Genomic DNA, 72,089 nt, shown 5'->3' with positions numbered 1-72,089 from the left:
ACAAATGTCATGACATTAAAAATCAATAGGGGTTAGTATGTTCTGTGCTTTTAAACCTCTAGTTACTCCACTGGATTATAACAGAGCATTTTTGCACTAGTGTAGCCTGAAATAAGCCACAGAGACAGGTCAGAGTCAGGTGCACTCAGAGGCCATACACATTCTCAATTGATTACAGAGAGACCAAACAACTTCTTCCCTTTCAAATGAGCTTGAGAAAAATTGGGTTGTTTTCCCAAAATGGAGGAAGTAGATGAGAATTGCTCATTCTCTGAAAAGGAATCAAGTTAATGAAATGACAAAGAGAGCTTTGTTCATTTAAATACCATAAGGTCCATCAGAATTGGTAATAGAGCACATAATTGTCTCTTTTATATCTCAGTCAAATCTTTGCGAAGGGGCTGGTCTCTCCAGTCCTAAAGAGAAAGAAAACTGGAAGGGACTCAGTTTCACGATATTTAAAATCCTCCTCAAGGGCACTCAGGCTTCATAACAACCACAAAAATCAATTACAAGATTAATATAATTCTTTGAATTGTAAAGCAAACAAATAGAAATAACAGAAATAACAAATATATATCAGCAAAATATTTTGCTTAATAAAAAAAACAATGTTTATCTTACTTAACTGTAGTTTTCCAATTAGTTTGCCGTGACTATGTAATATTAATTGGTTAATTACTTTTTTAATGAATGTGTTATCAATTCATCCAATCCCATGTAATGTTTGACTACATCTCTGTCGATCTATATGCAGAAATAGAATGAAAAATCATACTCATATTTCTGTGTATTGAAATTTTTATCTTTTCCATAATTTGTACATTTTCCATAATGATATTTTGTTTGTGGGATAGCTAGCTCTGATTTAACTTTAAAATCTAGAACATCATTAATATTATTTATCAAAATATATACCAGGATAAAAGTCATTTTTAGCAGAATATTCCTAAGTGCTGTTTCATTACATAAAATGTAACCTGGGCATGAGAAGGTTTGCCCAGGTTATTTTTTTAATTATCTAACCACAGGGTGAATGTGGCTCATGAAAATTAATTGGGAGCACCTGTTCCTAGGTACCTTTCTGACAGAGGAACATTAATCTTCCCATTGTATGTAATTCTTCTTCTAAAGAGACAAAAAATATCTCTTTTTTGGTGAAGTCAACATATCTGGTCATGGAACCAGGCCTTTCTTTCCAATAGCCTCCTCTAGTGCTTCTAGCTTCATGTGACAAAGGGATGGGTCGATCAAAGTATTTTTAAATGTGAATCAACTGGGCAGCATTGTTGAGGAAATCCATTCAGAATCTGCAGTTGTATTCTCCTGCATTTGAAGTGGGCCTGCGGGATTCAGATGTGATAATGGCAAAGTGGATAAATGACAGCTCTGGGCATCAGTTTCAAGGAAGTGTTTCACTGAATATAGAAATCAAATGGAAGAAAACAAATAGCACTTTGTGGATCCTCTTCTCCCAAGCTTGAATTGTTCCTTGCTGTTCTATGCTTCCTGAAAGAAGGCAAAAGGTCAACTGGTAACCTTCTATTGCCCTCGGCGTTGGGTGATATTCTTCTCAGTTTATACACACACACAATCTCTCCCATACTATATGCACACAGCTCTAAAAGGCTTGTTTATCATTCCAAAAATACCTGGTCATTTCACTGGGGCTGAATTGTTGTTTGCCACTTCACCCATGAGCAGAATTTTTAAAAAGAAATACAGCTCAATTCTTCGGAAAACTGATTTGAAATCCCCGTCTGGCTAATGAGCTTTTTAACTTCATGTCCAGCTTACTCATTTGCAGAATGAGATCACAGAACTAGAATCTTTCTAAAACCCTCGTAGTTCTCCATTTTAGAAGATGCATTTGTGACTAAGATAGTGTGATTACACAAATTCCGCTAGATAGAGACATCATTATAGTATGAGAAGGCAGAGAAGTGGGCTCCAATTCTGACTTTTCCACTTAGCTGTGTGAGGGGACAATTTATTTATTTATTTATTTTTAAAGATTTTATTTATTCTTGAGAGACACAGAGAGAGAGGCAGAGACATAGGTAGAGGTAGGAGCAGGCTCTCTTTGGGGAGCTTGATGTGGGACTCCATCCCAGGACTCTGGTGTCACACCCTCAACCGAAGCAGATGTTCAGCCACTGAGCCACCCAGGCGTCCCAAGATGGGGCAATTTATTTAAGTTTCCTCATCTGTTAATCAAGATAGCACTTCTCATTTCATGGGGTCATTGTAAGAATAAAATAAAATAAAGTAAAATGACAGCATAAGAGAACTGTTCAACGGATAATTTATTACTATTATTATTATTATTATTATTATGTCATCATATCATTGATTCTTAACTTTGCTAAGTATCAATTTCCTTGTCTATAAAGTGAGAAAAATCATGATTTTCTCCTATGGTTATTTGACAATTAAATTAAATGATCTAATTCTATATACTAAGTACTGTTTTGTATTTTTATTGGGACTATTATTTGAAGGCTTTCAAACCAGCATTTCCCACAGTTTGCTCTATGTGCTATCATTTGTTTATAGAAGGAAAAATCTAGTGAATCTAAATATTAATAGTGCCATACTTATATTACATATGTGAAATGAAAAATGACTGCCAAAAAAAAACCTGTATAATCAAATTTTCTGTTGTAACACACTTATTTAATTAGAAGAGGTGAGTCACTTTGGACAAACAGATATAAGAAAATAATGGTTCCAGAGGGACTCATTCTTTCATCCATTTTCTAAGTGCCAACAATGTGCCAAGCACTGTGCCATTGCTATGTCTGAGAACTTGTCTGCCTGACTGTTGTATTTACCACCTCAAACCTGCATACTGGATTTCACACAATAGCACGAGAATCCTTAGTGTGCAAGCTGAACTGATCATTTTATTGCCATAACAGCACACACCCTGCTAACAAAGCTGAAATTGCCAATTAGTAGATTCCCAACATCATATTCTTTTTTTTTTTTTTTTTTAAATATTTTTTTCTTTATTTATTTATGATAGTCACACAGAGAGAGAGAGAGAGAGAGAGGCAGAGACATAGGCAGAGGGAGAAGCAGGCTCCATGCACCGGGAGCCCGACGTGGGATTCGATCCCGGGTCTCCAGGATCGCGCCCTGGGCCAAAGGCAGGCGCCAAACCGCTGCGCCACCCAGGGATCCCTCAACATCATATTCTAATAAAGATCAAAGTGAAAGAATATGACCAATATTCCTCACTTTTCTACAATCTGGTGCTATAGGGAAACACAGAATTATTACAATGCAAACAAATCCACTCCAATCAGTGTATCAGAAATGCAGAGCCGACTTCCACACAAGGGAAGGTTTAGAATATTATGGCACTTGGCCAGGGTAGCCTTATGATCTTTGTCACCACTGTGTTTGGCTTACTGTCTAGGGGAAAAGAAAGAGTTAAGATGAAAGAAAATGCTATCCTAATATTAGACAAGGGAGTTTCACTAAGGAAAACAATACACGGGGTAGTTATAATTGCTTTTGGCTTCAGTGAAAGGTAAGCCTTAGCATGTTTTTTTTTTCCTTAAAGAAATGAATTACAATTACCTATCATTATAAGAGTAAACAGGGTGGGCTTGGTTTTGCACATCATTTGTGAATAAATAGACGAGAACTAGAGCAAAGACTTGTAGCCTTTCTCTTTCCAGCTCCTTTGTCTGAAAGAGCACTGCACAGCACAGCTTGTCTTATGCAGAATGACACAGAAGCAGAGGAAAGCTCTTACCAAAAATGCAGACTTCAGTTACAGTGTCATTTGATTTTGCTTCTCAAGATATTCTTTTTGAAAATGTCCTTGCAGTTCAGTCCCGCATCAGTAAAAGAAAATCCTGTACACAAAAGCCAAATCTATATCCAGGCAGCTATATGTGTAGCTGTGAAAAATTGCTAAATGTGTTAAAAAAAATCTTGATGTAAATTAACCTAAACTTCCTCCATGGATATTATCAATTATTCATGGCATAAATTATGCAACAGAGCTGACAGTTAGTACTTGATAGAATATACAGAATGAGATATGTGTATACATACATACACAAATATACATGCATACATATATGTGTTAATGCACACACATTCACATACAAATATTCATGAATATATATGCATAATTATGCAATATGCACATACACATACATAAATCAATAAGGTGATAGAGTACAAGAGCACTGAGATATGAGTCTGGCGACCTAGATTTGAGCCATTTAATGTGAGTCACTCACTCCTGCTCTCAGCATTTTTGGACTCATTTTGGACCAATGGCCCTTTGAATTATAAAATTATTTCATTATGTATCCCAAGCTCCTGTCCTACCAAATGTGGTACAGATGTCCTACTGAGGACATGAGTCATGGTTGTTAAGTTTGGGCACTTGTAAATGTTGATTTGGAGGAGTGAAAAAAGCTGTCCCCTCAACTCACTAGTACCTGTTCACATTTCAGACCTTCTCTCTGCCATCTCTGTGGCCTTTTTTATTATATCTTGTTGGTATGGTTTTCTTAAATGCTAAAAAAGTGATCCCAGTTCTTTTGTGTGAATTGAGCTTCTATTTTAAGGCCCACCCAGTAGAAAATGTTCAGCTCATTTGATTTAAGTGGAAATAGAAGACCGAGTAGTTAATTATTTTATGAAGTGTAAAAGAATAAAATTAATTGCTTATTATGTTTCTATTATACTTTTTATTTTTTTTAATTTTTTAATTTTTTAATTTTTTTAATTTTTATTTATTTATGATAGGCACACAGTGAGAGAGAGAGAGAGAGGCAGAGACACAGGCAGAGGGAGAAGCAGGCTCCATGCACCGGGAGCCTGACGTGGGATTTGATCCTGGGTCTCCAGGATCGCGCCCTGGGCCAAAGGCAGGCGCTAAACCGCTGCGCCACCCAGAGATCCCTCTATTATACTTTTTAATTTTCACTATACTCAAAACATTAACAAAAGGCTTAACTGGAACTTTCCAACAGAAGTCTTCTTTTTTATGACCTAACCTAAGAGCAAATGCTTCCATTTCTCTATTATTTTTTACTGACTATTTTGTCTTTATTATTACTAGTTTTTTGAATAATACTGAGTATTTGGAGGGGAGACAAATTTTGTATTTAGTCACCTAATTTGCATAGCTAACCTGTTATTAGTGTCTCAGTTTTAGAAATGAGGAAGCTTAGGCATAGACATGTTGAGTAACAAGGTCACACAGCTAGTGTGTGCTGGAGCTGAGATCCCAATTGGAGAAATTTGGCTCCAGACGTTGTATTAGTAGCCAATGCATGATACTGCCACCACTGAAATATTTGCCAGTAGGACTATGATGGATACAGGGAATTCTATCTCAAACATCTATAGTATCTTTAATTACAAGGTCATCTTTTAATACTATATTTCTACACACTGAGACTTCTTGCCAAGAATAACTAGCTGTGTGACCTTGCACTAATTATTTAGTTCTTTCTACTTCCATTTCTTCAATCAGAAATGGTTCTGACAATAGTCATTTATCTCATAAAGTTGTTGTAAGAATTGTATGAGACAGATCACATAAAATACTTGTAACTTTGCCTATCATATAGTTAGTGCTCAATCAAGGTCAGTTAGCAATAGTCAGTAGTAGTCATAGTAGTAGTAGAAATAGAATGCAGCTGCCATTGGTCCAGATTTTGAATTGTAAAGCAGATTTTGAATTGTAGCAGTCATACCTCAGAGAAAATTTAGATTTGGATATTAGGGGCAGCTGGGTGACTCAGTGGTTGAGCATCTGCCTATGGGTCAGGTTGTGATCCCAGGGTCCTGGGATCAAGTCCCACATCAGGCTTCCCACAGGGATCCTGCTTCTCCCTCTGCCTATGTCTCTGCCTCTCTCTCTGTGTCTCTCACGAATAAATAAATAAAATTTGTTAAAAAGATTTGATATTAGAGAGGATTGAATTTGAGTTTCGGATTTATCACACGTATATTTCAATTACCTCTATAGCCTTGCTGGTATAATGTTTCCTGTTTTGGTGATTATTATATATATATATTATATCTATGATATTTCTATAAAACCAATATAAAACCCTATTTTACATATGCAAATAAATATGTATAAAATAACATTTTGTGTGTTTTAATATAACATTGCACATATGTACATATAATAATTCTACAAAATATGTATGCATATACTTGTATATTTTTATATGTATGTGTATGTATGGGTATGTGTATAATACACACAGATACATGCATTAAAGAGGAGAAAAAGATAGGGAGAAAACATTGAAAAACTGCTTGGTCTCCCTTACCTCCTCACTGGAAACTGAGGCATCCAATTTATATGCATAGAAAGTAGAAGTACAAACATGTTGGTCAGATGAATGATTAATTATACAAGGGTAAAATAGTAAACAACCAAAATACTCAGTAATAGAGGCTTGTTAAATCAACAATAATGCACCAGTATGAGTGAAAACTGTCCAACCACTAAAATCAGGCTTTGGAGGAATATTTAATTACCCCAAAAATCTTTATATAGCAGGTTTTTAAGTGAAGAAATCAGGCACCAGGGCAGACTGTGTATCAAAATCCTAAGATGAAGATGATATGAAAAAAATCCCAAGGTAGTAAAAAAAAAGTCCCAAGATAGTATACACGTGTAAAAATAGGTATGAATAAATGCATACAATAGGGAGGACTCAGAATTAACAGTGGTTATTTCTGCAAGGTCATTACTAGCAATCTTTATTCTCTATGTGTCCACTTGTGTGTTTGTGTGATTTATATCATATTTTACATCAACATGGATTATGTTTTAAATAATAATACTAAAAATGATACTTTCATCAATGATATTCAATAAAGTAAAAAAAAAAAAACAAAAAATGACTCAGTGTTTTGGAGAAAATCTCCTATTTACCTTCCTCTCCTATCCAGTTTGTTCTACCCAGAAAATCCCCAGATACATGTGCAGCTTTGTCATTGCTGCCACTTGCTTGTCCTTTTCTGTCTGTCCAACCACATATTTCTACTGAAGGTTCTGTCTATGCTGGCTTTCCAAAGTAGCTTCTCCCATCTCAGGTCATTCTTGATATTTGTCCTTCTACTTGCTGATATGTCCTTTCCAAAACCAGTGTTTAATTTTTCTATCAATCCAAGGTGATGCCCGTTCCGAGAGGCCTGCTCATGCCCCTCTTCATGTTACTTTTCCTCTTCAGGAAAGTAACAACTTAGAATAAAATCTGGCATGCCTTCAGTTGCTGGCGGGGAGGAGATTTCTGTTTCCTTGGCCTCCCTTTGGCTGCCGAAACGCATTTTGGTCCCTTCTGGATTGATTGTGGCCTCTTCTCATTCACATGCTGACATGTCCTCTCTCCTGATCTAGGCCAGAGCCGTAGATTTCTTTAGTCATCAACTATGATCTTCCTACCAACAGGGAAAACTCTATCCACAGAATAGGTTGTGGTGGATGGTTTGGCCCTACAGGCGTGGCTATTAACTTGGAGACATTGAGTCCTCCTACAACAGCTCCACTGAGGAGACACCCCTTCAGTGTTGCTGACCTGCTACCTAGCCCTATTCAGGATTCAGTCTGGGGGGGTTGAAGAGGAGCAGGACAGAGGAGGGAAGGGAGCCAAGGGATGGACATCTTGTCATTTTTTTCTTTGAATAAATGCCAGTTTGATGCAAAGTAATAATACTTTTTCTGTAACATGTGTTTAAATGTACATAAGCTTCAAAGATATTATTTTAGGAGATGACTACATCTCCTTTCCATTGTTTCTCTTGTTGGTACTTCATAGAGTGCTTGAGACCAAGATGTTGTTCAGCGGACTAATGACTGGCCAGCCTGGTTTTCTTAATCTATCTAGACTCCTAGATCTAAATCTTTCACAGTATTGGAAATGTGTAACAAAGCAGTCATCCCTTCTCCCTACCACCCCCGCCCTTACTGCTTTAATTTAATGCTGCTATCAGGCAACAATGAATCTTTCACCTGGGGCAGAGAATGAGGATTCATGGACATTTGTAATCCAAAAATCAATGCTACCTTACAATATATCTACTTGTGATTGAGTCATTTTCTTTACTGGTTATTCTTAAAGTGTATTGGATGCCCATAAAGGAGAACAGGAATGTATTATGATGGAATCTGTAACCATTTTTATGTATATGTATCTTTTTCTTTTTTTAGCAATCATGTCAACTCCTGAAGTACAATAGCCACATTGAGGTGGTATAGAATATTTATAAGGTTTCTGCACCTAGAGACAAGAAACTTGCTATAAGACTTTGAGGGTGTTACACCATCTCTGATTTTTTATTTCTTTGTCTTCAAAGTGGAAATACAATGAATTATTTAAGTTATCTTTTTTTAAGGACTAAATGAAATAAAGTTTTAAAATGTTTAAATAGGGGGAGGAGCAAGATGGCGGAGGAGTAGGGTCTCCAAATCACCTGTCTCCACCAAACTACCTAGAAAACCTTCAAATTATCCTGAAAATCTATGAATTCGGCCTGAGATTCAAAGAGAGACCAGCTGGAATGCTACAGTGAGAAGAGTTCGCGCATCTATCAAGGTAGGAAGACGGGGAAAAAGAAATAAAGGAACAAAGCCTCCAAGGGGGAGGGGCCCCGCGAGGAGCCGGGCTGAGGCCGGGGCGAGTGTCCCCAGGACAGGAGAGCCCCGTCCCGGAGGAGCAGGAGCTGCACCGACCTTCCCGGGCGGAAAGGGGCTCGCGGGGAGTTGGAGCAGGACCCAGGAGGGCGGGGATGCCCTCGGGCTCCCGGGGACAGTAACAGAGCAACTGCGCGCCCAGGAGAGTGCGCCGAGCTCCCTAAGGGCTGCAGCGCGCACGGCGGGACCCGGCGGGACCCGGAGCAGCTCGGAGGGGCTCGGGCGGCGGCTCCGCGGAGGGGGCTGCGCGGCCCCGGGAGCAGCTCGGAGGGGCTCGGGCAGAGGAAGAGGCTCCGTGCGGAGGGGGCTGCGCGGTTCCAGGAGCAGCTCGGAGGGGCTCGGGCGGCGGCTCCACGGAGGGGGCTGCGCGGCCCGGGAGCGCGAATCCACCAGCGCAGGCTCCGGAGCACAGGGCGCCGGGACACAGCCCAGGATCCCGCCTCCCCCGGGACAGGCAGAGGCCGGGAGGGCCCAGGACAGCGAGGACGCTCCTGCCCCAGCTGAGCAGATCAGCGGCCCCGCCCCGGAGCCTCCAGGCCCTGCAGACGGAGTTCCTGCCGGAGCTGACTCCAGGTTTCCAGAGCTGCCCCGCCACTGGGGCTGTTCCTCCTGCGGCCTCACGGGGCAAACAACCCCCACCGAGCCCTGCACCAGGCAGGGGCACAGCAGCTCCCCCAACTGCTAACACCTGAAAATCAGCACAACAGGCCCCTCCCCCAGAACACCAGCTAGACTGACAACTTCCAAGAGAAGCCAAGGGACTTAAAGTACACAGAATCAGAAGATACTCCCCGGTGGTTCTTTTTTTGTTTGTTTGTTTTTGTTTTTGTTTTTGTTTTGTTTTGCTTTTTGATTTGTTTCCTTCCCCCACCCCCTTTTTTTCTCCTTTCTTTTTCTTTCTCTTTTTCTTCTTTTTTTTTTTTTTTTTTTTTTTTTTTTTTCGTTTTTTTTTTTTCTTTTTCTTCCCTTTTTTTTTCTCTTTCTCTTTTCTTTCCTTCTTTCTCTCCTCTCTTTTTCTCTTTTTCCCAATACAACTTGCTTTTGGCCACTCTGCACTGAGCAAAATGACTAGAAGGAAAACCTCACCTCAAAAGAAAGAATCAGAAACAGTCCTCTCTCCCACAGAGTTACAAAATCTGGATTACAATTCAATGTCAGAAAGCCAATTCAGAAGCACTATTATACAGCTACTGGTGGCTCTAGAAAAAAGTATAAAGGACTCAAGAGACTTCATGACTGCAGAATTTAGAGCTAATCAGGCAGAAATTAAAAACCAATTGAATGAGATGCAATCCAAACTAGAAGTCCTAACGACGAGGGTTAACGAGGTGGAAGAACGAGTGAGTGACCTAGAAGACAAGTTGACAGCAAAGAGGGAAACTGAGGAAAAAAGAGACAAACAATTAAAAGACCATGAAGATAGATTAAGGGAAATAAACGACAGCCTGAGGAAGAAAAACCTACGTTTAATTGGGGTTCCCGAGGGCGCCGAAAGGGACAGAGGGCCAGAATATGTATTTGAACAAATTCTAGCTGAAAACTTTCCTAATCTGGGAAGGGAAACAGGCATTCAGATCCAGGAAATAGAGAGATCCCCCCCTAAAATCAATAAAAACCGTTCAACACCTCGACATTTAATTGTGAAGCTTGCAAATTCCAAAGATAAGGAGAAGATCCTTAAAGCAGCAAGAGACAAGAAATCCCTGACTTTTATGGGGAGGAGTATTAGGGTAACAGCAGACCTCTCCACAGAGACCTGGCAGGCCAGAAAGGGCTGGCAGGATATATTCAGGGTCCTAAATGAAAAGAACATGCAACCAAGAATACTTTATCCAGCAAGGCTCTCATTCAAAATGGAAGGAGAGATAAAGAGCTTCCAAGACAGGCAGCAACTAAAAGAATATGTGACCTCCAAACCAGCTCTGCAAGAAATTTTAAGGGGGCCTCTTAAAATTCCCCTTTAAGAAGAAGTTCAGTGGAACAGTCCACAAAAACAAAGACTGAATAGATATCATGATGACACTAAACTCATATCTCTCAATAGTAACTCTGAATGTGAACGGGCTTAATGACCCCATCAAAAGGCGCAGGGTTTCAGACTGGATAAAAAAGCAGGACCCATCTATTTGCTGTCTACAAGAGACTCATTTTAGACAGAAGGACACCTACAGCCTGAAAATAAAAGGTTGGAGAACCATTTACCATTCGAATGGTCCTCAAAAGAAAGCAGGGGTAGCCATCCTTATATCAGATAAACTAAAATTTACCCCAAAGACTGTAGTGAGAGATGAAGAGGGACACTATATCATACTTAAAGGATCTATTCAACAAGAGGACTTAACAATCCTCAATATATATGCTCCGAATGTGGGAGCTGCCAAATATATAAATCAATTATTAACCAAAGTGAAGAAATACTTAGATAATAATACACTTATACTTGGTGACTTCAATCTAGCTCTTTCTATACTTGATAGGTCTTCTAAGCAAAACATCTCCAAAGAAACGAGAGCTTTAAATGATACACTGGACCAGATGGATTTCACAGATATCTACAGAACTTTACATCCAAACTCAACTGAATACACATTCTTCTCAAGCGCACATGGAACTTTCTCCAGAATAGACCACATATTGGGTCACAAATCGGGTCTGAACCGATACCAAAAGATTGGGATTGTCCCCTGCATATTCTCGGACCATAACGCCTTGAAATTAGAACTAAATCACAACAAGAAGTTTGGAAGGACCTCAAACACATGGAGGTTAAGGACCATCCTGCTAAAAGATAAAAGGGTCAACCAGGAAATTAAGGAAGAATTAAAAAGATTCATGGAAACTAATGAGAATGAAGATACAACCGTTCAAAATCTTTGGGATGCAGCAAAAGCAGTCCTAAGGGGGAAATACATCGCAATACAAGCATCCATTCAAAAACTGGAAAGAACTCAAATACAAAAGCTAACCTTACACATAAAGGAGCTAGAGAAAAAACAGCAAATAGATCCTACACCCAAGAGAAGAAGGGAGCTAATAAAGATTCGAGCAGAACTCAACGAAATCGAGACCAGAAGAACTGTGGAACAGATCAACAGAACCAGGAGTTGGTTCTTTGAAAGAATTAATAAGATAGATAAACCATTAGCCAGCCTTATTAAAAAGAAGAGAGAGAAGACTCAAATTAATAAAATCATGAATGAGAAAGGAGAGATCACTACCAACACCAAGGAAATACAAACGATTTTAAAAACATATTATGAACAGCTATACGCCAATAAATTAGGCAATCTAGAAGAAATGGACGCATTCCTGGAAAGCCACAAACTACCAAAACTGGAACAGGAAGAAATAGAAAACCTGAACAGGCCAATAACCAGGGAGGAAATTGAAGCAGTCATCAAAAACCTCCCAAGACACAAGAGTCCAGGGCCAGATGGCTTCCCAGGAGAATTTTATCAAACGTTTAAAGAAGAAATCATACCTATTCTCCTAAAGCTGTTTGGAAAGATAGAAAGAGATGGAGTACTTCCAAATTCGTTCTATGAAGCCAGCATCACCTTAATTCCAAAGCCAGACAAAGACCCCGCCAAAAAGGAGAATTACAGACCAATATCCCTGATGAACATGGATGCAAAAATTCTCAACAAGATACTGGCCAATAGGATCCAACAGTACATTAAGAAAATTATTCACCATGACCAAGTAGGATTTATCCCTGGGACACAAGGCTGGTTCAACACCCGTAAAACAATCAATGTGATTCATCATATCAGCAAGAGAAAAACCAAGAACCATATGATCCTCTCATTGGATGCAGAGAAAGCATTTGACAAAATACAGCATCCATTCCTGATCAAAACTCTTCAGAGTGTAGGGATAGAGGGAACATTCCTCGACATCTTAAAAGCCATCTATGAAAAGCCCACAGCAAATATCATTCTCAATGGGGAAGCACTGGGAGCCTTTCCCCTAAGATCAGGAACAAGACAGGGATGTCCACTCTCACCACTGCTATTCAACATAGTACTGGAAGTCCTAGCCTCAGCAATCAGACAACAAAAAGACATTAAAGGCATTCAAATTGGCAAAGAAGAAGTCAAACTCTCCCTCTTCGCCGATGACATGATACTCTACATAGAAAACCCAAAAGTCTCCACCCCAAGATTGCTAGAACTCATACAGCAATTCGGTAGCGTGGCAGGATACAAGATCAATGCCCAGAAGTCAGTGGCATTTCTATACACTAACAATGAGACTGAAGAAAGAGAAATTAAGGAGTCAATCCCATTTACAATTGCACCCAAAAGCATAAGATACCTAGGAATAAACCTCACCAAAGATGTAAAGGATCTATACCCTCAAAACTATAGAACACTTCTGAAAGAAATTGAGGAAGACACAAAGAGATGGAAAAATATTCCATGCTCATGGATTGGCAGAATTAATATTGTGAAAATGTCAATGTTACCCAGGGCAATATACACGTTTAATGCAATCCCTATCAAAATACCATGGACTTTCTTCAGAGAGTTAGAACAAATTATTTTAAGATTTGTGTGGAATCAGAAAAGACCCCGAATAGCCAGGGGAATTTTAAAAAAGGAAACCATATCTGGGGGCATCACAATGCCAGATTTCAGGTTGTACTACAAAGCTGTGGTCATCAAGACAGTGTGGTACTGGCACAAAAACAGACACATAGATCAGTGGAACAGAATAGAGAATCCAGAAGTGGACCCTGAACTTTATGGGCAACTAATATTCGATAAAGGAGGAAAGACTATCCATTGGAAGAAAGACAGTCTCTTCAATAAATGGTGCTGGGAAAATTGGACATCCACATGCAGAAGAATGAAACTAGACCACTCTCTTTCACCATACACAAAGATAAACTCAAAATGGATGAAAGATCTAAATGTGAGACAAGATTCCATCAAAATCCTAGAGAAGAACACAGGCAACACCCTTTTTGAACTCGGCCATAGTAACTTCTTGCAAGATACATCCACGAAGGCAAAAGAAACAAAAGCAAAAATGAACTATTGGGACTTCATCAAGATAAGAAGCTTTTGCACAGCAAAGGATACAGTCAACAAAACTCAAAGACAACCTACAGAATGGGAGAAGATATTTGCAAATGACATATCAGATAAAGGGCTAGTTTCCAAGATCTATAAAGAACTTATTAAACTCAACACCAAAGAAACAAACAATCCAATCATGAAATGGGCAAAAGACATGAACAGAAATCTCACAGAGGAAGACATAGACATGGCCAACATGCATATGAGAAAATGCTCTGCATCACTTGCCATCAGGGAAATACAAATCAAAACCACAATGAGATACCACCTCACACCAGTGAGAATGGGAAAAATTAACAAGGCAGGAAACAACAAATGTTGGAGAGGATGTGGAGAAAAGGGAACCCTCTTACACTGTTGGTGGGAATGTGAACTGGTGCAGCCACTGTGGAAAACTGTGTGGAGGTTCCTCAAACAGTTAAAAATATATCTGCCCTACGACCCAGCAATTGCACTGTTGGGGATTTACCCCAAAGATACAAATGCAATGAAACGCTGGGACACCTGCACCCCGATGTTTCTAGCAGCAATGGCCACGATAGCCAAACTGTGGAAGGAGCCTCGGTGTCCAACGAAAGATGAATGGATAAAGAAGATGTGGTTTATGTATACAATGGAATATTACTCAGCTATTAGAAATGACAAATACCCACCATTTGCTTCAACGTGGATGGAACTGGAGGGTATTATGCTGAGTGAAGTAAGTCAGTCGGAGAAGGACAAACATTATATGTTCTCATTCATTTGGGGAATATAAATAATAGTGAAAGGGAAAATAAGGGAAGGGAGAAGAAATGTGTGGGAAATATCAGAAAGGGAGACAGAACATAAAGACTGCTAACTCTGGGAAACGAACTAGGGGTGGTAGAAGGGGAGGAGGGCGGGGGGTGGGAGTGAATGGGTGACGGGCACTGGGTGTTATTCTGTATGTTAGTAAATTGAACACCAATAAAAAATAAAAAATAAAAAAAAATAAAAAAAAAAAAATAAAAAATAAATAAATAAAAAAAAAAAAAAAAAAAAAAAAAAAAAAAAAAAAAATAAAATGTTTAAATACAGGGATGCCTGGATGGCTCAGCAGTTGAGCTCTGCTTTCAGCTCAGAGTGTGATGCTGGAGTTCAGGGATTGAGTCTAGCATTGGGCTCCCTGAGGGGAACCTGCTTCTCCCTCTGCCTGTGTCTCTGTCTCTGTGTCTCTCATGAATAAATAAAAAAAATTTTTTTTTAATTAAAATAAAATAAAATAAAAATAAAAATACTTACCACACACTACTTCTCAGCCTTTTGGCTAAGATCAAGTATAAAATACTCACCACAGTGTCTGGCATACATAGTAAGGTATCATTGACTGCTAACTCTTGACTGCCAAAAAATACCCCCCCCCCATATGTCCATGTCTTAACCCTTGGAACTTGTAAATGCTACCTTTATGAAAGAAGAGTGAATATTATTTTATAGGGCAAAAGATGTCATTACGTTCAGGACGTTGAGAGGGGACATTTACCCTTGATTATCTGGGTGGGCCTAAATGTAAACACATGGAACCTTATAAGGTTGAGGGAGCTTGGACACAGACACACAGGAAAAAAAAAAAAAAAAAGACAGAAGAAGAGAAAGTGATATGAAGGTGGAGATGGAGATTGGACTGAGGAAGCCCAGGAGTCCCTGTAGCCACCAGAAGCTCAAGAGGCAAAAAACAGATTCTCCCTAGAACCTCCAGAGGGAACACAGTCCAGCTGACTGCTTCATTTCAGCTCAGTGGAACTGATTTTGGATTTCTGACCTTCAGAGCTGTAAGAGAGGGGAGGGGAGGAAATCTGTTGTTTTAAGCCTCTAAGTGTGTGCAATTTGCTACAGTGGCAATAAGAAACTAAAACAGACTTTTTATAACTGCTATAATAAATTCCTAAAGGCAAAAATATGTCTTTGGAATAGGGTACTGAAGAGTGGCAAGAAGAATTTGGGGAAGTATGGTAGCAAGTGTCTAGATTTCCTTGAGCAAACTGTTGGCAGAAATTTGACTTTAAAGGAGATTCTGGTAAGAGCTCAGAAGGTGGTGAGGAGCGTGGCAGAGAAATCTATAGTTTCAGAGAAAAAAAATATAGTCATAAATGAGATGCTGTCAGAAATATGAACACTAAAGGCACTGTTGGTGAGGGTTCAGAAGGAAATGAGGAATATGTTATTAGAAAATGATGGACAGAGTATCTTTGTTATACAGGAACAGAAAATTTGGCTGAATTGTGTTCTAAAGTTGTTTCTAGAGTAGAACTTAAAAGCAATGACTTGGATATTTAGCTGAGGAGATTTCCAAGCAAAATGTTAATGATGCAGACTGATTTCTTCTTACTGCTAGTGGTAAAAATCCAAGAGGAAGGAAACAAATTTAAGAAGGTATTGCTAAGCAGGAAGGAACCAGAATTAAATAATTTCAGACATTCACAGTCCATCCAGATTGCCAAAAAAAAACAAAGCTAAGAGAGGAGCTTATTGTTAGAAAAGCATGTTTTTAAAGAATGCGAAGGATATGGCTGGACAACAGTTTGATAAAAGGACTTTGGGTGTATGACTCATGGGTGCATTCATGCAAGTCAGCAGAAGTTAGGAATAGAGATTGGGTTATCTGGGAAAGATCAGTGAGGGCACTCTGCCTAATGGTGTGACAACCCATGACAAACATGGAAGACCCACAAGGTTTTTGAGAATTTTATAGGAGCAGAAACAGAAACACTGCTGGACTGGAAAGAAAGGGGCAGAGATGAGACAAAATGCAGGAAGACTGTTAAGAATTCTAGGGTTCTACAGACAGGAGACAGTGATAGAGTTCTTAGCTGCAAATATGTGCTACCCTTCTATAAGAAAGAGGGATGAGGGCAGCCCGGGTGGCTCAGCAGTTTAGCGCCTGCCTTTGGCCCAGGGCGTGATCCTGGAGACCCGGGATCGAGTCCCACATCAGGCTCCCTGTGTAGAGCCTGCTTCTCCCTCTGCCTGTGTCTCTGTCTCTCTGTCTCTCTCTCTGTGTTGTTTCTCATGAATAATAAATAAAAATCTTAAAAAAAAAAAAAAAAAGAGAAGAAGGAGGGATGACTCTGAGGGCAAAGACCCCAATACCAATTGGGCCCAGAGGGCAGAGTTGCAGGCCTATAAGCAACATAAGATGACTATCAGGCCTTGAAACCTAATGAAATATGCTTGCTGGATTTTAAACTTGCGTGGGTTGAGTGAGCCCATTATTTCTTCCATCACCTCCATTTCAGAATGGGAATGCCTATAATTGTTATCTCATGCCCATTCCACAGTTGTATTTTGGAGGCAGGTAACATTTTTTTTTTTTTCCCTAGGTTTCACGGGTCCACAGAGAAAGAGGAATTTTCCTCAGGATGAATCATACCCAGAGTTTGAACTATGCCTGATTTAGATGATGAGGCATGGAGTTTTGGGGCTGATGATGTTTAGATGACTTTGGACTTTGGTTGATGGTGTAATGGGTTGAAACTTTGGGGGATGTTGGGATGGGGAGCATATATTTTACTTGTAGAGGCCAGAGGGCAGACTCTGATTGGCTGGAAAATGACCCCTCTCCCCAAAACAGTCATGACATGTCCTAATCCCCAGAACCTAAAGACTTCACTTTATGTGGCAAGACTGTGAATATTACCTCATTGGTTAATTAATTTATGTGATTAAGCCAGGAATCTTGAGAAGAGGCACTTGTCTTTTATTATCTAAGTGGACTTGAAATACAATCACATGTATTCCTATGAAAGAAAGCAAGAGGGAGTTGGAGATAGACATACATAAGAGAAGATGCACACAGAAGGAAAAGCTGAAGAACGAGACAAATTGGCATGATGTGACTATAAGCAAAGGAATGCCAAGGGCTGGTAGCATCTACCAGGAGCTAGGAAATAGGCATCAAACAGATTCCCCCCAAGAGCTTCTGGAGGGATTGTGGCCCTGCTAACACCTTGATTTCAGATTTCCTGCCTCCAGAATTGTGAGAGAGTAGGTTTGTGTTGTTTTAAGCCACCAGATTTGTGGTAATTTGTTACAGCAGCATAGGAACCAAATAATAGCTGTTTTACTACTTTTCAGTCACCAAGGTGGAAAAGGTATTAGCCCAGAATAAGCATAAAGCCTTTTTGATAGTATCTTTATGTCCTTATGGTATAATTCATTTCTGAGGATATTGTGTATGTGCCATAAACGCTTTTTGATTTAAACGAGTGTCCTCAAAATGCACGAATAGATTTCATGGAACTTTCCAAAATAGTCTCAAAGGCCGTATTTCAAAAGGTCACTCTTTTTCCAAACACTCTTGTAAACACTCATTTCAAGTAAACAACACTCCAAAAACAAGTTTTAAAATGCAATTTGACTGCCGCTCACCAGCAGCAAAGAAGTACTTTCCAGACCACATATTTACATGGTCAATACCCAAATTAAACATGAGATTTCCCTGAAGTCATTCTACGAATTTGTTAAAACGAAAGGCACTTTTACACTCCATTTCGGGGAAGGAGATCACCCAACCCCCAAAATACATCTCAGATTATTTAAGGCATGAAAAAATTCTTTGTTTCGCTTGGTTAGGCTTGATTCAGAATTACTGTAAACCTCTTGCGCAGTGGCAGAATGTTGACTGAAGCTCTCTGCCTTCCACCAGAGGGGAGAAGAATGCCCTATCAATACCCACAAGGAATCTTTTTCTTGTTTTTAATCATCTCAAACACTGCTGACTATTTTATCTCTCAGAGGAGCTGCTTTCTTTGTTCCAACTGTTATGAAGTGAAGGGGGGTGTGGAGGGAGGGGAGCAGTCTGCTCTCAGCCAGAAGCAAATGGCAGTTTTGCAAGATAACCAGGGGAGGTGAGACTTCTGCTTTCTTAGTTCTTTGTATAACTCGTGAAACACTGTGTCTGGGGAATGGCTCCACCCAACAAGGCGTGTTGCTTTCACCTAACTCTGTGCCAACGCCCCTAATAAGCCTTAATGGGTAACCCAAAACCCAAAATCAAGTGGAGCAAATGACTGAAATCCAGGAGGAGTTGATGTATGAAGCCCAATTAGGTAACCTAAATGTTGCATCCAAATGGTGACTAAGCCAAGACTTGAAAAACATCAGCATGAATTAGAAGGGTGTGAAAGGTAAAACTGACAAGGTATAGACAGAATGCAATGCAAATAGTCAAAATATTAAGAACATATTTTCCAGAAAGAGAGCAGATGGCTGTGACACCAAACCTGACTTGGTAAAATGTTAGTATCTCTCTCTTTTAAGTTTGTAGATTTTGGCTGGTAGTCTGTGGTTAAAATGCATGGATAATTTATGAAGTATGTACTACTAAGTTTTTAGCAGGTACTGCCTTAAATATTTTATATTTGTTTCTAGTATCCCTACAGAATGAAGTCAGAAGTAGAAATTAAAAAAGAAAAAATTGGGATCCCTGGGTGGCGCAGCGGTTTAGCGCCTGCCTTTGGCCCAGGGCGCGATCCTGGAGACCCGGGATCGAATCCCACGTCGGGCTCCCGGTGCATGGAGCCTGCTTCTCCCTCTGCCTATGTCTCTGCCTCCTGCTTCTCCCTCTGCCTATGTCTCTGCCTCTCTCTCTCTCTCTCTCTCTGTGACTATCATAAATAAATTAAAAAAAAAAAATTAAGAGACTTGCTGCAAACCACTCAGCTCATAACTGTTGGAGCCAAGATAGTATTCACGTTCACCATCTTTCCATTAGACCATGCAGCTATTACTCTTTAGTCAAATTCTCGGAATTCTGCTCTTCCCAAACACTATCTCTCCCCCTTTAATGTTACAGATATGATTGAGACTTCTTAGCAGCACTCTTCAGATGTAGGTGGAGTGAAATAATATGGCAGTTAAGCAAGGTTTCATATAGGATTTTAAGAGAGATTCTCTCAGTACCTATAATCTAGTTACCTCCTTCAGCTTTTTATTCTATTTTTTCCTCCAGTTCTTTAAGGAGGATTGTTCGTTCTGTTTACCACAGGTCTAGAGAAAGTGAGATGCTCGGATGCCCGGGTGGCTCAGCGGTTTAGCATCTGCCTTCCTCCAAAGGCATGATCTTGGAGTCCTGGGATCGTGTCCCACGTCGGGTTCCCTGCATGGAGCCTGCTTCTCCCTCTGCCTGTGTCTCTGCCTCTCTCTCTCTCTCTCTCTCTCTTTTTCTCTCTTTCTGTGTATCTCTCATGAATAAATGAATAAAATCTAAAAAAAAAAAAAAAGAAAGAAAGAAAGTAAAGTGCTTATAAATGAAAGTGGAAGGTGGGTTGTCAATTTATTGAGAAACTGCAACAGGCTTAGTTCTCTCTTGGTATACCTTGGGAACTGCAAAAGGAATGTATAGATTAATAAAAGCTCTACCCTCAAAGATCCTATTATCAAGAGGGAAAGAGTAGCACTTCATGAACTTATCAGGCAGTACAGCCCCAAACTCAGTTCAGGACAGAGACTTCCCTCCTTCTGATCCTACTTCCTATTGTGTTGTAATATCTTCACTGTTACCATCTGGAGAGGAAACATACACTGTTTCTCATCCAATAACAGGCCGTTTGGATTTATAACAGATCATTTCTCTTTATCTGCTCTGGCATCACCCTCTCTTCATCAGGCAGTATGGCACTTGCAGAATCCTTTACATTGTGACAAAACATCATAAATTAATTATTGACAATTAAGGAAATTTAAAAGATTACACTTCAAAATGAACATGGTATAGGATTTGCTAAATATAAGGAATGAAGAAGACTAAGAGGCAGAGTCCTTGAGATGATTGGACCAAGTCAAAGACATTCATTCATTTATTCATTCAAAACATAGCTGACAGGGACACCTGGGTGACTCAGTGTTTGAGCATCTGCCTTTGGCTCAGGTCATGATCCCGAGGTCCTGCTTCTGCATCTGCCTGTGTCTCTCTTTACCTCTCTCTCTCTCTGTGTCTCTCATGAATAAATAAATAAATTAATTAATTAATTAATTAAAAAAAAAAACCATAGGTGACATAGAGGAAAAATCTATTAATGCAAGACCAGCCCTTCTTCTCCTATTCCTTCCCTTGCCTGGTAAATAGAATCTTATCATTGGCCTTCCTCTTTTGCTGCTGCCTGTGTGTGTTTCCTTGACTTCTGTACACTTTGAGTAACAAGAGAAAGAGAGGCAAGAGGGATGGGGAATGGTGGAAAAGAGTAAGTGTTTACAGGAAAGTTTAAGGTGGGGAGCTGAGAAAGAATGGGAGCTATAAAATGGCAGATTAGGAGGAAGATAATTTTATAAAGTATTCATTTGAACTTTGAATTAAGTTTGTCTTCTCTAAGAAATGCAAGTTTGTGGGTATGTGACAATTTGAACTGCTTCTGGTTCCTGGGCCAGGTGCATTTGACCAGAATACTACTCAGAAACTGTGCCACATGGGTGCCAGCTTATGTTCAGGTTACATTTATTTTGCGCCTTCCATGTGGGGGCACCAGGCTAGGCAGCAGGACACATTAGTAATCAAGACTGGCATAGCCTTCAGCACCCAAAGAACTTCCTTTCCAGTGAAAAGGCCAAGATACAGAAATGATCACAGGAGAACGATAGTTTGTGAGGACATATGGTGCCTTTTATACACAGTACCATTTATTCAGTTCAATCCCATGAGATTGTATTATCAGTTCCATCTAATCATGAGAGAACAGAGCTCAGGGAGTCCAAGATCTCTTCAAAGATAATATATATAATTGATAGCAAAGCTGGGATGGAAAATATAGGTTTGTCTGATTCCAAAGCCTTTATCTCAACAGTGGAAGATATTGAATGGTTAATACGGGAAAGAACTGAGACCTTGGAACTAACCTTTGGGAGAGGCCAGTGGTCATGGATTGAAAGAGGAAAAGCTCATGGAGAACTATGTGAAGTATTCAGGATGTGAGGGAGATGAAAGACAAGCTTATAATATAAGGGGGGTATAATCTTTCTGAAAGTCAAAGAATATTAAATTGATGATATCAAGTAATAAGGAAAAATAAAGGAAAAAGGTGGTCAAGAACCCATTATTTTTGGAAATGCTAGTATTAAGGAAATGGATTTCAGGAAGATGTTGAAGCTCCCTGCCTGAATCCTCTCCCCTCCCCCCTCCCACCCCGCCCCAAATTTAGGCTCTGCAAAGGCAATGTGTTTTGAGAAAAGGATATGCAACAGTGATCCTTTATCCAGTTTAAAAAAATAAGATATTGCAAGAATAATTACTTAAAAAGGCAGTAATTTCTAAATACTCAAACAATGAGCTTATTGGTAAGGATTTGAAGGAGGAAAGAAAAAGCCAGTTGAGATGAAACTATTAAACAATGCCACTTGGCAGCATTATTCCGGGGGCCTCATTCATTTTGAGTTTCAAGTTATGCTTTAGGAAATGCCTTGTTTATAGTTCACACTATGAATGGTGCCCTCTAGAGTTGTGCAATGGGGCAACCCTGAAACTATGTTACTTTGGGAGCAATGTCCCATAAAAGCTGGCATGAAAGAGCTTGCATGGTATTTAGAAATGTCACTGTGTGCCCTTGTGTAATTTTTAAAAATTATCTGCATCTTGATGTATATAAAATTAAGAGATTGAACCAGGTCAGTTTTGTGATAATATCTAGGAACATTAATTCACATTTGTTTTTATAAATCTTTTTTCACAAACACAACCTCATTTAGTCTTAATAATATATATAATGAAGTGTTATGAAACCAATCTTAGAGTTTCGGGTAGCCCTGGTGGCGCAGGGGTTTAGCGCCGCCTGCGGCCTGGGGTGTGATCCTGGGGCCACAGGATTGAGTCCCACGTCGGGCTTCCTGCATGGAGCTTGCTTCTCCCTCTGCCTGTGTCTCTGCCTCTCTCTCGCTCTCTCTCTCTGAATGAATAAGTAAATAAATCTTTAAAAAAAAAAAAATCTTAGAGTTTCATAATCTTTTTTCTCAAATGAAAAAAACACTAAAGTTCAGCAAATTTAACCTTCTCATCTCTAATCAGACAACTAGTAACTAGAGGTGGCCAAAATAAAAATCCCAATGTCAGATCCTATGCAGAAGGAAATGGTATTTAGAAAACAGAATTGATGGGGCATTTACATGTTCTTTCCATGACCTGTTTGAAGATATAGTCTAGGGACATTCCTGTTTACTGATATAGAGAAATACTCTTATTCGTTAACCATGAAGGATTTTTTTTAAAGGCCTATGAGTTATTGCTGTTGAAATGTTTGTAAGCGAAGTTATAATTGGATTTCTGTTGTCCCTGCATCCATAAGGATTTTATAATGACATAAACAACAAAAACACAAATGTAAATACTTAGTAAAAATATCAAAACAATTAAAATAGAAAAACATACCTTAAAATGTACTTTTCAGTTTTCTTTTGATATATCAACTTATGAATGATAACATTTGGAAGCCATCTGAAACAGGTCAAATGCTTACACAAGTAGGCAGTCTTAGTTGAAAGAACACAAGCATTTATAGCTGCCGTATCTTCATTGAGCATTGCTTCATTGAAGATATCTTCATTGAAGATTGCTAGAAAGCCCTTAAACATTTGTGGGTTTTTGAAAGAGTGAATTGGCCCTTCTGTGTCTTGGTTTCTTCAGCCTTGAATTGGAGATGATACCTAACTCATACAATTGTGATGATTACATGGGATAAATGTGTGGAGTAACTGATAGAGCATGGTAAATGGTGGTCTCTGAACTAAGAATAGTCATTTTTGTTAATATTAAAGGTTCTATAAGGAGATCTTTAAACACACGTGTTCGGCAATTATATTTCAAATTAATTTAAAACACTTCAGTTTGGCATTTATGATAATAAAAGCATGTTTCCCTTGTGACTACATATAATGTAGACCAAGTGTTACATATTGCAGGTTATTCTTGTAAAAATATGAGACAGCTCATTTAAATCCATACTATTGATTATGGATATGGAGACAAGGTTTATTAAAATTAAGTAATTGATTTGATTATATCAATTTGTGTTTAGGGACTTGTGGTTGATAAATTAGATCCACTGTTTCTTCTCTTCCATTGAATTTTATGGGCTTTGATCAATAATTCGGAAGCAGCTTTTCTTTAACATGCCTACACGCAACATAAACGGAACTGAATGACCTGGACATTAATAAAACGTTCCTGGCTTTCCAAGCTGTGATTTTATTATAAAATGAATGAACATAAATGTCATCTCATTTGCCAAATATGATTTAATCATGCAGTATATTATGGTTAGTGAAAAATATGCATTCAGTGAAGATGCTTTGGGCTTAAATCCCAGTTTTGCTATTTATTGGTTGTGTGTGCTGACAAAAGTTGCATAGCCTCCAAGCTTTAGACTGCTCACTGGGATAGTAGTCAGTAGTAACACCTAAATTGTAACTTTGTTTGGAAGATTAAATGACATAAATAATAGTTTCATTTAAAAAAATAGCACAGTATCTGGCATGTAGTAATGCCTCAATATTTGTTACTTTTTTATTTTATTTTTTTTAAAGATTTATTTATTTATTTATTTATTTATTTGTGAGAGACACAGAGAGAGAGAGAGAGAGAGAGAGAGAGAGAGAGAGAGGCAGAGACACAGGCAGAAGGAGAAGCAGGCTCCATGCAGGGAGCCCGATGTGGGACTCTATCCTGGGTCTCCAGGATCACGTCCTGGGCCAAAGGCAGGCACTAAACCGCTGAGCCACCCAGGGATCCCCTTGTTACTTTTTTAAAGATGTATTTATTTATTTGTGTGTGAGAGAGAGAGCATGCAACTGAGGGGAGAAACAGAGGGAGAGGATCTCAGACTCCAGGCTGAGTTCAGAGCCCAACACAGGCTCCATCTCAGGACCCGTAAGAACAGGACGGATCCCAAATCACTAGCTGGATTCTTAACCGACTGAGCCACCCAGGTGCCTCAATAATTATTGCCTTCATTATGGTTATTATTTTATATATTGTTCCGTGGGTTGGAAACATTTAGCTAATGTCTTTAGAAAATTTCTGAAAAGATGTCTTCTACTTAAGATTTTTATATTCTAGATAATAAACTTTTATGTTCAAGTATATTTTTTAGAGTACATAAAATTAAAATGGTAGTTTTTAATTTCTTTTTTTTTTAGCTTAGGATACAACCAACACCTGCAAACAGAATGATCAAAGCCAAAATAGTGTCATAAATTCATAAAAAATAGGTGCCACATTCTTTAAAACATTTTATTGAAATAAAACAAAATAAAATAAAATAAAATAAAATTATGTTTTCTAACAAATCATCATGAAGACAGTGGCAAAGCCATCAGGCAGATGAAAAGATATGAGTGCTTTGTAAACTACTGCTTCCCCAATTAATAGAGGAAAACTAGAGTTTACTAAGAGCAGAAATTAAAGGCATATAATGTTGATGACATGACTCATGTCGGCAGCTTTTGGATTTCAAAATGCTTCTCATATCCTTGGCTGAGAGGATGAGGCAAGAGTGCATTGAAATTATGAAATTAGAGTTTTTCATACAAATGTAAGGAATTTGCTGAGGGCAAGTGAGGAGAAGGCTGGTTCCAACTGTGCCAATCCTCTGGCCACCCAGCTTCAACAAATAAGAACAAGCAAAAGCACAGGAAGTCATTTCTCTAGCACAAGGATAATTGCCCTGAAAGAGAACTTGTGTTTTCAGCAGCTCATGCCAGTAGTTCTGAGGGTAAATAGAATCAATAATACTAGCAACATAGTAAGTGCTAAATGAGCACTTAATGAATTGAAAACAGACTAGAAAGCCAGCTATCAAGACACAGTTGAGAACCAGGGAGGGAAGGAGAAAATAAAATCCTATCACCAATGAAGCACAAGTTGCTATTATATTTCTTTAGTTGACTTGACATCCAATTTATTTTTTAAATTATAATGCAGTGTATTTCCACAGTGTGAAATTGGAAAATGCAGAAAAGAAAATAAAATGATTTAAAAGATAGTAGTATATAATTTTTTTACTGTAAAATATGATTCAAAAGGTAGTAGTATGTAATTTCTCACTTGGTGAGGACATTTTCTAGACTTGTGACCTTAAGGACTTAATTAAGCCTTTTTAAGCCTCCATTTACTCATATGTACAATTATAGCCCCTTCTTGTTAGTGTTTTGTTGGGGGTAAATGAGATGATATATAGGCTTAACACAACACCTGGAACATAATAATGGAGTATTAAAACCGGTAGCTTTAATATTGAAATACTGTATTTTACAAATGGCATCTAGTCTTTTTTTTCCCATTGTATGGCTGACAACAGTGTTTAGAATTAATTTCTTGGGTATAAACTTGTATATCTTGCTTTCCCATGTTTATCATAAGAACTTTCAAACATCAACAAAACCTCTTCATAAATATCACACTGAATAGCCACATAATACCCCATCATAAGAATTTACCAACTTTCCATGAATTACCTTCTACTGATAAAAATTGAGGTTGTTTCTTCTCACTCTGTCATAAATAAGGCTATGTGAAGATTTGTCCGAAAACTTTCCAGTAGTGATTCTTCCAATACCCTGACCCTTGCCCCTGTAACTTCCTCTGCATTTTAGCATCCTTTGCATTTTAGCCACATGTCATGGCTTTTTTTTTCTTTTTAAGATTTTATTTATTCATGAAAGACACACAGAGGGAGGCAGAGACATAGGCAGAGAAGCAGGCTTCTTGTGGGGAGCCTGATGTGGGACTCAATCCCAGGACCCCAGGATCATGCCCTGAGCCATCATGCCCTGAGCTCAATCACTGAACCACCCAGGTGCCCCCGTGTCATAGCTTTAAACACTTAATTGGAGAGGGGAAGGGCATGGTACATGATGAAGTTTTGGAATATAGGTGAGGTCTGGAGTAAACAACCAAGAAAGAACTCTGGAGAAGTCTTAGGTGCAAAATGGTGGTTTTATTAAAGCACAGGAACAGGACCTGTGGGCAGGTAGAGCTGCTGCCCCAGGGTTGTGAGGAGTGGCTGATTATATACCCAGGAGGTTGGGTGAGGTAGGGAAAATGGAGATTTTGAAAGGATTTTCATATGGTAAGGAGGACATAGAAAATACTGGAGGCCTTGCCATTGTCAAGTTAAAGATGGTTTTTCCCTCTAGCAAGGCATTAACATTAAGACAACTGGAAGCTTCCTGAGGAATGCCACACTTATCCTGCACTGGGGGAGTGTGGGATGGGGATGGGTGAGGGGTGTCATTTGTGGGATATCAGTTTGTGCTTTGTCCTCAGTTAGCCCGCTGTTCCCCATCAGTAGATTCAGTTTTTAGTCCTGCCTCTGAATGTCATTTGACCTCAACTGGCCCTGATGTCTCTAGATCACTCCCATTCCTACCATTCTATTAATTTTATGTTTTAAAATTTTTCTGTAGGTAAAATAAAAGATCATTAGCTTTCAAGTCACCAATTCCACTTATTACTGCCCCTCATTCATGTGACTAGATGACAATACCTTGACCAGATGGCCTTCTGAGGGTCACTTACCCATTTATTGATGTGCCCTGTTGACTCTTTGGGATCCCCATCCCCATCCCCACTCCTCTTGGTCAGTGAAATTCCAAGGCTAATGGTCATCCAGATGCTAGTCCCACTGAATCACAGCCTACAGCCTGGAGTGATCTGGTCCCTGCTTTCATCTTTGACCTCTGTGCAAGCTGTCCTCCTCCAGCTAAGCATACTCTAACCACATTGCTGTCTTTTGGGGTTTTTGATATGACAACTCCTTTCTTATCACAAGACTTTTTATATCTCTTTCCTGTATCAGTCTCCTCAAAATTTAAAAAAAATTAATTATTTTTAGATAGGGAGAGAGAGAGGGAGAGGGAGAATGCACATGTGCAGTGAGGAGGAGCAGAGGCAGATAGAGAGTCCCATGCAGTCTCCTTGGCTCTGGGTTCTGTAACTTAGCCTTTTATTAGTTTAGTCACTTCATAACAATGATCACAGTTTGAATTTATTTATTTACCTACCTATTCATTCATTCATGTGTATTTTTCTTTTTCTTTTTTTGTCTCTCCCACTGTTATACAAACTCCATGAGGGCAGAGTATACAGCTGTCTTATTCATGACTGTATCACTAGCCTCTACCTTCCCCTATGTCTGGTACATTTTTTTTTTTTTTTTTGCCCTCAATAAATATTTTTTAAAAATATTTAATCTTTATTTTTAAAGAGTTTTTACATTTTATTTATTTTATTTATTTTTAAGATTATTTATTTATTTATTCATGACAGACACAGAGAGAAGGCAGAAACATAGAGGGAGGGGGAGAAGCAGGCTCTCCGCAGGGAACCTGATGAGGGACTCGATCCCAGGTCCCAGGATCATGCCCTGGACTGAAGGCAGCCAGCCACTCAATCCCTGAGCCACCCAGGCGTCCCAAATTTTATTTATTTATTTATTTATTTATTTATTTATTTATTTATTTATTTTTTAAGATTTTATTTATTTATTCATGATAGACCCAGAGAGAGAGAGAGGCAGAGACACAGGCAGAGGGAGAAGCAGGCCCCATGCACCGGGAGCCCAACGTGGGATTCGATCCCGTGTCTCCAGGATCGTGCCCTGGGTCAAAGGCAGGCGCTAAACCACTGCGCCACCCAGGGATCCCAAATTTTATTTTTTTAAAGAGAGAAAGAGAGAGAGGGCACAAGCAGGGGGAGCAGCAGGCAGAAAGAGGGAGAATGGGCTCCCTGCCTAGCAGGGAGCCAGAGGAGAGGCTTGATATCAGGACCTGGGGATCATGACCTGAGCTGAAGGCAGGTGCTTAACTGACTCAGCCACCCAGGCACCCCAATAAATATTTTTTAAATAAATGAAGAAATATTAATTGGCCAGATTTCTAGTGAAGCTCTGCAAGGAAACCAATAAACAAGAAAACAAAATAATGAGAAAACACCCCATCTCAGCCTTGTTCGAACCTGAATAAAATAAATATCAAGAGTGTTTTAATAAATGTTAGTTTACTTTCTACACAGCCCTCACCATCTTGCTTATGGCCAGAACACCTAGTAAATCAGCCTTCCACTTGATAGAAGATCAACTAGAGAGAATGGATTTCAACAGAGATGAAGTGAGGATGATCATAGCAATCTTCAGAGTAGTGAGGTGATTTATAGGTACAGACTTCTTCTAGATTGCCTGCCACCCAATTTCAACTGGGACTCTTATAATATTCCTGCATGAGAAAAACACCACAGCTCTGGATGCACTGTCAATATTGAATGCCACGCAGAAATGTGGCTTTGAAAAATGTACACATCTTCAACATTAACAATGCAGGTAGCTACATCAAGAGAATTGCCTTTTTCCACTCAGTCCTGCTTTTCTTGAATAAAACACAACTGTTTTATGTGTACATTGGGACCCTCCTTTTCTCTTTCCTCCCCTCCACCCCCAATTTAGGTTTAGCTATCTCTGCCAAAGAATGACTTTTTGCAAGTTGCAATATTGCATTGATTTTGATTGGTTTCCTTCTGTTATTAATAGTAACTTAAAAGAGACAAAAATCGTTATGGAACATTGGCCATTGCCAAACCACCATCTAATTGTCCACATCATTAAAATCAGACCACAGAGACTATAATGGACTCTAGCTTCAGGAGTTTACCATCAGGCAAGGAAGTGCTTTTGTTCGAGGTCAAAAAATTTCATTCATGCTGCAAATAACTCTGCTTCCAGCCACTGTGCAAAAAAGGCTGTGTATGTTTATCAAGGATTTTTGGATGGCTCCTGCTATCTGTTTATGTGCCAGAATCTTTGAAGAGAGCATTGTTCTTGTGCAGTGAATTCCAGTTCAGGAGGGAGAACATTCCTCCTCAAAATAACCCCTTTACCCCTTTAGAACCAAGCTCTGAGTACTATTCATATACTGAGATTGAGCTTTCTTATGCACCTGTGTGTGTGTGTGTATGTGTGTGTGTGTGCGTGTGTGTGTGTGTGTGTGTGTGTGTCTTCTTCCTAAGTTTTGCCACTATGTTCCCAAGAGAACCTCTTCCCTTGCTCACGGGAAAATATGTTGTGGTTTCAAAGCTTCCCGTCTTTCTAAGACAGTATGTTCCTCCGGTCCCCCCTCTCTGTTGTTTTCATCCAGAGTGCCTCAAGCTGGGTGCCAATTAAAACGGAAAGGACATTATAAGGTTCAGAGAGGCAACAATTTTCACCACTTTTGTAAACACATGTCATTTTCATTGAACATGGAAAAGCTCAGAGGCCACTTTCCACCGGACCATCCGGAAGGGGCTGTCCGGCTTGCTCAGCCACGGATTTTACAGTTGCCACCAATAAGGAAATCATTTTGTGATGTCTCCAGAATTTGAAACCCTCTGCCACTTTGAATCCGGCTTTTAAATCTCCTTTTGCAATGCTTGCCAAGAGCGAGTTTGTGTTTAGAGAGCTAGTGTTTCATTTGCAATTGAAAGAGACAACCCTATCATTGAATGTGGTCTTTTAAGGGAAGGGAAAGAGCAAAAGGATCGGTCAAAAGTTGGAAGGGAAGGAACTCAAGAAGAGACCCTTTAGCTCTGACTAGATACTGTGAATGACTTTTCTGGAAATTGCTACTGTTCCTTAATTCTCCACTTAGTGCCCGTCATGGACCACTTGGCTTATGATTGGGTGGCTGGAAGTCAAAGTTGTAAACCAGGTCACTTAAACTCAGAATTTAGCCAGTGGCTCTTTCACATTTGTAAGCAAGAATATTGCTAGCCTCCCCACTGAGCCAGCATGAGGATTGACCTTTCGTGGATCACAGGAAGGAAATCTGGCTTCTCAAAGAAGTCAAACTGGTTTTGACAGAAAAGACTTTACCAGCAAAACTCTAGGCAGAAGCAGGGATACTCAACAGCAGGAGAAAGCAGAGTGTATGCCAATGGTAGAAATACAAGGATCTTGAAGGTAGGAAAGGGGATTGGGGGTGGCTAGGTACAGGATAGGGGAAGGCACAGAAGAAGCCAGGCTAAGAAAATCAAAGCATAGAGCAGATGGATTCCCCTCCATCAGAAGTGACATGTTGTCTTTTTCCAAATGTGTAGGTAGGAAGGGCGGGCTTTCCAACAGTTTTTAAGGTTATGTATTTTTAAGGCTTTCATCATCATAAAAGGATATTGGCCAGAAGACGGACAGTAAGACATGTACAGGAGGTACTGCAGGGAAGCACATTTTTTAAAAAAGTAGTTCAATCACCACCAACCGGCTGAGTTGGTGCATGTTTGGCCCTGCCCCTAATTACCTTGAGGTTAGAACCTGATTGTTAAGGGAGGTGGTCCATTTAGGTAATGTGCATATGAAAACACTGGGCTGAGGAGGCAGGTGGACACCTGCAGAGGGGGACTGCCAACTTCACCTTCAGGACCTTGGGATCCTTGCCTCCTGAGAAATGTGGTATGGTGGAAAGAAAGCTTTGAGGTTCTTTCCAACTATAAGTCAGACCAATTGGATTAACGTCCTGACTCATACTCTCAACAGCTGTGTGATCACAGGTGGATGTTTCAACTCTCTGAACCCAATTTCCTCCTCTTTGGAGGAAGATAATAAATGCCTGCTTTACAGGAATGGGTGGGACGAATTGAAAAGGAATTAGCAGTGTCTGGCACGAGGTGGGGGCTACGTAAATGATAGTTATTATCTGTCTAATGAAGGGCTGAATGGCTTCTGTGATTCTTTCAAGCCCCTGGAACTTTCTCATTTCATGGATCATTGTAAATGATTTAAAATTTTTGAATATGTGCATAGGCACTATAATTATATAGCACAGACTTATTTCTTTATATCTTTCGTAAGACTGTTTTCCTTTTGCTGTTTTCATGGGTCTATTTCAAAAAGAGAGAAAGAATAGACTCATTGGGCCCCATTAAGTAATTTGCCATGAGAGAAGTTAGTTCTCTAATGGGAACTTTCCAGAGTATTTTCCCTGTGTGTTTGCATCTTCACATTTGATCTAAGACAAAGTGTCTTGTATCCTTCTTGGGCTGTGACTTTACAATCCAATGATGTCTGCAGTCAGGACTTCATTTCTAGTCAAAATTCACCTTAATTTCAGCTTGTGCCGTGCTCAGTAATTTACTTTTCTCTTTGATTCATTTGATATATGAAGGCACATGTACCAAGCCAGCTTTCGTTCTTCTCTATGTGTGTGCAACCCGTTGCAGGTGCTTCTTGAATCAATAGCTTCCCTATCAAAAATATACACGTAGTTTTCCTTTCAGCATTTGTTACCCTCCTTTGCACTGAGAATGTATGGATTAACTAGATGCAACTAACACAATACACAACTGAACTTTTTGAATTTTAGGCTTTGAAGAACAAAACAAAATGTGATAAAAATCTGAGACACAAGGAGATCATGTAAAAGAACAAAGTTCACCTTGGTATCAGTAAAGCCATAGAATATACATAGTCCCTGGTGGCTCAAGCAGCACCAGGACCACTTCTATCCACATTTATAAAAGATACTCTAAGATCCTGCAAGATTGAGGCAAAAAACATAATAAATAAATAAAGAGTAAACCACATTTACTCTACTGTGTCTTTCAGTATTGGAAGAAGGCTAAAACAACTTGGGAATAACTTTTAATACCAGGGTGGGAATTAAAGCACTTTTTGCTCTGATTTTTCTGGTTGATTTCTAGTTAACTGAAATGATTTTTTTCCTGAATACTTAATTTGTACTATTTCGGTTTTTCTAGATGTATCAGTCAGGATTCTTCTGGTCCCAATGACAACTGTAAAAGGAACAAAAAATAAGAAAAATTATTATTTTATATAATAGGAAGTTGAGAGATGGGACAGGCTTCAGGCTTAATGGGGCATATGACTCAACAGTGCCCTCAGAGACTTTGGTTTTTAACATCTCCCTGTGTTGGTTAGATGGTCTGAAGCGATTCAAGGCATCCCATCCCCAAAAAGGCAATGTCAGGAAGAAAAAGGGAGATTATCTCTCTTAGCAGCAAGCAGATTTTCACAAAAAACTTCTGAAGTCTTGTTGACCTGAGCTGGGTCCTACGACTGTTTCTGAACCAATAACTAGTGAGGGACATAGAAGTACCTTAAAACCAGTCAGACTCAGCCCTGTTTTTGTCTCTGTTGGGGAGGGGTGGACAACTTAACTGTACTATAGTTGTGTCAAGAAAAGAATTGGGGAATGTATATTGGGTAGACAACCAACAGCGTCTGATGTAATAGTAATCTTTGAATTTTAACTTGATACCCTCACCAGAAACATAAAAATAAATGATGCTTTGCATATCTATGGCCTTTGGATATCCGAATTGTTTGGAAGCGGTCTGGTTTGTGAAGTATCTAGTACTTTTCTTGCTCTTATTGTCTGTCATTGTTGAGTTTTTTGTTTATTGCCCTTTTCTTTTTCCGTTTTCTTTCTTTTTTTAAACTAGAATTCACTAAGCTTGTTATTTAAAAAGTTCTCCAATATCGTTGAATACAAGCAGAGTGTCAGGCGTGTACTTCTGCAGTAAGTCAGAGTACCTGGAATGTAGGCTGCGTGACAGCTTATATAAATTCCTTCAGGAAGTGTTATGGAAAGGACAGAGCACCGTAGGTTCCATGCTCCAGGATCATGTTTAGAGAGTTGTGGTTTGACTTCATTCCCTGAAATAAGATTCTTAGTTATGATTTGGTAGAGTGTAGACACAGGAAATGACGGCTTGTACCTCGGGAAGGGATTTGAGTGGGTATGCTTTCCTCCATCCTGGGGAAGTGTTTATATTTTCCTTCTAATAGAAATATCAGGCGTTAGGGGCAGCTGGCAGTTCATTTGGTTGAGCGCCTGACTCTTGGTTTCAGCTCAGGTCATGACCTCAGGGTTGAGAGAGCAGGAGTCCATGCTCAGCCAGGAGTCTGGGATTCCCTCCCTCTGCCTCTGCCCCTCTTCCCCACTTGCATGCACTCTTGCACTCTCTCTCTCTCTCAAATAAATAAAATCTTTAAAAAAAAAAAAAAAAGAAGAAGTAGTATCAGAGGATATTCACTGTTACATCACCACTGCCTTTTCCCAGGTTCAGTGTATATGTTGATATTGGACATGTGCTTTCACTGTTTTCTAAACTTAATGAACCCATGGCCCTTCATCATTACCTATTTTTTGCTGTTGAACTGTCAGCTTTTTCTTCACACGGTCAGACAATAAGACAAAATGTACATCAAAGCCATTGATAATTTTGTGAACAGATCTGAAATTATTCTTGAGAATGAAATACTAGGTCTATTATAGTATGACAACTCCAGATACCTGAAATATGATGTTGTGCTATTCTCATATATTTGAAAGAGAAAAGGAAGACATTTATTAAAACAGTTAATGTGGACTAGGCTCGGTGTCAGGCATTTTGAAAACAACAATCCTACATTATCCATTGATTCTCAGAGTTAGTATCAGACACTCCTTGTGGCCCATCAAAGTCAGTCTTCCCTAGTTCTTTTCTAACAAAACCCACGTGCCCAGCTAAGAGCATCTGCTTTCCAAACTCTTCTGTGTCTAGGTGGCAATGGTGGTAGAGAACTTGCCAGACAATGGGAAATCTGCTAGAAGGTTTTTAAAAAACTATTGGTTTCCTGATGGAAGCCTTTTCTCTTCTAGCTCCTTTTATGTCCATTTACCTTTTCCCGTTTGTGATAGAATTGTCTTAAATGTTTCCTCTGTCCACATTTAGATTCATAACAGGTAGTGTCACAACTATTCTTTCAACCAGCAAACATACTTAAGGAAACTTGGTATGATGAGAAAAAAATTTTAAATGGAAACCTGAGCATTTTTACAGTATTTCATAAGAACTTGGGTCTTATTTAAACCTTCTACTTCAGGATGCCTGGGTGGCTCAGCGGTTAAGCGCCTGCCTTTGGCCTAGGGCATGATCCTGGAATCCCAGGATCGAGTCCCACGTCAGGCTCCCTGCATGGAACCTGCCTATGTCTCTGCCTCTCTCTCTCTCTCTCTCATAAATAAATACAAATCTTTTAAAAAATAAAATAAAATAAACCTTCTGCTTTAGCTGACATCCTCTGACATCACTCCGGCATGTCCTGGAGGAAGAGAACATTGTTTCATTACTATTGAGTGGAGGCAGAAGTTCAAACTTCCCGCTCAGTTTTTGTTAACACCAAAGGGGTAGAGTTCGCCATTACTAGATTGAGATGGGAGATCTGATTTCTCATGTACTTTCCACTGATGCTGTAGAGGCAGGAACCTGATTATTTGCCTCTAGGGATGAAAGTCCCAGGTCCCTAGTTAGTTTTTTGATATTACCCAGCAGTTGTGGCAGGGAGCTTCATTATATCATTGCGTGGGTAGAAGCTGGGGTTGCTCTCTTGTCTCTTGCTGTTGGGGATGGGGCTACATTTCTTTTTTTTTTTTTTTTTTTTAAGATTTTATTTTTTTCATGAGAGGCAGAGAGAGAGAGAAAGAAAGAGAGAGAGAGAGAGGCAGAGACACAGGCAGAGAGAGAAGCAGGCTCCATGCAGGGAGCCTGATGTGGGACTCAATCCCAGGACTCCAGGATCACTCCCTGGGCGGAAGGCAGGCGCTAAACCACTGACCCACCCAGGGATCCTAAGGGGCTACATTTCTTGTAATGTTTGGTTCGAGTAGAGTGGGAATTGTATGAAGTTTTCAATCTTGTTAGGCTGGCCCTTTACTGAAACTTTGTTTAAAGCAAATAAGCTTTTGTTGTTTTTGTTGTGGTGGTGGTTTGTGGGTTTTGTGTGTGTGTGTGTGTATGTGTCTGTGTGTCTACATTTATTGGTATTTCCAAGTTGCCAGCTTCTTTAACTCTAGCTGTTGGGTATGTGAGAAACCCCAAGAAACTCACAAAAAGGTCATCCTTTGGGTCTTAGAGTCCCTAGACAATCTGTATTCTTCAGTTTTTATGTGTTTGTTTTATATATAATATCCATGCTTTAAAAAAAAAAATCCATGCTTTTAAGTTGTACTTAGTAGGAGAGACAGGGAAAATTATTTCTACTCTACATTCCTAGAAGCAGAAATTACTCAAGAATCTACATTTTTCATAAGCATCTAAGGTGATTCTGAAGCAAGTCAGGATCCGGCCACACTTTGAGGTACATTTTATAGATAATGGAACTGAGCCCAGAGAGACTAACCCCAAGGTGCAGATGTCAAATACTTGAGTTGCACACACAAAGTCTGAACTAGGACCCGTGTGTCCCAGCTTCCATTTCAAAGTCGTTTCCTCCTCTTGGCACTAAATAAAACTACTAAGAATATCACAACAAATTAAAGTACCAGTTTTCCTGATATCTGTACTAAGATCAAATAGTTTGCCTAAAGGTAATACATGGGCTTAAAGAAGAGTAGAGGCAGGATCTTTCTAATTTATTTGCTTCCCACATTCTACAATGTAATTTCTACTGAGGAATATTCCAGGTAATTGTTCCAAGATGAGGCATTTTTGCACATGAAAGAGTTGTTCTTGGAAATGGAAGTCTATGCAGTCTACTGAGGGTGCTGCACACAGCCTGGAGAATGCGACTCCTACACAGTGAAGCTTTTCCAGTTATGTTAATACTCATTTGGCAGCTGCCTCTATAATTGCCTAAGTCAGTTGGTAGACATGAAGGAAATGTTAATTCTCTGCAAATATAGTTATTCATAACTTAGTGTCAATCGTATCACCCTCAATAGAGACAGCTCTTCAGATGTCACTGGCATTGAGGGTGGGAGGTCTGTATTTAGTCAGCTTTGGGGAGCCCTTGAACTCCCTAAAGGGAAGTCTGGAGGGACAGGAAATGCCGTGAGACTGAAGGCAGCACACAAATACATCTAATAAAATACGGGCATCCTTCATTTGACTGGCCCTGTGCACAGGTTGTACCAGATGGCACTCTCATGGTTTCCATCAATGTGGAAATGTGATGAAGAAGGGGAGGAGAAAAATGGATGAGAAAAATAACACCAATCTGTACAGCTGAAAATAATTATGATTACGTAGCTAATGACCCAGGGAATTAGACAAAGCCAAACTCATTGGAACTCAGGCCACATGCAGGCAGATGTCACAACTTAATGACAAAAGATGGATTGCTTTATCTCCTACACAGTAACTCATGATAAGGAGTCGTGATTCTCTTTTTTTAATTGAAATACAATTGACATACAATATCTTATTAGTTACAGGTATACATAGAGTATCATTTTTTGGTGTTTTTATGCACTATGAAAATGATCACTACAATGTCAGTTATCAACTGTCACCATACAAAGTTATTAAAATGTTATTGATTTATTCCCCATGCTGTACATTTCATCCCTATGACTTACTTATTTTGTAACTGGAAGTGTGTGTCTCCTAATCCCTTTCACCTAGTTTGCCTGCCTCCTAATCCCTCCCCACTTTGGTAACCAACACTTTGTTTCCTGTGTCTGTGAATCTGTTTCTATTTTATTTTGTTCATTTGTTTTGTTTTATAGATTCTACATTTAAGTGAAACTCTATGCTATTTGTCCTCCCTGGTCTGATTTCACTCAGCATAATACCTTCTAGGACCATCAGTGTTGCTGCAAATGGCAAGATTTCATTCTTTTCTATGGCTCAGTAATATTTCTTTATAAATTATATAAAATCATTCCATTATATATATTACATATATACATCACATATATTTCACATTTTCTTTATCCATTCACCTATGAATGGACATTTGGGTTATTTTCGTACCTTTGCTATTGTAAATAATGCTGCAGTAAACGTAGGGGTGCATATAGCTCTTCCAGTTGGTGTTTTCATTTCTTTGGGTAAACACCCTGAAGTGGAATTGCTGAATCATATGGTAGTTCTATTTTTGATTTTCTGAGGAACTTCCATACTGTTTTCCATAGTGACTGCACCAATATGCATTTTCACAAACTGTGCAAGGGTTCCTTTTTCTCCACATCTTTGCCAACACTTGTTATTTTTTGTCTTTTTGATAATAGCCAATCTGACAGGTGTGAAGTGATACTTCATTGTGGCTTTGATTTGCATTTCCCTGATGATTACTGATGTTGGACATCTTTTCATCTGCCTGTTGGCCATCTGTATATATATTCTTTAGAAAAATGTCTATTCAAGTCTTCTGCTCATTTTTTAATTTGTTAGGTTTTTTTATATTAAGTTGTGGAAGTTCTATATATATTTTGGATACTAATCTCTTATTAGATGTATGATCTGCAAATATATTCTCCCATTCAGTAGTTCTCCTTTTTTCATTTTGTTGATGTCTTTTCTTGCTGTGCAGGAGCTTCTTATTTTGATATCCCATTTGTTTATTTTAGCTTTGGTTGTCCTTTGTGAGGAGACTGGTCCAAAAATATTGCTAAGACTGATGTCTAAGAGTTTATTGCCTATGTTTTCTCATAGGAGTTTTATGGTTTTAGGTCTTAGATTCAAGTCTTTAAGCCATTTTGAATTTATTTTTGTATATGGTGTCAAATATTGGTCCAGTTACATTCTTTTGCATGTAGCTGTCCAGTTTTCCTGATACTACTTACTAAAGAGACTGTCTTTCCCCACTGTATTTTCTTTTTGTTGTTGTTGTTGTTGTTTTTAAAGATTTTTTTTTTTTTTTTCATGAGAGACACACAGAGAGAGAGGCAGAAACACAGGCAGAGGGAGAAGCAGGCCCCCTGCTCAGGATCACGCCTTGAGCCGAAGGCAGATGCTCAACTGCTAAGCCACCGAGGCATTCCCCCATTGTATTTTCTTGCTCCTTTGTCATAGATTAATTGACCATATATGCATGAGTTATTTCTATGCTTTTTGTTCTATTCCATTGATCTCTGTGTCTGTTTTCATAGTAACATAGCGTTATAATTACTGTAGCTTTGTAATATAGTTTGAAATCAGGGAGTGTGATATATCCAGCTTTGTTTTTCTTCCTTAAGGTTGCTTTGGGTATTTGGGGTCTTTTGTGGTTCCATACAAATTTTAGGACTTTATCTACTTCTGTGAAAAATTATTGCTATTTTGATGAAAGTTGTGTTGAATCTGTAGATTGCTTTGAATAGTATGGACATTTTAACAATATTAATTCTTCCAATCCTTGAGCATGGAATATCTTGCCATTCATTTGCATTATCTTTAGTTTCTTTCATCAAAGTCTTATAGTTTTCAGACCGTAGGTCTTTCACCTGGTTAAATTTATTCCTGGATATGTTATTCTTTTTGATGCAAAGAAATTGTGATTCCTCTTTCCAAATCCCTACCTTAGAATAAAGTCATTAGGAGACCCATGTCTTGAGTATCTTCAGTTTGAAAAGGAATTTAAATGGGGCACCTGGGTGGCTCAGTCAGTTAAGTGTCTGCCTTTGTCTCAGGTTATGAACCCAGGTCCTGGGGTCAAGCCCCACATGACTCCCTGCTCAGCAGAGAGTCTACTCCTCCCTCTCCTTCTGCCTCTTTCCCTCTACCCTTCACCCACTGTTTATATTCTCTCTCTCTAGTAAATAAACAAAATCTTAAAAAAAAAAAAAAAAAAAGAGGGCAGTCCCGGTGGCACAGTGGTTTAACGCTGCCTGCAGCCCAGGGTGTGATCTTAGAGACCCAGGATCAAGTCCCATGTCGGGCTCCCTGCAGGGAGCCTGCTTCTCCCTCTGCCTGTGTCTCTGCCCCTCTCTCTCTCTCTCTGAATAAATAAATAAAATCTTAAAAAAAAAAAAAGAAAAGAAAAGAAAAGGAATTAACTAGCAACAGTTTTGGACTCTTAAAGGAAGTCAAGACATCTTAGTAAATATTATATTGGTATTTATTTTTACCTATCAGAGTAGTAAGCAGCAATCCACAGGATGTTGGAGATAGTCTCTCTCCCACCGAAACATAGATTATGCATTCCTGGAAGAAAGGGTCAATCTTACATGTTTTTTTGTTTGTTTGTTTTTTGTTTTTTTGTTGTTGTTTGTGGCTACTTAAAAGCATTTATTGAGATTCTGGTATGTTTGTGCCTCTGCTTAACAACTTGTCTTGGAAAGATGAAAGGGATACTACCTTTGTCCCCTGCTGCAGTTTTGCTCATTGTAGTGTATACTTTGTAAATATTGATTCGTGGTGGATGATTGATTGCTATTCCCTACGTATACCCTGCTGAGGTTACTGAAATTCTCACTGCCTTCCATTAAAGCTGTGACAACTAATATTCAAATGCTGGCAGTTGGAGTATTCATTCTTTTATTCACTTAGTCATTCAGCAAGTCTCTGTTGAATACCTATTATGTTTCAGGCACTGTGTTTGGACCTAGGTTTAAGCTGGTGAATACAATATTAATATATCATATGTCAATATATGATATATTAAGCCATGATCTATTTTAAAAAATTAAGAAGAGTAGCAGTCTTATTGAAATCATTGGTGCAATTATTTATGGCTCAAAAGGTTTATGAGCATGAGATAGTAGTATGAGTGTCTCAACTAATGTATCGGCCAGTTAGGGGAAAAATGTAAAGCATATGCCATTAATATATTGAGTCTTAAATATTTTGTTTATAAAAAAATGTATTTGGGGAGCAGATATCTCAGAAGTTTGGCAGTGAAAGACCAAACATTTTAAATCCATGTAATTGGTTGAAATCCAGCCAAAATTGATAACAAATCCAACTCTTCCCCATCTGCTGGTTTATGTTAATGAGTTGGTGATCTCATTTAGTTTGCTAGGAGACAGGTGTCTATATTGCTAAAGCAGCTACTCAGTTGGCACCTAGCCCTAGTCTCAGGCAAAGTCTTGAATTTAACTGTGGTGTAGGACTTAGCTTACAATATGGTCCTAAAAATCCCAAGACAAGAGAGTAAGGCTAAAACTGAAAATGACTGTAGGTCTTAACCCAGTCTGTCCGAGAACTGACTCAGCCATGGCAGATAAGATTCCAATCTGCTGTGTGTACATTCTCTCTGAATCCTGCAGAGTTGAAAATCTGCCAAGCAGAGAGTGCTGTTAGAAAATTTTTGCTAGATACTACCAAACCCAAATACCAATACTAACCTGGTTGGATCGTACCTTATTTCCTTCTGGAACTTTTGTGATTTTCCAGAAAACAGGAGGATGCAAGTATTTTTTTTAAAGGCTTGTAGGGATAAAATATCACAGATAGAATATCACAGTTAGGAAAACTCCTAACCTGTAATGAACACCTGTTATTGGTAAACAGAAAGTGGAGAAGAGTATAGACTATTAAACTAAAGAAGATCTTCATTCCAAATCTTCTTATGGTCACTTATTTGTGTAACTCTAGGAAAGTTACTTAACCTTTCTCATTTCTTCATGCATAAAATGGAGATGATAGAATTATCAAGTTCATAGAAGATTACTATGAGGATCGAGTTAAAGCGTGTAATATATTTATTTTTTTTATATTTTATTTATTTATTCATGAGAGACACACAGAGAGAGAGAAGCAGAGACACAGGCAGAGGGAGAAGCGGGTTCCATGCAGGAAACCCAACATGGGACTCGATCCCAGGTCTCCAGGATCACACCCCAGGCTGCAGGCGGCACCAAACCACTGCGCCACCGGGGCTGCCCGTGTGCAATATATTTAGAACAGTACCTGGCATATAGTGTTTTGTACAAGTTATCCCATGCTACTGTGTGCCAAGAACTGGCTAGTCACTGGAAAAAAGAACCCTCACATTATTTTTTTTAAAGATTTTTATTTATTTATTCATGAGAGACACAGATTGAGAGAGAGGGAGGGAGAGACACAGGCAGAGGGAGAAGAAGGCTCTATGCAGAGACCCTGACATGGGACTCGATCCCAGGTCTCCAGGTTCATGCCCTGGGCCAAAGGCGGCACTAAACCACTGAGCCACCCGGGATGCCTGAACCCTCACATATTGAAGTCTGACATCAGGTATTATGTGTTGCCACTTTACAGATGAGGACACTAAATTTCAGAATGCTTAATGGTAGGGAAGAATTAAGGTGGTTTGTCGAGTCTTTCAAATGCCAAACCAAGGTCTTTTTTTTATAGTTAGGTGCTTGAGATTGCTCAGCAAGAGGAGAATAGGGATTGTATCCCTAGCTTCCTGGTTCTCAGTTGAATACACTGTTTATGCATTTTGTGAACCATAATTAGAGAAATATAGTAATTTCCAGTTTCTTATTTTACTAGTACAAGAGAAAAATATGTACAACTTAGTAAGGAATGCTTAAATTTTATTATTTTAAAAAAGACTTCATTTATTTATTTGAAAGAGCAGAGCAAGAGAGAGAGCAGCAGAGAGTATGTGCGAGGAGTGGGGAGAGGTAGGGAGAAGCAGGTTACCCGCTGAGCTGGGCTGGATCCCAGGACCCTAGGATCATGACCTGAGCCCAAGGCAGATGCTTAACTGACTGAGCCTTCGATATGCCCCTAATTTTGTTATTTTTTTTTTTTTTTAAATAATGACTAAGGGCCAAGGGAACTTATTTTTAAAAAGTATTCATTGCTACACATAACAAGTATCATGCTTAATTCAGGGGTCATGGAGCAAACAGTGCAGATAAAATGATTCCTTTTTTTTTTTTTTTGATAAAATGATTCCTAAAAAATGTCTAATCAGTTCCAATTACTCAGATTATTTTTTTTCTTTCACTACATTCTTTCACCATTTTTACTAAATTGAAAACTGCTTCTGATTCTATAGGCTTTTACTTGTTTATTTTTTATTTTTAATTTTTTATTATTTATTTATTTATTTTTAAGATTTTATCTATTTATTCATGAGAGAGAGAGAGAAAGAGGTAGAGACACAGACAGAGGCAGAAGCAGGCTCCATGCAGGGAGCCCAACATGGGACTCGATCCCCGGTCTCCAGGATCAGGCCCTGGGCTGAAGGCGGCACTAAACCGCTGAGCCACCAGGGTTGCCCTATAGGCTTTTACTTGTAAACAAAAAATTATACTTGCCCATAACAATTTCACAGCAACTATAACCATAATCTGTAAAAAAATTATCATCAGGCACTTAAAGGAAGAGATTATTTTACTTATTACTCTATTGACTTAGCTCATTAAGATTTTTACATATTCATGATCCACTCAAATAAGTGGACTACCTAGTGGTGCTAGGATGATATCTCCATGACTTTAAGAGTTTCCAAAAGAGGTAGACCATAATGAAGGCATTTGTTAGAGGTCTATGAACCAGGGAGGTGGCACACATTGAAGTTCCTGCATCATCATTCATACTGATCTGATTAACTCTCCCAGTCTCATTTCCAGAGTGCAAGGATCAGGAATTTTGGCAACCATCTGGGTAGCAGAAGTCCCTCCCCAAGGATCTTGTAAATTTCTGCCCATATGTTCCCTGTAAAATTGCATTGCCTACGGCTTCCTTCCCACAGCTCATGTCTGCAAAGATGACCAACCAACCAGATCTTCTGACAGGGCCCTTCAGCCTTCCAGGAATATGCTAGTGTTTTCATTCCTCACTTGGACATCTACATGATTTTTATTGATAATGTGAGTATTGTGAATAGTAGCAAATACATTGGACATGGGAAGATGTCTGATACTAAACTTACAATATGTAGAGCCATTATAAAAGGACTTTGTATATAAGATGCACCAAAATATAGTGTCCCTTCTTATAGTTCAACACCTGGCAAGCAACTTTTAGGAACATGGAGTCTGATGTAATTCTTTCCAACTGGGGAAACTGCCAGGGAGAGAGATACAACATTGATTTATTTGGATTATCTCACAGATGCCATTTTAACAACTTTAAACTAAGGCTTGATTCATAGAATTATGATTATTAAAATGATAGCAATCCTGGGCAGGGTTTCTCTTATCTGATTTCCCTAAATCCCAAAACAGCCCTTGGTAGAAATGTCTTATACTTGTCAGCAGTTTTCATCAACTGAATAATAAATGAGAGTTTCCTTCTTCTGAATAACTCAAAGGAGCATGTGCTTAGTGATTGTACATGCTTCCCTTTTCTCTCGTTTTCAGTCTGAGCTAGAATATTTATCTCTCTGCATTCATCAGAAGATATCTACTTGAAGGATGTTCGATCATGGCAGTAAACATTGAATATTTAGCTCATTTTTGAGGGCTGAAGAAAAAGATACAGACTTCTCTCTAAGAATATTCTTATTCATCTAAAGATTTCATTTAGAGCCCTGCTATTGAAAGGGAGAAAGAACCACACGAGTATCCATCTCCTGTTCTCAGACAACCAGAAACCAATGTGTAACAACATGAGAATGGGCAAAACTTGACCTTCTCACACCTTGATCCCTTGATGAGAAAACATGTCATAAAAACTAGATTGTTTTTGCTGTAGCTAAACCTGTCCTAAACTATTAAAATTCCCCTCCAGATAGTATCTAAAATTACTCTAAGGAATGCATAGATATCAGATTGTGTAATTTTCTCGTTGGGGCCCTAGGCCCAACCACACTCCTATGGGGTGGGTGGGGCTTACTTAAAAAATAGTTGGTTCCATTGGCAATCAACCCCATAGGACAGGACATAAACTTATTCAACTTTAGAATTTCATGAGTTACAATCTTCTCTACTTTGTGAAGTTATAAGTTATTGTGGTCCAGCCCTCAGGGCCTAGAGATAAACAGAGTGATTCCAATGGTGGGTATAAACCACCTCTTGACAAGTAGGCATGTTGGAATAAAACAAGACTGTGGCTGTGTGAGGGATTCTGAAGTTCTGTTGGAGTCTACACAAAAACTGTGCACAAACTCTGTTAATCAAACTCCACTTAATTTATCAGTTTTGCTAGTGCTCTGCTGTAAAGCATATTCACTGACACCCATAGGATGAGCAACCAACAGGGTTTGCCCAAATCTATCCTGGTTTTAGCACTGAGAGTCCTGAATCCCAGGAAACCATCAGTGCTAGAAAAATCCAGATTGGTCACCTTATTCATTGTGCACTGAGTGTGAATACCTAGAATGAAATTCTATAGTGACTTATATACTTTTGTTCCCACCAATTAAATTGAACATCTACCAAGAATTTGTTATGTCATTTGTTCCCAAACCTGTTTAAGTTATTTACTTGTTATAATTACATAATTTAATTAAATATAATATAAACTGATGATATATCTGTGTGAAAATGAAGTGTGTATCACTGTGGAAACGAATTTGAATGTTTTAGAAAGACCCAATAAAGAAAAGTTGCTAAAGAAATTTTGCTTAAGTATATGTGACAACTGCAAATGATTCAGGAAAAGATATATATCACAAATATCTTTAAGTTCTCATTCCTTGTTATAGAAACTGAAAATGGAAATTATAGATAATCCATTATGAGTGTGGTTTACATAAGGAAGATGACAGGGAATACTGAGCAGATGATCCTTGCATAAAGACAAGATGTTGGCCTTACATTAAAAGATTAGTGTTGCAATTTCTATGTTCCAAACTAAAAATAAAATGTGTAAGACATGTATAATTCAATTTTTTTTATCCCCCACTCTAACAAACTTCTTCCATTAGCTGACCGCTTGTCTTAAAAGTTAAAAAAAAAAAAAAGGTTTTCTATGGCATTTGTAACTATTCCTCATGATCATGTGTTGTGCTTTTCTTCTATTATGGCCAAACTTTATTTTTTAAAAGATTTTATTTATTTATTCATGAGAGACATAGAGAGAGAGAGAGGCACAGACAGAGGCAGAGGGAGAAGCAGGCTCCCTCTGGGGAGCCTGATGTGGAACTCCATCCCAGGATCCCAGGATCACGACTTGAGCTGAAGGCAGATGCCCAACCACTGAGCCACCTAGGTGTCCCTATGCTCAAACTTTCAGTAAGATCCTGTGATCTTATTATTCTCCATCGGCCACTGTGTGTTGATGCCTGGCATCGTGTAACAGAGAGAAATAGAGACCCATGAACACAAATTGTAAACTTTGTCTGCCAAGGACCAGATCTGTTTTATTCCCTATTGCCAAGCACCTTCTTTGCTACCAGGAAAATACTAAGAGCTCCCTGTATGAAGAATGTTTTATAAATGAACAATGAATGAAAGAATGAGTGAACATCTTTCAAGAACCCTATAGTTGACCTGAGAGAATTAAGTGTTAAATTATTAAAAATTAGCATGTATATTACTTATTTAATCATTCCTTTTTCCTGAGAAAAAGAATAGGCAGGCATCTGATTATGATACTGTTCTAAGTATCAGAAAGATTGTAAAGATGGATAAGCTACAAATATGCAAAAAGTACAGGCATGCACATATTCAAAATTTAATGATTGATTCAGCATTGGCATAAAACAATTAGAGCAGAGGACTGGATAATCAGAAAAGATGTCATCATCATCCAGTAGTGATACATGCGGACTGAATAATTGGACTTGAGTTTAAGGAAAAAAGTATTCAATTCTGAGTTAGCCTTAGAGCTCATTACGAGTAAAGGCCTTACAGGATACAAAATCAATGCCCAGAAATCAGTGGCATTTCTATACACTAACAATGAGAATGAAGAAAGAGAAATTAAGGAGTCAATCCCATTTACAATTGCACCCAAAAGCATAAGATACCTAGGAATAAACCTAACCAAAGATGTAAAGGATCTATACCCTCAAAACTATAGAACACTTCTGAAAGAAATTGAGGAAGACACAAAGAGATGGAAAAATATTCCATGCTCATGGATTGGCAGAATTAATATTGTGAAAATGTCTATGTTACCCAGGGCAATATACACGTTTAATGCAATCCCTATCAAAATACCATGGACTTTCTTCAGAGAGGTAGAACAAATTATTTTAAGATTTGTGTGGAATCCGAAAAGACCCCGAATAGCCAGGGGAATTTTAAAAAAGAAAACCATAGCTGGGGGCATCACAATGCCAGATTTCAGGTTGTACTACAAAGCTGTGGTCATCAAGACAGTGTGGTACTGGCACAAAAACAGACACATAGATCAGTGGAACAGAATAGAGAATCCAGAAGTGGACCCTGAACTTTATGGTCAACTAATATTCGATAAAGGAGGAAAGACTATCCATTGGAAGAAAGACAGTCTCTTCAATAAATGGTGCTGGGAAAATTGGACATCCACGTGCAGAAGAATGAAACTAGACCACTCTCTTGCACCATACACAAAGATAAACTCAAAATGGATGAAAGATCTAAATGTGAGACAAGATTCCATCAAAATCCTAGAGAAGAACACAGGCAACACCCTTTTTGAACTCGGCCATAGTAACTTCTTGCAAGATACATCCACGAAGGCAAAAGAAACAAAAGCAAAAATGAACTATTGGGACTTCATCAAGATAAGAAGCTTTTGCACAGCAAAGGATACAGTCAACAAAACTAAAAGACAACCTACAGAATGGGAGAAGATATTTGCAAATGACATATCAGATAAAGGGCTAGTTTCCAAGATCTATAAAGACCTTATTAAACTCAACACCAAAGAAACAAACAATCCAATCATGAAATGGGCAAAAGACATGAAGAGAAATCTCACAGAGGAAGACATAGACATGGCCAACATGCACATGAGAAAATGCTCTGCATCACTTGCCATCAGGGAAATACAAATCAAAACCACAATGAGATACCACCTCACACCAGTGAGAATGGGGAAAATTAACAAGGCAGGAAACCACAAATGTTGGAGAGGATGCGGAGAAAAGGGAACCCTCTTACACTGTTGGTGGGAATGTGAACTGGTGCAGCCACTCTGGAAAACTGTGTGGAGGTTCCTCAAAGAGTTAAAAATAGACCTGCCCTACGACCCAGCAATTGCACTGTTGGGGATTTACCCCAAAGATACAGATGCAATGAAACGCCGGGACACCTGCACCCCGATGTTTATAGCAGCAATGGCCACGATAGCCAAACTGTGGAAGGAGCCTCGGTGTCCAACGAAAGATGAATGGATAAAGAAGATGTGGTTTATGTATACAATGGAATATTACTCAGCCATTAGAAATGACAAATACCCACCATTTGCTTCAACGTGGATGGAACTGGAGGGTATTATGCTGAGTGAAGTAAGCCAGTCGGAGAAGGACAAACATTATATGTTCTCATTCATTTGGGGAATATAAATAATAGTGAAAGGGAATATAAGGGAAGGGGGAAGAAATGTGTGGGAAATATCAGAAAGGGAGACAGAACGTAAAGACTGCTAACTCTGGGAAACGAACTAGGGGTGTTGGAAGGGGAGGAGGGCGGGGGGTGGGAGTGAATGGGTGACGGGCACTGGGGGTTATTCTGTATGTTAGTAAATTGAACACCAATAAAAAATAAATTAAAAATAAAAAAGAAACTGAGGCAGAAAAAAAAAAACATGAAAAAACAAAAAAACAAAAAAAAAAAACAACAACAAGTAAAGGCCTTAGAATCAAACAGACCTGAATTAAAGTAAGAATCTCACACTTAGAACTGTTTGCACTTGGGTAATTTACTTAACTCCTCTCAGCTTCACATTTCTCATCTATACAATGGGCATAATGATGCTTAAGTAGTTACAAGGGTCAAATGCAGTAATATGTTTACATACATTGTACTTATGCACTATTTATGACCCATGGCAAGCACTTTGCGCCTATCGGCTATTATTCAGAGAAATAGGCTGTAAATTTTGAGAAGATTTTAGGACAAAACTAGCATTTGAGCTTCTAAAATGAGGATAAAGGGCAGCCCTGGTGGCGCAGCGGTTTGGCGCCGCCTGCAGCCTAGGGTGTGATCCTGGAGACCCAGGATCGAGTCCCGCATCGGGCTCCCTGCATGGGGCCTGCTTCTCCCTCTGTCTGTGTCTCTGCCTCTCTCTCTCTCTGTATCTATGAATAAATAAATAAAATCTTTAAAAAAATAAAAAATAAAATGAGGATAAATTTGGATATGGGTAGGGAGGGGTGTAGGGAGGACAATAGAATTTTCAGGTACAAGAACAGCAGGAGCAGTACATTCAGGGAATGCTGATAAATGACAAGAAGAGCAAGGTTGGAGCATCAGAAGAAAGGGGAGTGTTGGGATCCCTGGGTGGCTCAGTGGTTTAGCGCCTGCCTTCAGCCCAGGGCATGATCCTGGAGACCCAGGAAGGATTGAGTCCCACATCAGGCTCCTTGCATGGAGCCTGCTTCTCCCTCTTCCTGTGTCTGCCTCTCTCTGTGTGTCTCTCATGAATAAATAAATAAAATCTTAAAAAAAAAAAAAAAGAAAGGGGAGTGTTTACTTAACTTTGAACACTCTAATTGCTTTAGACATTTTGGGAACAAGACACTTACTGCAGCCTGGGATATATGGCCAGTCTGTTGCAGAGGGTGAACTCCTAAATGAAAGAGAAAGAGACCCAATATCAAGCAGTCTGTCCCTTGCAAAGGTAAGGACCCTTTGAAAATTGCTTATGAAGAAAAAAAAAGAAAAAAGAAAATTTCTTATGCAACCATGGGATGGTGAAAAAAAGGAGAAAAGGCAGCCATGGAAGTGATCCAATCTCACATCTTTCTACTTGCAGGAGTGTTAGTGAACTGTCCACAAGTGCCTACATTATGACATTGGCAATAGAAAATTTCTTCCTCATCTCTCCTTTTGATTCTGGTATAGAGTTTGCAGTACTTAAGTAATTTGATTTGAAATAGTCTTTCTTCCTTATGTGATGTGCTTTCAGCTACCTCATTAATTTTGATTTTATGGTCAATAAAGTTTCTGTTATTTCTGCAAATTTCATATCTGGTTAGTCTCCAGGATTTCTTGCCTTTTTATCTTGTTTTCACAAGTACCGATCCTTATCTCAGTGTTCATCCATTTCCTCCTTCAACCAGAGTCTTATTCTTCCCGCAGATCTTTCCTGTCCAGCCAACCCATGTATTTTTCATGCTCTGATCTCCCATGGACCTTATTAACGATGTTTGTCATTGACCTTTATATCTCATACAATAATTCTTAGATTTTAGGTGAATAAATATATCATGTACCCTTCCATTCCACTAAATCATAATTCACCACCCCCCAACATGCTATTTTTTCTACAAACATAAACTGAGCGTGTCCTTTGTATAAGACACTACAGTGGGGCTATAGATAGAACAGTAAACAGTAATACTCCCTGCTATCATAGACCTCAGGTACAGTAAGAAAGATAACAGAAATGTGATGTACTAAATGAAATAATTTCTGATAATGATAAATCTTCAAAGAAAATAATGAGAGTAGACTGCAGTGATCTCACAACTGATTCTTTTGGATAGAAAGCACAAGTACAAAAGCCCTGAGGCAAGGCCAGGTTGAGGAACGCAAAAATGGTATGTAAGGCTGGAACCTAGTAAGCCAGCAGGCAGTGGTGCAGAGGTAGAAGGGAGCTAGACCCTGTAGGTCCAGGCAGTGTAAACAGAGTTTGGATTTTACAGTGGGTGAAATGGAAAGTCAGGGGAAACTTTCAAGCAGAAGATATACATAATCAGACTTGAGTGTTTAAAAGATCCCATTAGAAAAAAAAAAATGTTACTATGTCATTGCTGAAGTCCAGCTGAGAATTGATTTTGCCTTGCCCTAGGATTGCAACAGTGGTGTCAGACAGAGGGAAGTGTGTGGATTTGCAACACCTGTTGAAGGTAACACAGGTAGCCATGACAGGAGTTGCTATTGAAGTGAATGTCTGAGTAAGAAGAGACAAATTAAGAATGAATCCTCCTTTTTTGTCCCAAGCATTTGAGTGGATTATGATATATTGCTGAAAAACCAAGGTGTTTTTTTTTTTTAATTTTAATTTATTGATTTGTTCTCATTTAAGAAAATGTTTTTCTCACTGAAACTAATGATAGTCCTTTTTATGCTTTTTTTATTTATTTTTATTTTTATATTTATTTATTTATTTATTTATTTATTTATTTATTTATTTATTTATTTATTTTTAAAGATTTATTTATTTATTCAGAGAGAGAGAGAGAGAGAGAGGCAGAGACACAGGCAGAGGGAGAAGCGGGCTCCATGCAGGAAGCCCAACATGGGACTCGATCCCAGGTTTCCAGGATCACACCCCAGGCTGCAGGCCGCACTAAACCTCTGTGCCACCGGGGCTGCCCCTGATAGTCCTTTTTAAAAGGTAACTTTTAAAAAAATAAATAAATAAAAAAAATAAAAGGTAACTTTTAAAACTACTTTTCCAAGTTAATGCTGATGGCTAACCCAATATCTTTCCAACTTACTTTTTTTTTTTTTTTTTTTTTAACAATTCCTATAATATATATTAGAAGTTGGCAAACTTTTTCTGTAAAGGACTAGTTAGTAAGTAATTCAGGCCCTGTGGGCCATACTGTCTTCAGCCGTAAGCATTTTATAAGTACCATTTTATTTACAAAAAACAGGTGGTAGCTGTAGTTTGCCTACCCCTCTTATATATGGTCACAGAATGATAATTCATACTACTCTTCAAAAACATATTCAAAAAAAAAAAAAAAAAACAAAACAAAACAAAAACATATTCAGCTTAAGAACGGAGCCTTCAAAAGAACACAAAACCAGACTTATTTTTTTTAAAGAGCCATTTTATTTTCCTTATTAAGAATTCCAGTAAGTGTCTATGATCAAATACTCATCCCTGAATGTGCAAGGTATTAAACTGGAAATCTGATATGAACATTTGATTAAAGGGTATCTCTGTTTTCAAACCTCAACAGAAAAATGGAGGTTAAAAGGCCTTTTAAAATTGAGTGGCAGAAGTGGGATATTTATTGTTCTTTTTAATTCAGTTCAATTATTCCAAGTGGCTTTTCATTCTTCTAATTTCTTTTTTAAAGTACCCATCCTTGAAGGGTGTCATCTGAATTCAACAATTACTTCCCCTTTGTAGGGGTCAGAGCTAGTTACTGTCTGTATCTCATAGAAAGATACAGTCCCTATGTTCTAAAGGTTATTAATATTTACTCCAAATTGTGATGTATTGAAGTCACAGCTTTTATCTCACCTCTGAGGTCCTGATAACAAAAAAGACAGGAAGATCAATAGCCACATGATGGGTAACTAATTGCTTTTGCTTCAACCTGCAACCTTCCATCCCTCTCAGAGCTCATTCCAAAGTCCATTTGACAATCTCAGATATTGTTTTCAACCTTGGCTCTCAATAGCCTGGATTCCAAACTGAGTCAGAAAAATACATTAAAACTTTTTCATTCAACGATGCTTTACACAAATGTACTCCTCAGTACTATCCATACAGAAAATTTATTAGAGGTAATTAGCAAGATGATTATCAAGAAATGGAACTTTTGTTTGCTGAGAGTGATTATCTACTAAGTTATATTTAATTATTTTTTTGTTATATTTGTAATGGTTTAGTCACTATTACCAAGTCAAATTTCTCATTTAAAAATCATTTATTTAGTGCTTATTTAGTACCACTGTTTTTAGCCAACACATTTTCATCAATAATTAGAGGCCCCATTCTCATCCAAAGGCTTAACAAAATAACTTACTGAATCTTTACAGCTCCACAAGGTAGGTTCTCCTATTTTCTAAATTCAGATCCGGAAGTACCTCTAGCTTTATGGTAAAAAAAAAAAAAAATGAAAAAAATAAAAATAAAAATAAATTCTGAATTTCCTGAATTTCCTGCTTGTCAAATTTGTGATCTTGGGCAAATTTATTAATCTCTTTGTGTCTCAGTTTTCTCATCTATAGATTGGGAATCACAGTAATGCCTTCCTCATTGGGTTGTAAAGTAAGTTAATATTTTAAAGTACCTGGAAGCACTCCTGGCATATGTTAAGGATTTTTAACTAAGATAAAGCTAACTTGTTCAAAGTCACAAAGCTAGTAATAGCCTGGCCATTATTTGCAAGATTCTATGAAGGATACAGAGATGAACTAACAAATTGGAAGATCTGACATGAATACATCCTAAAGGATGAGAACCTTTTTTTTAAAGATTTTTATTTATTTATTCTTCACACACACACACACACACACACACACACACACACACACAGACAGAGAGAGCCAGAGACACCGGCAGAGGGAGAAGCAGGCTCCATGCAGGGAGCCTGACGTGGGACTCAATTCCGGGTCTCCAGGATCAGGCCTGGGCTGAAGGCGGCACTAAACCACTGAGCCACTCGGGCTGCCCTGGATAAGAACATTTTAATGGCATCCAGTCTGGTTTTGCCTTTTAGCATCATATTTTTATTTTATGAATAGGAAATATATCTCCACCCATGCAAAGTGAGGGATATGTTGTGGCTTTGCCCATCAGTTTATATCTACTGGTAGGAAATACTCATCTTTGAGCTAAGAGGTAAACAATTAAACTGAATACAGCAGATCCCTTCTTTTTTTTTTTTTTTTTTTTAAAGATTTTATTTATTTATTCATGATAGTCACAGAGGAGAGAGAGAGAGAGGCAGAGACACAGGCAGAGAGAGAAGCAGGCTCCATGCACCGGGAGCCCGACGTGGGACTCGATCCCGGGTCTCCAGGATCGCGCCCTGGGCCAAAGGCAGGCGCCAAACCGCTGCGCCACCCAGGGATCCCCCAGCAGATCCCTTCTTATCCAAGGTTTCACTTTCTGCGGATTCACTTAACCCTCAGTCACCTGTGGTCTGGAAGCAGGTAATCCTTCTGATTATGTCAGAAAGTCAGTAGTAACGTAACACCACCTCACAACACCAACATCATTCACCTCACCTCATCTTCTCACATAGGCATTTTATCATCTCACATCATCACAGGAAGAAGGGTGAGGACAGCACAATAAGAGATTTTGAGAGAGAAACACACTGCATTCCCATAACTTTGATTATAGTATGTTAGAATTGTTCAATTTTATTACTAGTTATTGTTGTTACTAACTGTGGCTAAATTATGGTATGAACGTATAGGGAAAAAAACAGAATTTATTGGGTTTGGTACTATCTACAGTTTCAGGCATCCATCAGAGATCTTAGAAAGTATTCCCGTGGATAAGGGGAGGTACTATATATGATGAGTTCATTCTTGTTTATGTTGTTTTCAATGTTTATATTGATTCTCAACTGCATTTACACCTTCCTGTTGAGAATTTGCTGGGTGGAACAATTGTAGGGAGTAGTTTTTCCAATAAATAAAATACTTAGCATTTTTCTATTAAAATGCTGATAACATTTTTTGTTATTAACTTTTAAAATTATAATAATCTCTTACCAAACACTGAGTATTAACAGTATAGTTATCCGTAATTAAGAGTTTTTGAAGGCCATTTCCATTTCTGTGGCTATAGATATATTTCTTCCTAACCCACAACCTCCAATACTGTGCATTTTGATGAGTGATCAATTTTAAAGATGACTGAGGTAACTTTTGCAAGACTGTGGATTCATTCTTTTCTGCTCATCTTGCTCAATGGCTGCCCTCAATTTTAATCAGAGATAACCTTGTCGCTTTTTCTTCTTAACTAGCAGTGTTTTAATATTTCATCATCTTAATTTAAACACTTGATTTATTCCCTTTCAATACGAGCTCAAAGTTATTTCCTAGCTAGATGAGAAATTTAAAAAGGAGATAAAAGAAAAGCTTTCAAAATATTCAGATCTCTTTCCTCTTCCTCTTGATATATCACTTGTTTTGGATAATATCCTTAAGAAAGCATCCCAGCCAATCTGATGAATGAAGCAAGAAGTGTTGAGTTTGCATCTATGTCAGGAATCAGTCTTCTTTGGCTGATTAGCCTTCTATGCCTAGGCTGCAGTACTATGCTACTTGAGAATATTTCTTTACCAAAGTACTAACACAGAAAGCCAACCAAAAGCCTCTTAAAGATTTCTTGCTTAAGTCCATAAAATCCCATCCTCAAATGTGGACAAATTGATGGGGGTGGTGTTGGAAGTACAGCCTAAAAGATTTAGTTAAGTCAGGAGATACTCTCTACATAGAATGACATGGCCCTATATATTGAGAACCGAGTATTTGATATAGCCCTTGCCTTAGAATCATTCCCTTGGTGTTGCAAGTCCTTTAAAAGCTTTTCCGAATAAAGCCGATTTGCTTTCTTGGAGTCTTGTACTTTTAATGGGCTTCATGCTGTTACAGATACTCAGAAAGGACTTCCCTTTCAGTTCCCTGAAATGCTAGATTGAGACAATTAAATTCCCTTTGTGAATCTTTTGGAAGTAATCTTGAACTAAGACAGTGGGGAAATAAATTGCTGTAGATCAGTGAGTCTCTCTAAATGTGGTCTCCTAAGCAGAAGCATTAGCATCTCCTGCTAATTGTTAGAATTATGAATTTGCAGCCTGAGCCCAGCCCTACTAATTCCGAAATGCATGAAGGTGAGGTCCAGCAATCTGATGCACTCAAGTCATAGACACTTAATGAAGAAATGCATGCTCTTCCATGAAGTTTGTGAAAATGCCATTGTATGTGGTTCTGATTTTTTTACTCTTTAGCATGTTTCCAGAATGAGCCATTATTTTATTTTTTTTTCCTTTTTTTTTAAATTTTTATTTATTTATGATAGTCACACAGAGAGAGAGAGAGGCAGAGACACAGGCAGAGGGAGAAGCAGGCTCCATGCACCAGGAGCCCAACGTGGGATTCGATCCCGGGTCTCCAGGATCGCGCCCTGGGCCAAAGGCAGGCGCCAAACCGCTGCGCCACCCAGGGATCCCTGAGCCATTATTTTAATAAGTACTACTCTCTCCAAGCCAATCATCCTCTCAGCATAAAACCTGCCTAGCATTGTCCTACATTATTTTTTATGTGATATGACCACTACCTATGTACCTATCAAATTTTGTCAGTGATTGTCTCTTACTTCCATCAAAATATAACCCCTGTTTCACATCTCCTTACAACATCCATAAAAACTCTCAACACTTCATTCATTCATTGCTTTAAAAAATATTTTAAAATTTACTTTTAGAGAGAAAGAGAGAGAGAGTAAGGGGAGAGGCAGAGACAGAGGAAGAGAGAGAATCCAGACTAGGCTCCATATTGAGCTCAGAGCCCAACACAGGGCTTGATATCACGAACCTGAGATCATGACCTGAGCCAAAATCAAGAGTTAGACATTTAACCGAATGAGCCACCCAGGTGCCCCATTTCATTCTTTCTAATACGTTCTTGTAAATGCGGTTTCTCCCATTAGGTAGAGAGCTTATGGATTTGTTGGGCTATATTTTATTCCCATCCCTGCTCTGCAGGGCAAGTGCATTAAGCCCTCTTGGCTTCAGTGTATTACCTTTAAAGTGGAGATGCTAATTTCTGTTGTTAAGCGCTTGCATATTGTTTATTATATTGTCAGACATCTGTTTTGAGCCTTGATATGAACTAATCAACAAATTCTCACCACTGCCCTATAAGATAAGCATCATTTTTATCCCAATTTTGCAGATGAGAAAAATTGAGTCAGAGAAATAATAATTCACCCAAAGTTCTGGTACTATATATGATGAAGTTGATAACCCAGCAGTCTTGGGCCCAGTACCAGACACTGAATCCCAATGCCCACTGCTCTGTGATCTGATATTGTAGGTAATGCATATACTTGGACAGGGCCTGATGTGGACACTTTGGTTGCTACTTTTGACTAATTTAAGAAACATGCAGTTCTGTGGAAGGAGAAAGACATGGAAATAAAATCAATAAAATGTTATGGGTGTGTATTGGTTTCCTATTACAAAATATAACAAATTAGCACACACTGGCTTAAAACAACACAAATTTATTTTCTTGCCATTCTGGAAGTCAGAAGTATGAAATAGGTCTCAATGGGTTAAATACAGGGTTTTAACAGGGCTGCATTTCTTCTGGAAGCTTTAGGGGAAAACACGTTTCTCTGCCTTTTCCCTTTTCGAGATGCTACCTGCTTTCCTTGTCTTTTGGCCCTCCTACATCCTCAAAGCTAGCAATGACATCACTTCGACCTCTTCTTCCATTGTCATACCTTCCCTAACTGCAACACTCCCACAGCCTGCCTTCCACTTTCAAGGACGCTCATGATTACCTTGGATAGTCCAGGCTAATTTCCCCATCTCAAGATCTGAAACTTAATCATACCTGCAAATACCCTTTAGCAATGCAAGATAATTCGTTCATAGGTTCTGGGAAGAAGGATGTAAACATCTTTGGGGAGCCTTTCTTATGCCTACCACAATGCATTTTACAGAAGTATGTTCACATACATATACACATACACGAACACATATTTATATACAAGTCGCAAAGGACAGAGTGACAAAAGTCAGGAAAAGCTTTTTGAAGCAGTAGTGCTTGAATGTAATGCTTAATTATGAATAGTTTTTTCATTAGTCAGCTGAGGAGGAAGGAAAGGTGTTTTCAAAGACCCTCCAATTCTGAAACACTCATGGCACAGTCAGGTTGCCAGTGTAGCTCTAGTGACTGAAGGATCATGTTCCAGGGGTAGCAATGTGTGGAGCTGAAGCCAAAATGGTAAGTAGGGGTCAGACAATTGATGTTATTGAATTACAAGCTAAGTAAAGCATTTGGCTTTTATTGACTGACAGTGGGCTTCTTTTTCCTATGAGACCTAGTAAGGTACACATGGCTAATACTCAGTAAATACCATTGATTCACAAACTATGCATTTAAATAAATACAGAGGTTATTACAAAGTTTGGTCAGGAAAAATAAACCTACTGATAACTTCTTCTCTGTTCTGAATGCAGTATCTGATTTAAGCATTTCATTGATCTCCCTTATGTTCCACTGGAAAGTAGAAGAGCAGTATTTGCCCATGAGCTGTGGAAGGCAGCCTTCATAACACACTCTGGCTAGGAGACTACTTTGATTTAGAGGAGTTCTTGGTCTGCCAGGCCAAACTGTGCTGTCTGTTGGTGGGGTACAGTAGTCAGTTTGGAATTCAGCGTATATGATGCACATTCCACCCTACACCTTCATTCACATTTCCAGAATAATGTAAGTTAGTCTTTGATCCAAAAGTAAGCAGGACTTTGTGAGGCTGAGAAGAGGGTGTGCACCAACCCCCTCTTCTCAGATGTGTGATGTTTGTTCCCAGGGTTCACTCAGTATTAAAATCACATTCTATCACCTGTCTGTTCATATGCTTATCTGAGTGCAAGCTGTGCCCTATAGCTACAGAAGCAATAAGCAAAATCATTGATTTGATAGCTTCTTCCTACAACAGGCTCCAAGTTCTGCACTTGTCTCATCATTACAGCTTGAAGCCTCAGGAGAGAGATGGACAGGCATTATCAGTCATGCCCCAGAGAAAGGAAAGAGGACCCATGAAACAGAGCTGTGACTTCTCCAGGAACTCCCTCCTATAGGTTCCTTGCATTTGCTCTCTCCACTTGAGAATGTCTGAACACATTAGCATTCTTATATTTTGTCTCTTGTCCATAATTGTTCCCCTTGGTAGAATCAAGCAGTGTAGTGGAATTTTTTTCTTAAAGATTTTATTTATTTATTCGTGAGAGACACAGAGAGAAAGAGAGAGAGTCAGAGACACAGGCAGAGGGAGAAGCAGGCTCCATGCAGGGAGCCCGACGTGGGACTCGATCCTGGGTCTCCAGGATCACGCCCTGGGCTGAAGGCGGCGCTAAACCGCTGAGCCTCCGGGGCTGCCCTGTAGTGGAATTTCTAAAGTTGAAATCACCCTAGCTTCAGGTTTCTGCCTTAGTCTCTATAAATAAAGCAGAGAGAGGGGCTGCCCTTTTCAAAGAAAATAGCCATTCTCTATTCATTTCTCTATTCACTGACGACATACTAGCTGAGTTCCTACTCTATAGCTGGCACTTTGCAAAGTACCATTAATATTGCAATGCCCAGGATAGAAGTGCTATGCCTGCTTTCATGGAATATGTCCAGTTAACGGGGAAGATAGACCTTGGCAAAACAAATAAATGAATCGAATAGTGATTGCTCACTGAGTGCTAACTCCAGAGCTGGCACTCAGAATGCTTTGTTCTCTGTAGATCCCCACAACTCATTGAAATATAGATGATAATGTCATATTTCAACCAAATTGTCAAAAGTCATTGATTTCCTACGTGCTGGAGCCTGGATCCTGCTTCTGTGGCCTACCCTCTCCTGATCAGTGCTCAGAAGAAAAGCACTGGGTGCCCAGGGAGCCTGCCATCAATTAAGATTGGACACTTCCCCAGAAAACCACAAACCCGCAGCCAAAATCATGGCAACCGACTCTGAAACCAGGCTGCATGTTGCATCTCATCACCATGGTAATGAGATGCATTTCTCACTAACCTCTCCCCAGACCTCCCGAAATCTCCCACCCCCCAGGGGAGCTCCTTGAAGATCATTTATGAAAATCAGCAGTAAGCACCAGTGGCCTTTCGAAACCTCTCAGTGAGTGCTTAATGCAGTAATTGTTTACTCTGATTCGTAATGAGAGAGAATAACGTGGTGATGTCAGTGACTGATTAATTTTCCTGTACGTATTCCAGAGCAGAAGGCACCTTGAAGAGCAAGACTCATTTTCTCCCCCTGCGGATCACCCTGTCTTGATTCATGCAGCCGTACCGTACCCCACTGGCACACCTCAAAGCACAGCTTGCCTTGGATTTGCATAATGTGAAATTGCTAAGCTAAATTATTACCACATGTAGGATCCGTTATCACTTTCTTATTTCCGAACTGGTGAAAACGTTGCCACGGAACCACTGATATAAAGGAAGCAGTCCACGGGTTTCCTAGCTCATTCAGAGGATCTGCAGTTTCATTTCTCCCTTTTACAACAGACCCACAGAGAGCAGCTAGTATTTACAGGGCTCGGAGTGGCCACTTTGAAATTGCTGAGAAAGAACATAAACACTGAACAAGTGCAGCAGGCATAGAATAAACAAGAAAATGATGCTTCAGTGAAATAAAGCAAGTGTGTTTGAGTCAAGAGGAATTTCTCAGATGTGTCTATGTGTCTTCATACTCGGAAACGGCTTGTTTATACCAACTGGGCTTTTGTTACAGGGCAGCATGTGTGTTGCTGGGGAACTGAGGCCTTGTAAATTGGCCCTTACCAGCTGCTTTGTCTTGTCTTCTAAATTGCTTGAAAACCTATTAAGATATATGACCCACATAAAAGTAGGACCAGAGGGTTTCTGTATCATGGCCCCTGGGATCAGATTTTCCTTTATCGCCCATTAATGCAGAAGGGATTTCATCAGCCGGCTTACCCTCTCCCACCCCCAGGGGTTATAAAAATCCCAAAGATTAGCCTCTGTAGGATATTAGCGAAGATGTGAATACCCAGACAGCTGTTTGACAGACAGATACGCAGGGACTAAAGGGATAGATGAAGCGTGGGCCATGGGGTAGAGATACTCTAAGTTTGTGGAGAGTCCGTTGGCAAGAAAGGGCCTCAAAATATTAGACAATTAGCCTCTTAATTAGAAAGACGCAAACAGATCTTTGTTATTGGCTTTCTAATGAGATAGCTGGTCCTTTGCTCTTCTTACAAAGAAAGAAGACGGTCCCACATCCTCCGGGCATCCTCTCCAAGGCATCTTGGCTTCCTGTCTTGGCTTTCTGTGGCCTGGATCACGCTGCTGTCACAGCCTCTTAACCAGGTTTACAAGTTGTGCGTTCAGAGTGAAGCACAGTGGCATCATGCTTCACATGATGAAGGGAAGCTGAGTCTTGCTGTATCCCTTCAGGCAGGAGAAAGGAGAGGTTGGAAGCATGAGCTGGTCTATTTCATCAAGTTAGCCAAACGGCCCGAAACGGTAGCCCATTGGCTGGATTGGACCTAAAACATGCTTTATTTGGCTCACACTATCTTTTAAAACTATTCAATTTCCAGGGCATATAAATTGGGAGATTCGCCACAAAGAACCGGTTTTCTACATGCACGTAGGATAGTCTTCACTGTCCCCTGTGATTATGCACCCTCCTGCTTCGTTCCTTTGTATTACTTCCTGGCACCAGTGAACATTTCAGTTTTTTATACTAGAGTGTGCCAACTGCATCATTCTAGCTTTTTCTCCATGGTCATGTCTGAAAAGTGGCGATGGGTCTGTCAATCCTCTAGTTTATTCTTACCCTGCTCACTGGGATCACCCTCACCCCAACCCCCAGGCTTCCTTGTGCCTCAGTCTCCCAATTTCTACTGCAGTCTTGGTCTCACTTTCTTTCCCAAGGACACCATGGAGACTTAATAGAAAGGGTTTGCAAGGTGCTCTAAACTTACCGCGACAAATGTACCACTCAGGCCAAACACATTGTGTTTTTTTCTGTTTGTACTGGCAATTTCCATCTTGCCTCTGAAAGCCAGTCGGGGGCTTCTTCCTGCTTTGGCTGTGTTGTGCGCTATGGGATCAGAGGAGATGCAAAGCACCATTGCTCCCTCCACCCCCTTCTTTCCCCATCACACAAGATTGGCAGTCCTGTCTCCGCAGCCTTGCATTATTAGTCGGGAGAAGACTGCCTCCGTTTATCTGTGACTGGGCTTTGCTTAAAGAGGGTGGCTTCCTGCCAAAATGAGATGCATGCCTAATGAACTTGAATGCTCAGAAGGCTGGGTCTCACAGAATCTCTCCACGCTAGCCTGCAGCCACTGGAAAAATGAAGAAGATTCCAGAAGGTTGATATTGATTGAGTTACCCTCTTGAATTAATTTTCCATGCACATAACTCCACTCACAGAACTGCAAATTCTTATTTTATTTTCTAAAAACCATGCACTAGGAATTAAAATGGGTGCTTGTTAGTCTCACCTTTTCTAGTAGAATCATAGTTTTTGTTTTTTGGTTCTCTCTCTCTTTTTTTTTTTCCCTTGAGAAAAAGACAAGTCTGAGTGTGTGTAGATATGTGGCAGCAATGGGGGAGAGTGTTATATTCACTTTTAATCTTGAAGCAATTCTTCTTTTGTAAGGAGGGAAATAAAGCTATTTGAGTTTCTAATCTGAAAGTGAATGCTGGGTTCAGAGTCCACAGTGGTGTCTGTATCAAAGTAGGAAATTGGAAAAACAGAGAAATAATGACTGCATAGATTTTTGAGCTCACCTTGGCTTCTCAATCCCATGGAAAATTAGGTGGTAGGAGCAGAATGAGTCCTAAGATTGAGTGATTTCAGGCTGTGTAATACCATGTTGTGGGCTTTGTGGAAACACAACTGATGGTTTGCAAAATACAGTGGCTGCTAAACCCGAATGTCTGTAAGATGACAGATCGCAGCCCGTCCAGTGGTGACCCTGAAACCACAAAGCCAGAGCAGCCACCCGGCCCCATTGTTAACTCTTTGATTTACATGTGGGAAGCTTGGGCTCATCTCATTGGCAATAAAGTCGCGATAATGTGGTCCCTGACCTCACAGGCACACCCAATAAGCCCCATTCCCCCCGTGCATTAGCCACACACCAGGAGGAAAATTAGTGCACTGAAGCAGGGATTTGCCAAATGTGTTCCCTGGGGAGTAGAAAGAGTTAATGCAATTTTCCAACCTGCCTAATTTACTCCAAGAGGGTATTATGTCCTCTGAGAGAATCCTAGTCAATGTGTGCCTACAGAGAAAGGAGGGAGGGGGAGCAAAGTTAAGGAAAATACATAAATGACACCCACCCCTTTCCCAGTATCACATTACAATATATTTGCATATGACTTTTCTTAGCCGACAAGTGCTTTGACATTCCGACAGTCTTTCAAAATAGATTTTTTTTTTTTTTCTATTTGCAACTGCCTGTGGGGCGTAGAAGGAAGAGCACCGAGAATCAGCAAACCCTGGTTTCTGTCTTAGCTGTGCTGCTATCTTGCTTGCTGTCCCTGAGCCGGTCACTCCTCAGCTTTTTCAACTGTAATGTACACATTTTGAGTCAGATGTTTTCTAAGGGTCATTATGCTTTATGATTTAGTGGTTTAGATGTTTGCAAATATTAATGCTGAGAGCACCTCTTTGTCACAACATTTTTAAAATTCATGTAGCATCTTTTCTCCTCACTACTCAAGGCACCACCTAAAACAAATGTATGCGTTCCTCCCTCATAGAAGACTTAAGAACAAATGAAGCTGGCGGGACTGCCAGGTCACTCTTACCAGCAGCACACACAGCGTAATTGCTGCCACCGTTAACTGCAACACATTTGAACTCTGAGAGGTTTGCAGACCACAGATCTGGCCACTCGTGACTTCCTAACTCTTTTCATCTCTCACCCTATTCTGAGTAGTGACCCCAGTGCTTGTTAGAAATACTTGCGATTTCAATATATCCAGGCAGGGAGGTAGGATCTTTAAAGCCTGGCTGTGGGAAAAAAAAAAAAAAGGCAGAGGTGGGGTGGTGGCTATAACTGTAGCACACAACGCTGTCTCTCCAAAGTGGAAAAGTCCATAAGCATTTCCAGTTGTGTGGGTGAGAGTAGGATAAACAAGGAACCAAAAAAAGGGGAGACATTTATTTATTTTGTTTTGCAAAAAAAGGAGTAGTGCTTTCTGGCCACAAGCCATGTGTGGGCATTTAAATTTAAGCAAATCAAATTTATGTAAATTTGAAATCTAGGTTCTCAGTCATACTACTCATTTCAAGTGCTCGATAGTCACATGTGACTGGTGGCTACCATATGGGACAGTGCAAATATGTATATATATATAATTCCCACATTACATTAAGTGATACACAGTACTGAAAGAAAGTGGATGAATGGGGTCACCTGGATGATCTGCCTTTGGCTCAGGTCTTGATCGCGGGGTCCTGGAATAAAGTCCCACATCAGGCTCCCCGCGGGGAGCTTGCTTCTCCCTCTGCCTGTGTCTCTGCCTCTCTTTGTGTCTCTTATGAATAAATAAATAAAATCTTTAAAAAAGAGAAGAAAGTGGATGAATGGTTAAACCTTCAGGAACTGTTTGTTATGTTTTTCTTTTTACTTTTCCCATTTAATCACTCCTTCAAAATATATTAGTTTAAAGGCAGTGTGCTAATGCCAAAAACATTATCCATCTTCTGAACATTTATTGTAGTTTAGGTTTTATGCGAAGTCCTTCTAATATGTTACCTGTATTTGAAGCAGGTACATTATATCTATTTTACTGAAGAGAAATCACACAGTTGGTCCGAGCAGAGCTGGGATGCATAAACCATCTTTCAGATTCGAAAGCCTGTGTTCATTGGAGATAAAAATGGCTTCTGGAATATTTTCCATAAAAAAACTTGAATTTCCTGACTAAATCAGCAGCACCAACAGCATTCGTGAGAAATGATTGAGCTTTCTTTCGGAGCTTGCTTTCTTTCTTTCTTTCTTTCTTTCTTTCTTTCTTTCTTTCTTTCTTTTAATTTTGGAAAAGATTTTCTTTTATACGAAGAACCTAGGATTTTAATGGATGGGTCACCTCAAAGTCACATTAAGACAGAGCAAGGGATACAAAGAGAAAAGGAAAGAAACAAAAGAAAAAAACAAAGGGTCAGCCTCCATTAGTAACTCAAATATTTGAATTTTGTGGTGGATTTGTAATCGTTTTGTTTGGAGCTGCTGTCGACTCCAGTTTCATGGCCTGGAGCAGAGAGCATCCTTCCGGGCCTCCCAGGTAGAAGGAAGTGTTAGCTACTTGATATGCAGTGTGCTTCTTCCCTGTGAAGCAATTCAGCTGAGAAGCGAGGAATTGCACTTCAGACTTTATACATTTTATCCCTTGGCAACCCACTGCAGTGATATTACAAACACTGAGACTGTTAGACTAATGGAGGTAAATATTGTAAAAGCTGTGAAAGACGCTGTAAGATATTCTCACTCATTCGTGCAAGAACAATTTACTGAGCACCCACTCTGTGCTAGGCACTGTGCTATAGACAAGCTCTGAAGAGAAAGATGTCATTATAACATAATCCCTGCACTTGAGGAGCTCTCCCTTAAATTTGACATGGACTATTATTAAGTCAGTAACTATAAAATAATACAACATCATGGACAGTGTTGGTAACTGTCTAACCAGACCTTCAAGAAAAATAACCTCATTTGTATCATTTGCAATTGCCATGGTGTAGACAAATACTGCTACCATGACCAGTGCTAAATTACCAACATGATGTCATAGAATCTGGAGTTGGGAAGAGATTGGTTATTGCAAGCAAGACATGTCAGCCCTAACTGTCCATATATGTGTTGTACTATATTGTTATGTGAATACACTATAACATATCATGCATAGATCATGCCCTGTAAATATACATGCACATGTATATAAATACATGTATATATTAAAAATGTAATAAATGCAACATAATACAAAATCATATAAGATAACGCCATGTTAACACGATATAAACTACTAGTTAAAACTTTAGGTTTGGGGCACCCGGGTGGCTCAGTGGTTGAGCGTCTGCCTTCAGCTCAGGTTGTGATCCCGGGGGCTTGGGATCGAGTCCTACATGGGATTCCCTGCATGGAGCCCGCTTCTCCCTCTGTCTGTGTCTTTGCATCTCTCTGTGTCTCTCATGAATAAATAAATAAATAAATAAGTACATAAATACATAAATACACAAATAAAATCTTGTTTAAAAAAAAAAACACAAACCTTTAGGTTTTAGGATAGGACCGACGTGACCTTAAATTTCAGCTTAACTACTTATTAGCTGTGTGCTTTTAGTAAATTACTTCACCCCTCTCTGCCTCAGTGCTTCCATCTGTTTAACGGGAGAAATGCTGGTACCTATGACATTAGGGCTGTTGTGAAGGAAAGCGTAGAAATCCTCCGTCAGGCCCTGATGTGTGCTAGGCCCTCAGTGAGTTTTTAGTTCATGCATGAAGAAGTGAACGATGATTAGCAGCATCACTGTGTAGGAAATAAATGGTCCTATGGACCTAGAGAAAGGCGAAGTTAAGGTCATTGCAAATCAGCCAAGGCAGCACAAGAAAGTGAAGTGTTTGAAATGGGCCTTGATGGCTAAGTAGGATTTCTGGCAAGGGCACAGAAAGAAAAGAAGCTCAGTCCAGATACAAGTGGCAGGAGCAATTCTATTTGTGGTGGTAGTTCTGTTGGATGGATATTGTGCTTTGAGCTGATAGGCCCTCCCCCCCCCCCCCCCCCCCCCCCCGCAAAGCTAGGTGCGGCCACACACCTGCTTCTGCTGTTGCTCTAGGAGACCCACAGAGCCACTCAAGATGACAGCCACATATTGCCAATCCTTCCTGAGGACTTTGTGAGTACTTCCATGAATAGCTCGCCCTGCTCTGCCCATAGCCTTTGTTTACTGAAGCCGCCCCCCTGAAACTGGTAAGGGAGATGCATTAATGATGGGGTCAAGTTTCTATTGTGTGTTACTGAAATTTCATTTCAGCTGCAGAAATGCCAAATGCCTGCCAGTGAAACATAATTTCTTGAAGTACCACATATTAAAGGACATCATATTTCATCTCTCCATGCCTGTGGTTTATCCAAACAAAGGAAATGGGTTGTTACCAAGGAAAGCATAACTCAAAATTCTAATTATGACTGTTAAATCACATGTGAAATTACTTTTAATAATTAAAAATAGCTCTCACCATTCTACAGTCCTCACTCAATATTATGTCTGGTGCCATTTTAAGGAAAGCTAATAATCCCTACGAAATCCCAATGACCTTAATTGTCTTCATAGCCACCCTTCAGTGACCTTTATCGCTTAGATGGTTAAAATCTAAAATAAATGATACTAATATATCTGATGTGCAACTGCATCATGTTCATTTATTTTATGCATTTGTTATGTTTCCATGACACTATTTCTCTGATGAGATGAACATGCATCATAGAGAATATTTATTATGTCTATTTCTTAAATTCAAATTTTAAAGCAGGGAGAGGAAAATGTCAATGAGGAAATTGTCATCTGGAGAAGAAGGTAAAACCATATAAGGAAAAGAAACTACAAGGGAATGGAGATTAAAGAAGAGAGTCTAGTCATTATAAACTCCGCTGGCAAAATGCAGATATTGAATTTTAAAAAGGCATAAGAGAGCAGCAGAACCTATTTTCTGAAGCAACAAATTACTGCAAATATTTGCATCTTGTGTAATAATTCCTTTTGCAAAAGATTCTAAGAGAACCTGTAGGTAGCATTGAGGCCAGAATACCTCTTGGCTATCATAGGAGCCAGCGTTTATATCTGTATCTAGGAATATTCTTACAGTCAAATCCATAACTGGTTCTCTAGAGATTTGCATATGCAGAGTAGGCATCACAAATCTCTTGTGTCTCATACTTGAGACAACTGGTATCACTTTCCTATCATTGTTGTCTTCTGCCATTTTGTATAACTGCAAAAGCTGCTCTTCTATTTATTCATTTTTTAAAAGATTTTATTTATTTTTCATGAGAGACACACAGAGAGAGGCAGAGACCCAGGCAGAGGGAGAAGTAGGCTCCCTGCAGGGAGCCCGATGCGGGACTCAATCCCAGGACCCCGAGATCATAACCAGAGCCGAAGGCAGGTGCTCAACCACTGAGCCACCCAGGTATCCCTATTTATTCATTTAATCAGCCATTCATTTATTCATTCAACAAGCATTTCCTGAGCATATATTATGTGCTGGGGCTGTATTTGTATTTTGCTTTAAGCTGCTAAATTTGAGAGTCACTTGATATGCAGCAGCAGATAGATAACTAATATCCATGCACTGCTAACTGTAAGGCCATGCTCTTTTTTTTCTTTTCTTTCTTTAGAAAGAACCTCTCACACAGCAGGCAGTCAACATTGGTTGGACATGTCAGCAGATGGAAGGGTAGTTAAAGAAAATTCCTTAATTTCATTTAAGTCCATTTACAACTAAGAGTAACTATAATTTCCCTGCAAGAATAAAAACAGCCAATTCTTGAAAAGTTTACTTGACACAATGTGGCTGTGATGAACTTGACATGACATACTTGCATACTCGATTCAGGCCACCCCTTCTTTTCTATATAAGTCCCAAGTTTCTTTAGCTTAGCAAAGTAAATGAGCAGGAGGGCATTCGTCTGATTGTCTCTTAAAGATCTTTAACTCCTATTTGCAGGTGTTTTTGCCTTCTAATCTTTTTCTCTTGTTTCCCTAGCCTTTGTCACCATAACAGATGTATGTTTTGTATTCTTTCAAACCAAGCCATTTTGGTTAAGAAGGAAAAAGATTTAAATCAAATTGTGGTTCATTTGTGGTACTCTCCACAGACATTTATAACTGACAACTGAATGCATCAGTTGCTTTAAATAGCCTGACTCTATAGTCATTCATAACAAAAACAAAGGGGCTGACTGATGGACCGTTCTCTGGAGTGGAGGAAGGTTGGAATACTTTAGATTTCCAATTTAAAGTTTCACAGAAATCTTTGAAACATGTTTACATTCTAGATCCCGGTTCAAATTTGACAGCAGAGGGCAACACCTTTTGGCCCAAGTGGTCAAATGTGACTTCTTTTCAATATGATTTTCCTCTGTGAACATCATTGTTAACATTTCAAACACTTGCTTCTGTCTCTACCAAGGGCTCATTTTTATGAGCAGTGATAAGTAGCCTCCATTTTATCTGTATGAATTTTATGAAAGGCAAAAAAAAAAAAGACACAGCAAACCTTGTTTGAAATTCGTTTCATGTTGGAAGAATTTACTTCATCCTTGTAACCATGTGGATCTTTGGCTGCCAATTTAAAATGGACAGACACTTTGAAAAGCGAGAGTTATTTTGTTTTCATGATATTTTATACTCATGATTCTCATTTTTGTGCAGACAAAATAAGGCATCATTAAGAGTTACGTCGTTGTGATATCTTGCAGTGTTAAATTCTCTAAGCAGAAAATGTTTAAGCTTTGGTAGTGTTTGACCATGAGTTCACATTTTGAAAGAAAATACATTCAGGGTTAGGAGAACAGCAGGTGCAGAGGGAGTTAGAACTGTCTCCTTTCACTATTAGGAGGAAAAATAAAATTGGCAGCAATAAACCTGTTCATCTTCTGCACTTCTATGCTTAATGATAATTGTATGACCAAATGATACACAGTAGCAATGGCAGGGACATCTAACTATATAGCATTATTGGCATCATCCCACAAGTAGAAAGTAGAACTGGAAAAAGAGGCATTAGAGTTATTTATCATTGATGAGGTGTAGCAATGTGAGATCAGCATTTTGCAATGCACAGTCATATTCAAGTCTAATCTAGCACAGGGTTTCTCAACAGCAGCACTTGACATTTTGGGCCGAATGATTCTTTGTTGTGAGGACCTGTCCTGTGCATTGTAGGACCTATGTGTAGCAGTATCCCTGGTTTCTACCCACTGGATGCCAGTGGCACCACCCAGTCCTGACAATCAAAGCTGTCTCCAGTCCTTGCCAAGTGTCCTCTGATGGGCATAACAGCCCTTGTCCCCTCCCCTGAAAACCACTGTTTCAGAGCATCATATGCGTAAAAATACAGGATATGGAGAAGCTTAAGATCCACACTATCTCTACCAGAAATTTCCCCATGAAAGGGCAACCAGTAGCTTGACCAGATAGAAGCAGAGGCTCACACAGCTGGAAGAGGCTTTGGGTGATTTGCAAGCCATCTTAATTTATTGAATTGGGCTCAGAGACTCTGCAAGGGTAGACATTAGCTCAAAGCCACACAGCTAGTTTGGGACAGGCCTGAAACTTTACGTTTTCCTACTTTTCTTCCTACCTGGAGTTAACTCAGCCTTTGTAAAGCTTGGATTTAAATCTTAATTTGGGGTTTGCATCTTACTGAACTGTGTTTGCATTGTCTTAACTCATGGGAATGACCAATAGTGTTAGAAAGAAAAACTACCACCTCCACCTTGAAGAATCATGTGTCCCTTCACTAGAGTGAATAATGAGGGATGCTGATATTGAATTTTGTATTTTCTGTGTTACATTATTCCTATATCTATGCTAATGATACAAGTTTACAGACTAAAACTTTGAAGCATAGCATGTTCAGTATGAGTATACAGAATCCAGCTTTACTGCCTGGGTCAAAGTTTGGCTCAATAACAACTATCTGTGTGCCCATGGACCAATTTGATAACTTCTTGAAGCACGAGTTTTCATATTTGTGGAGGGAGTGGTAGAGGGGACAATGGAACCTAACTCATAAGGTTTACATGGAGATGAAATGCAATGATACATATAAAGTAGTTGAGCACAATTTATTTTAGAGAAATTTCAGAGAAAGCACTGCCTGAATATAAGTGCTGTTATTGTTGCTATTGTTGTTATTATTAGTACTATTATTAAATCAAATGATTTCCAAGTGGGCTAACTGTACAGAGAGATGACGGTACCATTCGTCATAAAACACACTTCAAAAAAAACTAATTTAGAAATAAAGATGCATGAGTTAATAGGAAGAGTGTTCAATTCTGTCTAGGGTTGGGAAAAACTATGTGGAAGTGTCCAAGAAATCCCATTCTCAGAAAAGGATTTTAATATACAAGATATCTTCAGAATTATCACAGTTTATTTTTTATTTTTTTTTTTAGAATTATCACAGTTTAAAATGGAGTTTAAGAAGTTAGTTTTAATTTGATTCTGAAATAAGTCAAGTTAGCATAAGACTGTGTGTATGAACATGATTTTTTGTGGCTATATATATATATACACATATATATATATTTAGATGCAAACACTGAGTCTAAATTTATATATACATATAAATTCTATTTATTGAATGATTCCTGTATGCCAAGCACTCTTCTCTCCATGGTTCACAGTCTTGATCAAGTTGAGTTGGGAATGAGACTCAAATGCAATGCAAATTGCCGAATATCTTTGCCCTCACAATTCAACAATCATGGGACTCTGAACTATTAATAAGATACAGTAAAGGATTCCAACATGAATTGTAGGGAAAAAAAGGTGGGAAAATTTCATGTTTTCTCTGTGAATACTTTGAAATGAAAAAGTAAATGGTATAGACTTTGGAATAATTTGAGAAGTTTCTTGTTACCTCAGACTATTTTTGATAATTAAAAAAGACAATATTGTTGATTCCACTTAGTCTGTGGCACTGTATTTGTGGGCTATCTAGGCACGTAATTTGGTTTCCATATTTATTAGGCTTTATAGGTCTTCATTTGAGAATTCTTGGCTTTTTGTACAAAGTTTTGTGGTTTTTTTTTGTGCAAAATATAGACCCAGTGTTTTCATTTTGGTTCCTCAGCAGGTCTTAGGGGTGCTCTGACACTTTATTATAAGCAGCTAAATTACTCCACTGCACTTATGTATAAAACAATGAGCAATACATTATGTAATATTATTTTAATTTAAAAATAGGAAAAATATATATTCACGGGGTATTGAAAGGAGCAACAAGTGAAATCCTGCTATTCACTAAGCAAAATGCCTGCTTCTCTGCATAATAAAAAGCAAATCCTCATTGTTTGTTGTCTGGTTGCTCCTTGTCCTGATAACTTCTCATGTGGAAATAAATTAATCCATGCCCCCCTTTAAATGAAACAGTAGACTGGAATAGAAAGAGCACTGGCTTGCAGTTAAAAGAGCCTGATCTAACCCACTTGCTGGCTGTGTGAACTTGGATAAGAAAGTGTTTGAGTCTATAAAATGGAGTTAAATCTATCTATCCTGACTCCATCAGAGAGTTGCATTGAGAATCAAATGAAGTAACAGGTGGATTGCTATGTAAAATGAGCAGCATGATGCAAAGATGAAGCATTACCAGGAGGGACAAGGGATATGGAAACTGTGCCTATCACCAGGGCCCAGGCATGTCTCAACATGACTCCTGAGTGGTGGGGCAGTTCTCCCAGGAGTCGTTTGCATAAGAGACCTGGCGCCTGCTTGAATAGAAGTCATAATAAGAGGAGACTGGAGCGGGCATGACATTCTGGAGCCAGTTAAAAACCAAAACAAAACAAATCATCAACCAAAAAACAAAACAAAACAAAACCAGTTTTGCTCATTGGAAAAAGCAAATGATTGTGAAACCAGTGCAGGAGCTGTCCTTAGATTTCTTTTCTGGCTCCACCTCTTTGACCTCTTGTACGAGTCACATGGAAAGAAGGAAGGGGAACTCTCAGGAAAAACTTGTAGATCTGGGATGCATGGGTGGCTCAGCAGTTGAGTATCTGCCTTTGGCTCAGGGCGTGATCCCGGGTCCTGGGATAGAGTCCCACATCGGGCTCCCTGCAGGAGCCTGCTTCTCCCTCCACCTATGTCTCTGCTTCTCTCTGTGTGTGTGTGTCTCTCATGAATAAATAAATAAAATCTTAAAAAAAAGAAAAGAAAAACTCATAGATCCAATAAATATTTGGAGAAACAGCAGCTCTTGGAGACAATTTATACAGAGTGAAACTCTTACAGAGGGGAGAGGCATTCTTTCTACATGCTGTAACAGAACATCATTTACCTTTGACAACTCAGATGCTACAATTCATTATTGACAGCATTGCAGACATTCCGAGGACGTTACTAAGATAGTGGTAAGTGTCTGTGCAAGACCCTGGCAGCCACCAAACATATTT

The 72,089-nt window shown here is 39.2% G+C and overlaps 1 long non-coding RNA gene and 1 other non-coding gene across 2 annotated transcripts; both read left to right on the top strand.

The window, feature by feature from the left end:
- The first annotated feature begins 7,163 nt into the window (after positions 1 to 7,163).
- LOC140611534 (small nucleolar RNA SNORA67) lies at positions 7,164 to 7,324 on the top strand. The gene has a single exon (XR_012012683.1). It is a non-coding gene; the product is annotated as a small nucleolar RNA SNORA67 (small nucleolar RNA).
- A 23,183-nt stretch (positions 7,325 to 30,507) lies between these two features.
- LOC140609952 (uncharacterized) lies at positions 30,508 to 59,569 on the top strand. The gene is made up of 2 exons (XR_012011725.1): positions 30,508 to 30,704; positions 59,127 to 59,569. It is a non-coding gene; the product is annotated as an uncharacterized lncRNA (long non-coding RNA).
- The last annotated feature ends 12,520 nt before the right edge of the window (positions 59,570 to 72,089 follow it).

Source organism: Canis lupus, chromosome 19 (assembly GCF_048164855.1).
Source record: "Canis lupus baileyi chromosome 19, mCanLup2.hap1, whole genome shotgun sequence".
Lineage (NCBI taxonomy): Eukaryota > Metazoa > Chordata > Mammalia > Carnivora > Canidae > Canis > Canis lupus.
Note: the sequence above shows the minus strand (reverse complement) of the source record. Positions and strands in the feature narration are given on the sequence as shown.